The 72,089-nt window shown below is 31.8% G+C and overlaps 3 protein-coding genes across 6 annotated transcripts in view; 2 read left to right on the top strand and 1 right to left on the bottom strand.

Moving 5' to 3' along the window:
- The window catches only part of LOC119835805 (forkhead box protein L2-like), a gene marked incomplete at its 3' end in the record, with an annotated part of 27,714 nt that extends 12,237 nt beyond the window's left edge, over window positions 1-15,477 (bottom strand). The window contains exons 1-2 of the mRNA XM_038360813.1: window positions 15,313-15,477; window positions 737-845 (exon numbers count right to left, since the gene is read on the bottom strand). Of these exons, the coding sequence (XP_038216741.1) occupies window positions 737-845; window positions 15,313-15,477 (274 nt within the window). The remainder of the gene's footprint in view (window positions 1-736; window positions 846-15,312) is intronic.
- A 15,889-nt stretch (window positions 15,478-31,366) lies between these two features.
- LOC119835520 (major facilitator superfamily domain-containing protein 6) lies at window positions 31,367-45,580 on the top strand. Its single transcript, XM_038360404.1, has 14 exons — window positions 31,367-31,502; window positions 32,508-32,585; window positions 33,328-33,466; window positions 34,625-34,844; window positions 35,465-35,636; window positions 36,131-36,345; window positions 36,863-37,076; window positions 37,664-37,761; window positions 38,101-38,257; window positions 38,670-38,854; window positions 38,997-39,252; window positions 39,576-39,787; window positions 40,375-40,567; window positions 45,046-45,580. Exons 2-14 carry the CDS (start codon window positions 32,513-32,515, stop codon window positions 45,120-45,122), a joined length of 2,211 nt encoding a protein of 736 aa, XP_038216332.1. The 5' UTR covers window positions 31,367-31,502; window positions 32,508-32,512; the 3' UTR covers window positions 45,123-45,580.
- Window positions 45,581-47,238: 1,658 nt separating this feature from the next.
- LOC119835647 (DENN domain-containing protein 1A-like) lies at window positions 47,239-66,204 on the top strand. Of its 4 annotated transcripts, none has more exons than XM_038360600.1 (14): window positions 47,239-47,475; window positions 48,071-48,226; window positions 49,420-49,557; window positions 50,378-50,561; window positions 50,865-51,122; window positions 52,016-52,117; window positions 52,253-52,365; window positions 52,662-52,770; window positions 53,633-53,821; window positions 57,462-57,494; window positions 59,278-59,384; window positions 60,228-60,411; window positions 61,006-61,371; window positions 65,414-66,204. In XM_038360600.1, exons 1-14 carry the CDS (start codon window positions 47,459-47,461, stop codon window positions 65,660-65,662), a joined length of 2,205 nt encoding a protein of 734 aa, XP_038216528.1. In that variant the 5' UTR covers window positions 47,239-47,458; the 3' UTR covers window positions 65,663-66,204. The 4 variants fall into 4 exon arrangements, with proteins under 4 accessions (XP_038216528.1, XP_038216530.1, XP_038216531.1 ...); XM_038360601.1 differs by lacking the exon at window positions 47,239-47,475 and adding an exon at window positions 47,843-47,960; XM_038360602.1 differs by lacking the exon at window positions 57,462-57,494.
- Window positions 66,205-72,089: the final 5,885 nt, after the last annotated feature.

Below are 72,089 nucleotides of genomic sequence, written 5' to 3'. Positions count from 1 at the left end.
ATATAATTCACAGCATAAAAACGACCTAAAAGTCGTAGTTTAACAAAAAAAAGTATTTGGCTTAAAAAAGCAAACAAGAACTTGTCTTTCAAAGGAAAATAGCATGTATAATAGGATTAAATTAGAAGTACGTCCAGGGAATAGTGATTTTTTTTCTCCTACTCCAGGTTTAGTTACCTCAGTAGTGTAATTCAATATCTATCGTTGATTGCTCTTTTAACCCCAGCATAGGTAACTCTATCCTAGCGAAACCAACCCCCTTAGGTACGATACACGGGGACACGTGCCGCTATTAGTGGCTGCTTCATTTCTTACTGTGTTAAATAGGTTGTTATGATTTTTCACCTTCAAGTTGTTGAAAATATACTATTACAGTTGTAGTAAGATCTTTTGCCTAATTATTCGGGCTTATTTTTTTATTAATCTTTATATTCCACCGTTTATTTTGAAATGCAAAACTCCACTATCGCAATGTAAAATACAGTTGTTGCTTACAATTGAACATTACAATTGTATAACAAAATAAGGAAGCTATTTATTTTTTTTGTAAGAACTAATGATAATGTTATAATACCTGACCACTGAATTAATTAAATAGTTCCTGTTGATATTCATGGACAATGAATAAATAATTTTAGTTTAAAGAAATAGTAGAAAAATATATTTTTAGAATTTTTTAATTATATGAAAAAAAATTTTTTTGTATTATATATAAGTACATGCAGTACACACTAACCTGTATGAGAGAGGCTGACGGAACAGTGTTCCGGTGAAGCCAGGCTGTACGAAGGCTCCTCTTTGGGCTTGAGCAGCTCGTGGGTAGAAACAGCGTGAATCGAGAGCTCCTGCAATAAAATTTACCATTAATAACTCTGCACAATGTCTACTAATCTAACAAAGGCACGAGTTTTTGTATTTCGTTTGTACATTCATCAATCGAATTGGCTTGCAAGCATAGCCGTATTAATACGTCGAAATTGTACATTCATTTTTCCGCCACTATCAAATTGCACGGGGAAGCTACTCTCGGGCCGGCGTTGAAAAAGAATAGAGTTCGCAAGTGCAGGCCAAAAAAGGTAGAGGAAGCAAATTATCGGCGTATCGAAATCAATAGCACTCGTTGCAGATATTAATCTGATCAAAGGTTTCCATTGAACGTGGATTGCGAATTGTTGCCGTGATACATGTAAGATTGTACAAACCGAACTTTATTGCTGATATGTGAAATTGGACGAAAAACTTCCCGAGGCTAATAAAAAAAATCACTACACTGTACAAGTTACATTTATGATCTCAGCAATTTTAACAAATATCATTTCAAATGTGGTAATAATTTAGAGCTGGAAATTATACAGATAGAAAGTGTACGACGATCTTATTCATGCAATAATGTTTGTTTCGTTTAAATCTCAACACACGAGTCAGTATTAGCTGCATTATGGCAACACGATCCTTAAGCCTTTGGAGAAATTAGCCGTCGAATAAACACGTGCGTCCGATATTTTTCTAATGTTAATATTAAATCGAATCACGAAGAGATAGCCAATAAACACTCGACAATATCTATTTTTAAATACGTATGCTTTTTCCAATCTTGAATGAACAGTCTACCCTCCTTGAGCTACGTTTGTAAGATTGGTCTAAATAATGAGAATAACGCGATTACAGAACAAAAATATCTTGGTGACGTATATAATTACACGTGCTCCAACAATATCGTACCTACCAACGTATGTATGTATGAAAAATGTTTGTGAAAAAATTGGCATTGATGCTGATAAAATGCATTTTTTATTATTTAATTTAAAATCATATCTTTATAATATGTTTTGTTATAGAAAAGGGAGTCGTGTTATTTACACCACTCGAATAATTCGAGAATGTCTGAACAGATAATCTGTTTTGATTTTCAGTTCGTCAGATTTGCTTCCGCTTTGATTAGGACAATAACAGGCTACCCGAATGGAGCTGGGGCTTCAAGCTTGCTGCATATAAAAACGTACTAGTCTTAACACAAAACCCAATATCAGATCAGAATAGCGTATCGATAAATATTTTCTTTAAACGTATAAAAATAGATTAATAAGAATATTAATGAAACACATGAACATAAATAATGAGAAAGCGTCCCCGCTATGTCTTATAATGCACACCGGCGTATTAGCTTTTTGACAGTGGCAGTTATATCCGATCTGATTTGTTCGCAACAGCTGCTGCAGCGCACCTATTAACCGCTGATACATGTTTGTCAGGCGGCTATTAGGGAGAAAGAGATGAAATTTCGGAATCATCTACATGTGAGCGAGATCGATTCATTCTTTCGATTCACGGCCGATATTTATTTGCTGCATCGTGACACTCGAAAAATTCTCGCACGAAAAATTTTTGAATTGGTGTATTAAAGCGACATGTCGCTGGCAGGTCATTTCTCTTTCTATATAAAGAAATATTGGTCAAGGAAGGACTTTCTAATAATGCTTCATGATGGAAATAATGTTTAAAATATTTCTACCTAGCCAAATCACATCGACATTCTCGTTGTCAGACCGCCAAGGTTCAAAAGTTTTAATATTTACTTTATCAGAGTGTCGGGACAGAGTTTATAAACAAATGTTGTTTAATATATAAACAAGTGGAAATTATTGCAGATTTGCAGTGACAACGATTAATTTATATTACTAAGAACCATTACTTAATTCGATAAAAGTTTTAGAAACCGGTACTTGCGAAAATTATTTACAAGGGACATTATACGTAGATTAAATGTGTATAAGGTCCCACATTAAAGAATTAACATTTTATTTTTCCTACATCAAACTTTGCAACAATACATTCTAAACAAAGTTCTTATATCAATAATTTATAAGTAATTCACATTACATTTCAAATGATAACAGAAAAGTTAATTTCACTTCGCATGATTTTCGAATGTAAAATTTGATAATTATTACAATAAATTTCAATTAGTATGCATAAATTAGAGTCGAGCGAATGAACGTCATTGAACAGTTAGAATAAAGCCTTTAATACAATAATCGGATTCCAATAGTGATTCGTATAAAGCTAACACACTTTGTATGAAAAATGTTCGCATCGTGGAGACGCTCGCGGGGTAGGATTAAACCAAAATAGCAATGTAATTAATGGGATGTTTCGGAGCCCACAATCTCAAAACGAGTATTTGAGAATTCCGTCCAGTTCAAGACTTATTTATTCAGTCTTTTAAATATTCTTTGTAAGATGTTTTTGATTTCAATATCATTTTAATCTACGTATCTTCGTTAATGAGTAATCTGTTTTAATTTATAACAGAAATTGGCAAAAAGGAATATTTTTTCAAGTTTGTTGTTAAATTTACGTCTTCTGATTGTCTACAGCTAAAATTAACCAGAGGTTGCATTCATAGTAAATAACATTTCATACATTTTACAACGAAAAATAAATATTAAAATTTAAAGGTATTAAAATATGCAAAATGCCAATGATATAGGATTTCAAGATGGTGGGTTAGTGGAAATGCAGGGACACATGAAATATCCATGTTGTATTTGCTTAGTAGACATAAGAGCCGACGTAAGTATTTTATATTAAAGGAAAACAAAATGTTAAGAATGAAAACACTCAGAAAAACAAGATGAACGCTTTCACAATATGTAATGAACTTATTACTAATGCGTGACTAACATTGTCAGTTTAATACGGAAAAGTATTAATATAACACATGGTAGAAAAATGTTTTTTTTTTAAGATTCTTTTTTGTTCTTTGATTCTTGTTTGTATTTAGAGATTTATTTTTATTGATTGTTGTAAATAACAGTGATAAACGTTTAAATGAATGTAGTATTTCTTTTCATAGCGTTCTACTAAATAAAAAAGAAGATTTATTAAATTTAGAATTTCAATAGTTGCTACATAAATAAACTTTATTAGACGAAACTGCTATTACTTTGTATAGTTGCACATAATTAATAAAAATTTACTATTTGCAATTCAATCATTCGGAAATCGTTCTAACTACATTTTTATCTTACAAAATAACACTTAATTCCGGAAAATTGAACAACACGTTATAAATATGATAATTAAATGTTTGAATTAATAATTATGTCAGACAAAATAAATGGATATGCAAATAAACTGAAATAGTAGGTACAATAACATTATGTATCTGACATTACAGCGGTGCAGAATATTGTTCATCGATGTTATGATTAATACCAATAATTAATTGACTTCATTATTTTTATAACATGAAAATAATACTAATTAATTGCCTTTTCTATTTTGGTAGTGTTGTATTTTTAGTACAATAATTTAAAAAGTTAAAGATTTGTATTAGGCTTGAGCGTTTGCAGATTCGTTTTCTTTTTATTAACGTGGTATGAATACTAACACGCATTGCGCCAATTTTTTTTTTTAATCCATTGTCTATGTATACTTGTTGTGTGTCTGTCCGCCCCGTAGCTACCGAAAGTATGAACCAATGTTAAGAATGCTTATTTCACAGATAAATTAGTAGAGAGATTTATTAGATAAGATGCAAATAAATCAAGTCTGTTTTTTTATTTGAATATAATTTACTATTATTCCTGATAAATTATAAAATTCATAGCATGCTTACTGACGCATTAAAAACAGCAATCAAAAAACGGGCGCAACAATTTCACATCGCGCGACATAAAACACAATTTGTGATTATATGCTACCTACTATTTTAAGAATTTTTTTTTCAAGAATTAAGCTTTTCTAAAATTAAATAAACGTAAAAATATATTATGTACTATAAATATTAACAACTCGCATCAAATATTCACTCGTATTAAAAAGTATGATACGCAACAAAGTCAAGCCGTTCGTGAAATAGGTCCATTGTGTAGTGCAGGCACTTGAAACGGTCAAATTAGCTGCTGAATAGCAAAGCCTGTATAAGGCGACCACTCATTTGACCCTTTACAACACCTCATAAGATCGAATTTCGGTTGCACAAGTTCAAATAAAAGTTGCTTGCTTGTATGTATGTAAAAATGTGGCAGGCCACCCACGATCTGTGAATATTCCGTACAATTGCACAAACATATTATTCGAACACACGTGCACTCCAAGGTTTCAAATCGAGCTAACTAGCTTAAACGCTAATTCATTCTGATTTGTGGGAAAGCTTACAGTCGCCTACCGATCATTTCTTTGGAAGTGGAAGAAAATATAGACTCGGATGTAGGTATACACTTGTATCGATAGCGATGTAAAATCGTACCAAAAAATGTATTAATATTAATCGTATTTCGCATATTGTATATGTAACGGTAAGTATTCTCGTTTCTTGAATCTTCTTGTTTCCCTTCTTGAAGTAAAACTTCAACCATAACCTGAAAATATAACGTAAAATATTGATCTTAAACATATACCTAGTCGAATTATAAAAGAAACCTTACCTTTAAACCTTGTTAACATATCAAGTAATCTACGGAATGGGAGCAGAACATACCTTGGAAAAAGTAAATGTAAATATTCACACTGATACCGTCAGAGTTCATCTCTTCAGCAAACGAAAGAGTAAAAGCTCGTAACTATCATTTAAATTGCAAGTCTGTTATTTGAAAACTACAAAAATCAGACACCATGTTATTTCATTTATAATCTTTCATTCTTTCCTTTTTCGTTAACGCTACGCGCTTTCTAAAATACCTCATAGTTTAATGCAAATCTGAACGAATTTGCAAAACTAGAGGAATTTCTGAATTTTTGCTTAGCACCGAAATTCAATCTTAATACATTCTGCATAAATCAATAACAAATTTCATTTTATTTCAATCCCGTATAATTCTGACCAGAAATTATAACCGAAACATAATTTTCACATTTTAACGCATTATTTTCGATAGGTTATAAGCTGTCGATGTAAAACTGTTTAATTGTGAAATGAGCATTCGGTATGATGGGTTAGGTTCGATTTATTTAAAAACTTCACAGAAATAGAAACTCAATAGCGTCATTTACGTTGCAACATTTGATACCAGACCATACCTGCATATTGAATATTTAATTAAGAAGAGTGAGTGCTATGCAATACGTGTGTTGTAAATACCAAAACAATTATTAGAAATTTCGTCAAATTTTGTCTCTTTGAATATGCGTCAATCACGTAAAAACCACTGGTCAGAGATTGCCAAAATGTTATGTGGCGATAGACCAATAAGAAATAATTCAACATCTAGGCTAAATTTATTTAAAAAACATCTTTCTAGGAGTGGCTATACATGAACATAGGGTTTGAAGGGAATTCGCGTAGCTTAATACCTTATTCCTCCTGACTGCGTCCTGCAATTTGCAACAGAAACAATAGTGGAAATAGAAGTTATCATGTGATGTTACAATTTTATTAACGTTTTTCTGTAATAACGAAACGAACGGAGTTTTAATTTAAGAACGAAAACAAAAATCATTTGATGTTTGGAAATTGTAATGGAATATTTTCAGATCTATGATGAAAACACAAGAGCATAAAAATACACGTGCATTAATTATTTTTCCATCAGTAAATAAAATTAAATCGCCTTTAAATAGAAAAACCAGCCAAATCTGCCTTCAAATATTTAAAAAATAATAGAATTGAAATGTAGATAGCAATCATTTTTCGCTCTGTGACTGCTTTTTTCAGAAAATTGGGTATGATGGGTTTTCGGCAGTTTAACTTTATATAAATTTTATAAGAAAATCTTATTTAATTAGATGTACTTTCTTTAAAATAAAGCGTTAAATAATTATCACCAAGGTCTGCAACCTTAAATTAAAATTGCCGGTTTCGCCTGATTTTGGTAACATTTTAGTTAGCTTAAAGTTTTTCTAGTTTTTATGCTTAACCTAGCGGAAGAAATCGAATAAAGCAAAATTCAGCCATTCTTGAGTTGTGGCGACTAAAACTACTTACTTTTGAAAAATAACATGATGTATATAAGAAAATAAAGAAAATTTTTTTTGTTAAAAAGCACTGACTTCATTGCTCCGTTGGTGATATTATTTGTAAAAAAGTTTTTACAATTGTTTTGCAACATTTTAATTTAAAGAAAGCCATGCACTAAGACAGCAAAACTAAATAGAAACAAAATCGCTGATAAAATCTACTTTAAAAGTACTCTTATTGTGTAACGCAAACAATAATCAATCCATTTACGGATTTCGCATCCATTGTTCGTTTCAACAAATTTTACATGAATAATTTTAGTATTTGTGCAATTGCTGAGGTAAAATATTAAAATTCCGCGATTCCTCAACTATGGTAGTGTGGTGTTTTTAATCTTTTGTATTTGTGTAGTATACAATTCTGTTAGTTGCTTTATTTTCACATAACATTGATGTGTGTGAGTTCACTATAGATATACCAAAGGATGTCATAATAATGTGACCTATAAAATAATCTGCAGCACTTCAAGACGCCTACTGAGTATGTGCCTTCTGAAGGTATTTCTTAATATAAATACTAGATGTATATATGAAAAAATGTTCACTGCGTACCGATGTAACGGAATGCCAGTTGAAACTTATGGGTATGTCTAAAACTATGTTATAATAAAAATATACCTCCAAAAGTGTAGACATTAAACATAAGTATATATTGCTCTAAAATATCAATCAGTGTTAAATTCATGTATATTTACGACTGTAGCAATAAATAAGAACTGTTGGCAAGTAATACCAATAACAGTTGCTAAAAAAATTGCTAAGATTCTCTAGTTATAATACAAACCTAATCCAATTATAGGAAATGCTACCAGGACTCTCTCTTGTTTCGATATCTTAGAGCCATAGATAAATAATAAATTGATTCCGTTAACCAGGCCATCAACAAAATCACAAATAAGTGAAATTATTATTGATTACAAATTGCAGACGAAGTAAAATTATATGGTGTGCAATCATGAAACGGGAGACCGGCACTGACGGCAGTCAAGCACGGCACACTTAAAAAATGCAATACTTTTCACATTTGTCACAGGACGGCTCGAATTACAGGGAGCCATTTGAGTCGCCCGCGTGCCCTGACCAGCTGAGTTACACAAATGCTAGGGCTGTCTCTTTGTATAATTTTACATCAGATAACTTTTTAAATATACTTAATCATATATCTTGAGCAATTTTTAACGTAGGCATCTTGCGGAATATTAAAGGGGCGATTTTATTGTTTACTTTCTTATCACGATCAAACATAAAATTCTGTTCAAGGGATTTTAAAATATCAAAGCTACGTCACTACTTAATATAAGTGGAACAAGCGGTAAGCCAGATGGCTAGATTTTTATAGTTTATTATCTTCAATATATACTTGATGGAGTATACATTAATTAAAGGAATTAACTATTAAATTTTATCGACGAAAAATAAATTAGTATTATATTTATATTCAAATCACATCCGTTATTATTATACAAGTTTAAACCCTACCCTTGTATGTTGTTAAGTATACACATACCTATAGATATAACATCGTAAACATTGCAAAGATCGCTCGTCTTCATCGGTACTAATCCTAACAAATACTGAAAATCAGAGACCAATTAATTTACAAAATTATTACGTTTTCGAAACTAAAAGCTGGTTTTCTAAACTTAACATCGACTAAGCATTTTTAATATATGCATAGAAACTTGCATATATTAAAAATTCTTAACTGAATTGTTGTGAAATTTGAATGAAGCCATATTAGACAATTGTTAATAGAAACACACGTGCATTGGAGACGAAAACGTTGTATATTAACATAGGACTCAAGATGTTAATTTCAGTATCTAAAACTTGATCAAAAATCATTCTAGGTAACCCTGCGTGGCTTAAACATAAGTACGTATTATGCAAACGCAGCGCGACTTGCAGAACATACTTTAATTTTTTCTTATACAGAAGCTATATTTTATCAAATCGACACCAGCTTAGTTCCGTTCGAACAAAGGCTGCCTTTGACCAACATTTTACCATATTCGTGACGTGTTGATTGGTTACGATAAAAATAAACTGGAGTGTTTATATTTGTATGTCGAGTTATGATATTATTACGATATACCGATCTACAAATCCATTGTTTATCAACAATATTTTTAGTTTGTTATCTAAGCAGGTTTTGCGAAGAGTTAAAATAGAATAACTTTTATTAATCATTTATGTGTGTTTTTATTAATATTTACATGTATATTTTTTATACGGATGGATTTGTTGATATTGTTTTGCTCCTTATTTCATCATAAATTTTTTAATCACTTTAAGTCGTAAATAGCTGATATCTCCTTATCGATCTATTTCGTCTCAAGATGAACTCATGTCACGGTCGACTGATAAAGTAATTCTTCACTTAATCATTTTAATTTTCATATTGATGCCAGTGTCACTTGATTTTACATAATATTTCCGTTTTAGTTAATAAACCAATCACAATATGAACACACTTGGAGTCTTTTTGTAGCAGTCTATTTAACGAGCGTAATGTCCAAACAGGTAAGTAAAGTGATACAAGAATTTTATGGCGGGTGGAGAAATGCATAAATGTACACGCCTCTATCCTGTAAAACATCATTCGATAACATATGGTTGAGGTGTTATTTTTATACGGTGAAGATGTTTCCTTATTTATAATGTTTTTTGTATACCAAGCTGACAATCTTAGTGTCATTGCTAAAACACTACACTACCTACTTATCTGAAGTTTGCTAAAAACTCTAAAATCGGATTAACGGCTTCAGTTCCCTGAAACAAAGGGGATTTTTTGCAATGGCGACTCTATTTCATACGCCAGTATGGATGGCTAAGATGGCAGTGCCATACAACTAATGTTACAAGGCTTGTACTATTGTACAACAACAATTTGCTAATTATAGGTGATAATTTTTACTTGTGCCTATCCATCCCGCCACAGAAATGTTACATAAATTATAATATAGCTATTTACATTATAATATAGCTATTTTAAACAAACAAAAAGTGTCCTAATTTGTTATGGTATAATTATAATCCATTAAAATTAAACGTATAAAATACGTGGATGGTATTATTGTGAAGATTTTTCCCTAAACTACGATAATAACAATGCGATATACTCTCAAGTATACCGTAATCAGTATTTGACCTGTCACGTCCCTCTCGCGCCAATCAAAATCTTTAATTACCTAAGTGCTATTTTTATGGATTTATCACAAATTATTATTTTTCTACAACTAGTGTATTGTGAAAATTATTACTGATCCCAAACGTTTCTTTTTTGAAATTTGGAAAATAAAAATATGGATGAAGCTATATCTATACTAATAATATAGAGCTGCAGAATGCGTTTTTATGATCGCATTTATCTCTGCAACTACAGGACTAATTTAAAAAAAAAATCCGTTGAATATGTATATGATCAGTGAGTGCCGTATGTCATATGCACAACCGAAGCTGAGGCGCAACTACAGTTTAAAAATAATGATCCAGGGCACTACAAAAAATTCTAAAGTGCTCATTTTTTTACATTTATTCAATATGTACAAATAAACAAAGTATAAGGTGATAGATAGGTTTTCAAACAAAGCCATATTAATATGATTGCAATAAATTCATCGTGTTTTAATAACATATTGATTTTACGGATACTGCTTCTGATATGTGTCGAATGTGTGAAAAGATATGTTTATATTCGCGAATTGGAGATTAATACAAAAGAATATTTGGACACTAGCTTCTGTGCTTACTGAATTTAAATTGATAATTTTCGTATAATTATTTAACTGTCGTATATATGTATAAGTACCATTTTAATTTAAAAAATAAAATATTCTTACGACACGAAAAAATAACGCTATGTATTTTTAAAGATATTTTGACAATATCTTCTCAAAAAATATTTCTAAAATACTATCAAGGAATATATAATTGTGTACATAACTGCATTTTAGAAGTATAAGGATAAGGAAATGATAACGATTAAAAAATATACAAATAATAAAATTTATACACAATACTATCTAATAAATACACATACTCGGTTCATTTGTATGAAAATGATTTCTTCAATAAATGTTTTTTATACACTTTCGTTGTTATTTGCAGCAAAGTCAAATAAACAAGGTCGGTGATGTAAGTTTCAGTGACGAAGTCACTTGATAACAGAGGTTCATGCTGATAGCTTTGGACCACGAAACGTCATAGGAGTTGTATTATTATTACAGTTGTCATTACATTAAACGCTCTTCGAGTATCGATACATGTATCCGATAAACACTCTTTGTGAACATAGACGCTAGCGATTGGCGATAGCGCTATTCTAATACTTATATAATTATTTCGAACAAAATCTAAACTAATTTTAATTTTTAGTTTTATAGCATTGAAATGCTTTATAAATGAGAAATTTTGAAAGAATATATATCGGTGCCCTTTAGGCACATAAAACCGAAAGAGTAGAAGAAATTCGATTACTGTGGCAGGATGACGGGTGGCAGAGAGGGTAGGCGTTGCTACGGTTTGGCAAAAAACGCGGTTTCGAATCCCGTCTCGTGATCATATTTTTTCTATTCTTTGAAATTTCTCATTAAACTCATTTTAGTTAAAATTCCGTATAAGAATATCTTAACTCTAGTGGAGATCTTCATAAAATAATAATAAATTTAAGTTTTAAAAATATGCGCGTTCCATAACTCGATTCATTAGGTATTTGGGTATTTACAAAACTTTACGAAATACAATAATATTGTGTAGTAGCAGAAGTAGCATTGCTACTATTATTATATTTATAATTTGTATGTTAGTAAACAATTAATTTATAAACAATTGCAATCCTAGTAAATGGCTTACCCTGTGTGAAACCAGGGAGAATCACTAGATCCTTCAGTTCAGGAGTAAAACCAAGTACATATCCCAAGGAAAACTTCATTACAAATACAACATAATAATTATTTAATATTTATAAAGCATGCTATATACCAATTTATAAATACATTTCAAAGCAGCAGAAATAAGAATTCTATCAAATTAGTCATAAGGAGTATTGTACTGATACCTATTTAAGATGATTGCCTCATTAATTTAATCCACTTGATTCAAGTTTTTTTGTTGTATTTTCATCTAATTAGAAATCTCCTTTACATTATTCTAAATGTTATTATCGATTGATAAGGCTAAATTTCCTTTTGTTTACCAATTCGCGTCTACATTTGGCGTCGACAACTAAAACTTTTTATATTCTATTCAATATGGCGGCTTCATAATTTATACAGTATTATTTTAGCAAGTCCGTTTACATTGCTTTAGTTTCTTATTCATACAGATTAAAAAAGAGTATTCTACAGTAATTATATAAAAAGTTAGAAAAAAACAATTATCTATGAATATTTACGGCTATGAGGCTATTTTCACTCAATATTATTCTTCATCTACATAAATATATTACATTCAAGGTTCAGAAATGTTCATAGATCTATAAAAATTGTTCACAACGCATTGTGCTCAAAGTAACATAATATACACTTGGCGAAATTCGGGTTGTGACTTGAATGAAAAAGCTGACAATGCGTTGTGGCGACGAAGAAAAGCCACGTCCTGAACATTAAATGGCTTACTATAACACGATGTTTTATGCATTTGAAACAAATATACATAACATATGTTCTAGAAAGATCCTAATGTATTTTTCAACCGACTTCAAAAATAGGGTTATCAATTCGATTGTAATTTTTATGTTTGTTGCTTCATAACTTTTTACTCGATGAATCGATTTTTATGATATTTTTTTTATTTGGAACTTGGTGCCTCCCTTGTAGTCCCGTTAAAATTTGCTCTAGTTCGGAAATTTTGAAGATAGAAATAATTATAATACCTCTAAGAGATAAAATTTCATGGGTCAACAAGCAAAGTATCAAAAACTCGGAAAATCATCAATCGATATACCAGGTGGAAATGTGTATAACGATTAATTTAAGCACCGTTTTCATGAATCAAAGTCTAAAGAGTCTTTATGTCTCAAAACTACTTCAGTAAATATCAGTAGATCGTTAATAGTTCCATTGAAATATGTACAAAGGCAATTATCGGTGTCTTATTGCAGAATCATGAAACCCTCGAAGAGTTTACGTTGATATCGCTACTTAGAATTTCAGAAAAATATAAGTATGAATATATTTACGTACATTTAACGTGGGTTGCGGTAATAATAGTCTTCGTCTCGAATTGCATTTAAATTTATTTATGTAGAGGATTTATACTTCTTTTTATATAAAAGGAGGCTACAGAGTAGACGTATCACTTGATAATAAATGATCAGTGTCGGCGGAGTGGAGCTATATCCAACATATAAGCTCCAACAACGCCTGGGAAATTCAAAGTGTGTTGCCGGCCTTTGAGGTAAGAGTGCGCGAGTTCTCGAAACAAAAATGGTCTTATACCATTTTTGTTTCGAGAACAATACTTGCAAACAATTTATAGTACACTGTATGTCTACGTCACGACCATGAACGTACCTAGTTTTAAATATATTATATACGCAATCAATACAGTTGATCAGTACAAAAAATTTATGCTAAAACATTATTATCCATATAATTTCTAAAGCATAAGTGTATACTATTATTATTGTCAGATTACATAGTTGCTTTATACAATATTTCTATTTATGATGAAATAGTTTATGTATATGTCAGTTGTCACCGTAAGATTGTAAAAACGGTTAGATTGTTGTGATTGTGACCTTACATAAATGTTAAAAAATCGTGAGCGCCATTTGCTCGCAATTAAACGCATTATTTTCGTCAGACTATAATACGAATATACCGCAGTGATTATGTGCAGGTTACGAGACGTCGGAGACACGCGTCGCCGGGCTCCTATTTCGAAACCGAACCTATATCCCATCATAGCAAAGGCCAATTCCACAATTTGACAGTTTCACGAAAGATAATCCATTAAATTGTAAGCTAAGCTGCATGTTACGGTTATGAATTGCTATTCTGCGACAGATCACACGATTTTACATTTTCGCGGGAATATATCCGAACGCTAATGTTATCTTACGATGTTTGTATAATTTTACGGTGACATATATATTTAAAGTTAAAGTATTGTAGTATTGTATATATATGTTATATTCTATTATAAATGAATTGGTAGTAGTAGTAGGTATTATGTTCAATTTGTAAAGTATGGAGCCTGAATCGTATCTCGATGTATAGAAGGATTTTGTCGTATTTACGCAAAATACGCAGCCGAAATAAGCATTAAAGTTTTGCTGTTGATTTGTTTTATAGAACTTCCATTATCAACCATATCAAACTGTTATTGTTGAAAAGCATCCTGATTTTATATAATCTGCTAAAAACACAGTCTCGTTTAATTCTAACATCTAGAAATTTTGTATCCTATTTGATTTCTCCCCTTCTACTTACCTCAAACCAATTTTTTATTATTGCTCAGTAAGAACGATTAATTTCGCTCTGTGGATAGATTCTTACTGCATGTTCCGAATCGATACACGAATTTCTATAGAATGTCCCTTGCATCAATATCTGTTAATTTATGGAATTCTCAGCCACTAACAATTCGTCAAGCTCAGACTATATGTCTGTATCAGGATTCGGGTTACAAGAATCTTGTGCGTCAACACATATGTAGGTACTGAATATATGTTTAACTATCAATCTGTACTTGGATGGTGTGAGTTTCAGTCTGTTTCCTTCAATTAATATTTTAATAATGAAGATTTATTTAATAAAAGTTTATATATCTAGTCTCTATATGTTTGTTAGTTATTTTCGTATATATGTGTAAGTATATGTGTAAAACGTACATGCATAATAATAATACATTAGTATTATTTTTAAGTATGTACATTGTACTTAGATATTTTATTTTATTTTTATACATTCATTTATGGAATAAATTTATATTTTATTAAGAAGAAGAAATAAAACATACATAATATCTGAGGCTTCTCCCCTACATCAGAAGTGAGCGGTGAAAAAAAAAATCATTCTTTGTGTGGTGTTGACAGGTATTTTGATTTAATTGTATAATTTAGGAGGTGGTAATTTTTTGAGACCTCTTTGTCCCCATCCTTGTTATATTTCGATGCACATTTTTTTCTCTGATGTTGGCTAATATATGTGTAATTCGTACAAAATATTCTCGACTAAGTATTCTAACTTTACTTTAAAAATGAAACAAGTTAACTTTAATATTTTTATTATATTAATAATTTAAAGTAAGACTACAGACCGATTTGTAAATATTATGTAAATTTTATGTAGGTACATGGAAGCATTCCTATGTACGTAATATGTTTTACTTATACTATATACTCACTCGATGGCCGACGTGGGGGTGCGAAAAGAGCTGCATCCTGCGTGCATCAGCTGCGTAGGAACTCGCGGAAATGTCGTTCATTGTACCGCTTGCCTCCGCACGCTCCTTCAGCGGACTGTCGCGGGGCGGCTCCCGCACGCCATCAGCTTCTGGCACTGTAGACATGGTAAGTACCATTAGACGCGTTCAAAAGGTGGCTATTTGACCGTATGTATTTTGTCTAGAAAGGACATGTCTTGTTTGTTATGATAAGTATTTATGCAGTATGTAACGTCTCTTTGGTATAATACTACACAAACGAAATTGAGGAGAAAATAACTTATTTCGAAGTATCGTAAATTGGCGATTTTGAAATTGTGCCATTTAGTTTTATTAAAATACGTCTCCCTTATTGTTATTAATAATTGAAGAAATAAAGTTCTTTTTACAGCTAATCCCCTACATTTGATATTATGACGACTTTATCACTTAACATGGTCGACTATAGATCACAAACTAATTACGTCTATCTGTACCACTAATTAGGGTTGATATTATATACCTCTACTTACATAGCCATTCGGTACTCAAATTACATAGCGTTCGTAACAAATGCCCTTTGGGCGCAGAGCATACCTATTATAGTGCAAATGAGTGATCATAATACACGCGAAATTTAACTTTTCCTTGAAAAGTTAATTTCCACATACTTATATTAAATATAAATTTTAACATGCTTAAGAAAAACGATAGATTAAAAAGTCGATGGCTATGTTTATGTTATGATTTAAGTGTTTTAACTTTTCATTGACAAATAAAGGCAAGTAATAACTTTCACACACTAGTAAAATATCCCAGCTTCCAAGTCTAATAGGCTTAGAAATTATTACCTTGTAACTGTAACACTTTAGATATCGTAGATTATCACACATACTTAGGCTTGACTATTGACAGCAGATTGAACTGGAAAGAACATACAAACGGAGTGTGCGACGGACTTAGATATATCTTGGCTAAACTATCTATTGTAAAACACAGAATTCCCTATAAAACTTCGTTAATGCTTTACAATTCACTGGCAGAATCAAAAATTTCCTATGGGTTGTCTAGTTACGGATGTAAGACCAATCTTGACAAAATATATACATTACAGTTAAGATTATTAAAAGCGATCGTTCCAAATAACATCAAAAGAAAATATAATAATGATTGTCGAAAATTATTTGAAGTACGCAAAATCATACCGATACATGAAAAAATTAATCTAACACTACTTAAAGAGGAATTCTTTAATAGTAACCTAAGTAAATAAAAAAAAACGGCTCATAATAACACACAGTAACTCGTAGCGTAACTAACGCTACGCTGCAACTCCCATATTATAAGAAAGTTCACGAGAAAAGAACCGTAAATTACATTATACCCAGTCTCATTAACCGAATACCTAAATCTAAAATAGAATCAATAATGCACAAAAATCTGAAAGTAGCTCAACCTAAATAGGTATAAATACGACTCATTGCAAAATCAAGAAAATTAAATAAAAATACTTACGCTCATTAAATACATATATATAACATTAAATAAAATAAATAAAAAATAACAAAAATGTTATAACACTAATAAAAACCTATGTAGTACGTTCTAGCTTTTATTTTTATTTTTATTATTTGTATAATAAAAAAAAAATAAGAACTTTAAATTTTAAGAAATTTAAGAACTTTAAATCTATCTGGCAAGCGAAAAGTACGTGCAACGTGCATGGGACGTTAATGTTATGATATATTATAGACTATTTTCTAAAAGGAACATGCTGTATATCATTCCGATACGCTGAAATATTCACGGCCAGCAAGGTCACCAATGTCGGTCGTCACTAATATTACATCTACCCAAATTAAAGTTAAAATAATTAAAAAAACATAATTATGTAGCGTTCGTTGGCTTATGGTGCACGGAGAAACTTGAATAAGTTTATGTTCGCATCATTTATCAATCTTTATAAGTTATGTAAAAATATCTGCAAATAAAAAAAAAAGCCACAGCAAGTGGCAGTTGCGACGCGAACGCAGTGATATCACTTAACCTTGTAAAGATGCGATTCACAGTTGCTGGTGGCTAGCCCCGCTGGTGAGCGGATTAGCTTTTCTAAAAGTTCCGTAAATCCAATGAAAAACGGAGCCACTATCGCTCACTGAAATTTTCTGCTGACGTCTGAGTGATCGGGTGGCTTATCCTATAGGAAAGTGTGGCTATTTCCTATAGGAAAGCGATTGTAGAGAATTTTGACTTTTGGTGTATTGTATGAAAAAATAGTTTTTGTGTATAGCATAATTTTATGTAAGTGTAGTATAATAACGATACAGTACTAATTGTGAGGTGCCAAGGTTTTGCGTTATTGGAGGGCGTTATCACCTGGATATATTGAGCCTTTCTGTCAGTTAAAATGACAAAATAATAATGTAAAAATAAGTAGTAAAACTGGCTCCGAATTGTTTATAAATACATATATTGGAAAGAAGAAAAATATTCAATGTACAAAAACCTAGTAAAACTTGAACAAGTAATATTGTTAATCCTTAATGGGTATGAATAAAACAGCGGTAATTCTAGGAAAATAGATTAATATGTTATAAAATAAACTTTTCGTTTTACGCGCAATGCGCTTTTGTGATTTAAAAACAAATGAAGATAAAATACATATTGAATCCCTTTGAAATTTCTAGGAAACACACTTTTATCGATATTCTTGTATGAGTTATTGTATTATTTTCTAATTCGTACAACGGCAAATTGAATTGTATTTTAAAGATTAATTACGGCCTTTGAATATATAGATATTAACAAAACGCTCATCACAAAAATGTTTCAGTCATACGTGTTTTCGACAGCCTGCGTGCAGTTTATATTATTGAATCGTTGTGGACTGTCAAGTAGGAAGAGCAATTTTGATTTTAAATTATGTAAACAATCGTTGAAATTATTATTACTCGTGAATTAAAACCGTACAATATTTCATTTGTTGTATAGTCACTTCTCGCGAACATCATTCAGTGTGATGTTCAACTTTTTGAATGGAGAATGTGCATGTTTTAAATATGATGTATTTAAATTTTACATATTTCCATTATTTTGTTGACGTTACACACAACGGAAAAGAAATCATTTAAATCGTACTCATGAGTAGTGTTTGTGTTATGCGTGGACAAACATATACACACAATTAAGAAATTTGCCACACACGTTTAAAAGCTGTTATAGTCTAACTTAAATGCGAAAACTGTTCACTTCTGTCAGTATTACATCGATACACATCAAATTAATAACCTCCTTTTTACAACTAGATTAAAAATATAATAACAATCAACTTCTATGATCAGATTAAATATGGTACTTCAAAGGGGTTTATGAGAAATTCAATAAATCCAATATCATTATTCCGTTTGATAATACAGTAACAATCTGCGAAATCTAAACAATAGATTATATAAATTGCAACTTTTATGTTTACAAAACAATATTACACGCTCCAGATGCACGCTTTACATTTTTTTGTATTAGACATAAAGTCATCAAACAAAAATATACGTTTATACGTTCATTCGCTAATTGGTATAAACTGATAACATGATCGCCCGCGCGCTTACGTACAAACGCTACCTACTTCGTAATTATTAGATACAAGATATGGAAATACTGTAGGTTGTATTTAGTATTTTACCTATGAAGTGTATTATAATTTTTAAAATTGAGACTTGTACGTGAGGCTATTGAAATTAAAAAACATCCAAATTTCAATAGAGAAGATGGTTTACAGCTTTCTAACACCTGGGATCCTGTTATTAAGAACTTAAAACCCCATGTCAGACATACCAAAAGACCAGAAGACACTATCAGCCAATACTGCCAACATCCAGAAAAATACTCCACATACCAACTTCGGAGAAATAGGTGGAGGTAGTTCACAAATAACAATTTTTGTATGACCTTCAAGACATATAACATCTCAGTCTCCCCGTGACCACGCTCGCTGTAAAGTGTTCGAAACGTCGGGTTAATAATATAATGAATAAATCGCGTTTAAAATCCGTTGAAAAGTTTTTAATTTCTAAATCAAATATAAATAAGAATAGTCGATTGGAATTGAAATGTTACATTGAAGGTGTCTTTCAAGGAAGGCATATTTAGCTAAATGTAGGAAGGTGCATAAAATCTGATAATCATCGATCAAGAGCCACGTTAGATTAAAAGTTAAATTAGCTGGGTAATCCGGACTGCAAATACAATTTGTCAAGGGGATTTTTTTTAAGATAATCGATTAACACAAAGGAACCGATTATAACAGTTTCTAAACAAGAATTCATGATACTTCCTACTAATATTATAAATCCTACTAACATTCTACTATCCTACTAATATCATAAATGCGAATGTTTGTATGGATGTGTGTGTTTTTGTTGCTTTTTCACGCAAAAACTGCTGAAACGATTGCAATGAAATTTGGTACGTAGACAGCTGGACAACTGGAATAACATATAAGCAACTTTTTATCCAGATATTCCTACGGGATACGGACTTACGCGGGTGAAACCGTGGAGCGCAGCTAGTGTTGTTATAAATTTATTGCTTAAACAAAATTCAAACAGTGAAACATTCAGTACCAAAGCGAACGAGTAAATTATCTGGATAGGACTGCAAAGACCAGCCAAGCAATGCGCAAGCGCAACGGCATTACGTAGCAGCTTTTTGAAGCACTTTGCGTTTTCTTGAACTCACATAACTTGGTTGTAGCTTTAAGATAAAACAAGATATTACTTTACACGTACTGACACATTTGTGATATAGCCAGTTCGATTGTCTTATATTATTCATACGCACATTTATTTATTTTATACATTAGGTATGCAACCTAATGATTAATAATTTATTTTTAAGATTTTTTTTAGTATTAATAGGTATATTCTTCATAATCGTATTTTCTTTTCAATTAAGAACTTAAATATATATCACCTGAAGTTTGGAAATTTGCAACCACGACACGCAATAAAATTGCTGTTTATTATAACGGATGGTGACGGAAGCTGAAGTAAATTATCCATTATTTCTCTTCTCTTATATAAATTGTTTTTAGTAATAAAACGATCAAGCAATATTCATACAAAGGTAAAGTTTATTAAGTAAGGGCGTAAAGTTAAATGCTCGCGTTTCACCTCTTCATCAGATCTTTTGGCTTTGATATTCATCATCAGATAATGTCATGGCGAAATTATTACTATCATTTTCAATTAAAGTTATCGAAAGGATATGTGTGTGTTGGGATTGCGAGCCTATTAAAAGAGAAAGAGACAGAATGTCTTCCTTCTGGTGAAACGCGTGTAATATGATGAAACGTGTTTTAATAAATATTTCCATGGAGCCTTATATTTTACGAGAACAATGAAAGCAAGGTAATAATATAAATGTAATAATATACATTATTGCCATTAATTGATGACTACGGTGAACACTTTGTGAGTAAAGTCGATTTAGATGTCGAGCTTTTTTATTTTATTGATATGGTCGCATAGTAATACTTATTGTATATAATAAATACAATATATTATAATAAATAGATTAACTATGTAAAAAGTTTTAAGTTACACCTGTGAATATGATACAACTTATTATTTGTATCTCACAGCACCTACGCAGCTTTATTCCGTAAAAACGTTTTCATTTTTAAAAGAGTATTAGTGTGTATATGTTATAATAATAATAATATGAAACTCTTGTACATATATATATATATATCGAGTTGGAGGTTTTTTGAAGCTTAAACATACATAAAATCTATACGTCCGTGCCTCTATAACTTTAAGATATTTAGCATAAAATAACGTCTGTATGAAAGAACCCATATAAACTTTACATTTCAGTACCAGATTTTTAGATTGGAACTGATTATCAAAACACTCACTCTCTTATCTCCTAACTTTGTAGACACAAAAACCACATCATAAATACGCTCCGTTACGACGTGAAATAAAGACAAACAAGCACACCTTCGCATTTATAATGTTAGAAAGGATTAAAGACAGTAAACAAACAAACTCTTGAGTTTTCTAACAGGCAATTCTATTTTAAGTATGTTGCTTGTATCATAGCAATGCCCGTCTCCTATTCTCATTATGAGTTATTAGCTGTTAACTACTTAGACATAATACGTAAAAGAGCAATGTTTATTACACAATAAATAACAATGCGGTATCTGGAAATAGAAATAATATCAGCTTATGTTACAAATAATTAGGTGGTGTTCTAATATAAAAAGACAAAAAAAGTACCTTTCGGAAATCAACGCGCCGCAAGAACTTTATTAACAACGGTCTGTATCCTGTTCCGAAAGCATGGAGAAATGAGTTTCTGAACGAAACCGATAAATCCATAATAATTAAGTTTACGCAATAAAATGGAATGTTCTACACAGTCAAATACTTCGTTCAAAAACATTTTATGAGATTTCCCATGTTTCAAATGTTTGTGTCAAAAGCGCTACTCCAGCATGAAGCATCTAAGGTCGAGCGCCCCTTTGTGATATCGAATTGTATGCAGCGCGTAGTAGATGTACAATTTTACTGCATGCCTGAGATTTGCAACTCGCAAGTAGGTACTAAATCAGGCTTATACCTCCCTGTAAGTTTTTAATAGATGTAAATAAAGTTATAAATGTAACATCCATAACGTATACTCAATGTATAATTTAATATAATAGCCCACTTTCTACTATACATCCAACATAATATTTCAATACACAACTCTTAATTGATAATTCGTTTATATATATAAAATGGCCACCTTCCTCATGATAGCCCATACTGAAATAATTTTTGGTCGCTTTTTTCTCTCGTGGAAAGAAGATTTAACCACTAGCAAATCTACACTCAAGTAAAATTTTCTTTAGTTAATTACGATAAATAATGGACCAAATCCCATAACGTATTTGACGTCATCGCAAATGTATCGAGACAGAGACAGTCATAACATTCTCAAATCAATCTTGTACAACATCGCGTATTGACAAAAGGTGCCGCGGAAACGTTTTATATGAGTCTACTTGTTTATGAGGCCTTTAACCAAAACTCAACCTAACTTTAAAAGTGTTGTCCAAGAATATCCCTCAAGAAGGTTCTTCACGTTTTTATCCCCATTTTAATGTTAAGGATACCTATCCGAACGTCCCAGAGAAAAAACTACATCTGTAAAACAACATATCATAATGGTGTTGAAGTTTCTAACTTTGCTTGTATTCATGTATGCTTTTGTTTCTTTGATTAACAGAAATTTGTAATTGTTCAGGAGTGACAAAGGCTTAAGACCGAATATAATATTCCGAGAAAAAAGAATCATGAAAGGTACCTATATATTATGTATATGTAAATCAGGTCCGAGAAATGTGGGCGTAGTATTATGGTCTACCGGCGTGCGCTGACTAAACCGTTTGGTATAAACAAACAAAATGTTCACCAAATGTAAACAGTTCTGGTGAATATTTGTGCTTAATGTGACAAAAAGTCCCTATTAATTGTATTAAAAAGTCTGAGCTACTTGTGCTAGCTATTATATTTTATTATATTTTAAAAAGGAAATTGCATATGAGATATGTTTTACCCGACTGCGTTTGAAGTTTGGTCAGGTTACATGAGCGTAGGTATGTGAGAATGTACGTACAAATCTCTAACATACCCTACAGCCCAAACCAGTGGTCGTAATCATCAAATGGTGGTAATGACGATAAAAGGAGTGAGATTGCTTTCCTAATGGTATTACATAGAGCTAAGATATTTGAAAGATAATAATTATCATTATAAAAACGAAAACCCAAATGCCAAGTATCGCAGTAAGTATAGGTAAGCATGTAGTTACAAACGTATCTTTCTCGATCATAGACAACAGAACAATGTTTGCAACAGTATCATAGAGTATTTTGAATAAGTTGAATCGAAATAGTAAGTACATTTGCTGGTATGTAGCTATTTCATTATTTTATTAATTACGCTTACATATACATGCGTAAGTTAGTCGATTTTATACAGATACTAGCTGACCCGGCAAACGCTGTTCTGCCTAACTCTTATCATTTAGGGGGATGAAAAATAGATGTTGGCCGATTCTCATAGATAAGCATAGTAAAGCACAAAAAATTTCATCAAAATCGGTCAAGCCGTTTCGGAGGAGTATGGCAACGAAAACTGTGACACGAGAATTTTATTTATTAGATTGTACCAATAGATTCTTTTTTTTTTAGTAAATTCATTTATGCAGTCCGGTTATTTGTTTTTACAAGAATATTTTTACAGTTTGTCCAGTTTTTACTAAAGTAAACATGTAGTCCATCAAATATTTATTATTAAGGGTTTTTTGTTACTTAGTTAATTAATGGCGTCCTACACTTTTTACTAATCCTCGAAACTAAAATACCAGTGATGTTTACAAATAATAAAATTTAAAAAGGTTCGCGTTGACTCAGCAACGGAAAATTACTGCCCGAATTTAAAATAAATTCATGATTTAAGTAATGTACTAGGTAAAGTGTGAAACATAAACATGTATGCCAAATATTGTTTTAAAATTATTTATAAACTTTGTAAAAATCAATGTTAATACAAACAAAAAGGATTAAAAAAAAGGTGTGTGTGCGATTCACACACGATAGAAGTGAAACTTCAGTAAATCGACAAAAGAATGAATAAAATAGTATGTATATTTCTGTCTCATTCTTTGCCGGCTTCATTCTACACATTTTTGTATTTCTGTCTCTTACCTGTCGTTTTTCCGTTGCATCCGGTTTGAAATCACAACGATTCTAAAGAAGTTTCACTTCAAAAAGTTATTCTGTTGTATAAGAAATATCTGCATTAGGCACATTTTTTGGCACCTTCGTTTCATAACAAGATTATGTAAAGTTATTACATATTTATTAGTTAAATTGTTTTGACTACCTTAATTTACGACTATTTAGAATTGAAATCAATAGGTATAATATTATGTGTATATTTTTTGTGTAATAGGTACAAGATATAAATAATATCGGTCTGCATAAAATAATTAAATGAATTTTCCAATTCTCTGAATAACAGTAACAAATTTCATAAATCAGTATTCCTATATGTTCCGACTAGATTTTATAAGAAGAATCTTCTGGTCAGAAAGGCCAACAAACTTGATCATAATTTGCCGGTATTCCATTCATTGAAACTTGACGCAATGCATTATGATAGATTAATTATGTCAGAAATACCTTACCCAAGTGATACGTAAGGAAAAATTGTGACTGCACTAAATGAAGTCGTAATATCGTCAAGAATATGCAAGTCAACAAAATAAAATACACACATATAAATCGCTTAACCCACTAACATAATTACAATATAAAGACAAAACGACCTCTACAATAATTATGGAGTCATAATACTTAATGAGAAACAAAATACAAACTGAATTGTAAATAATATTATCATAAAGAAATTGTTAAAGAATATGAATAAAAATTAAATATTAGAACGCCTAAAAAGCTTAAGTTTTCGATTTCCTTAATATAGCCAAATAAATTCCTTAAAAAAAATAACAGCTGCTTGTGTTACAAGTAAGAAGCTTATAAAATTTGAAGCGCACAAGAAAGTTTCTCCTTACCTAGCTTGAACAATTCCTGGAAAACTCAGCAAAATCCCGTAGTCCCGTAGCGTAAATATAAAAAATCCTTATTCACTCAAACACAGGTCTTACACAATGGGGTTCAGAAATGTCCATGTCCGGATTAAATTACAAAAGAAAATTGTTTTCACTTGAACGCGGCAAAACTTTAGAACGCGTTTTGTGTACGTAGGACGAGCGCACGTGTAATCACGCCGAACTCTAACCGTGAAAAGCGACGCTCGACGATACGACTGAAGCGTGGCGCTGTCGACACAAACTAACACTAACCGACAGCCGACTTTTCAGCGTGGACATGTAACCAAACTTGTAGCTTCTAGCTATCTACTTTTATTTTTAATATTATTGGGGATAGTAATAAACGACAATGTTATGGGAGCATGCAGAGCTTTTCCTTATCAATACGTTAGCATTTTATCAAGTTAATTATGTGGAAAAACGGAGTTTGGTTGATTAAGAAATGCGTAATCTTAATAATTTGTCGTCGAGTGGGGAAAGCCGAGGCGTCATTGGCGGAGCTTACCCGCGTGAAACCAATAGCGGAGAAAGGAGGAGCCGTGTTGCAATAGCCACGAAATTTGGTGAGACAAGTCGCCTCCCTTACAGTAGCCGGCGTCGTTACAGATGTCTTTCAAGATTTAACCCTTCCGTAAGTTTGTCATGCTTCACTCATGCGGCAATCGCGTTTCTGCGTTTAAAACAATCTTCAACATACAACAGCAGCTATCTTTTCTTGCTACTTTCTGAGAAATTACAGATTCTTTGATTTCAAGTGGACAGGTTTTAAATATTTTTTCTTGTTCTTTAAACCAATCGAGAGTTTTATATTATAGTAAGTTTTGGTTTCGTTGGATTCAACTTTTGACTCGTTGTTCTCATTTCGCGGCATATAATTTATGTCGCATTTTAATTTTAATTTTTAATTATAATTTCTCTTTTTTTCCAAAAACAAAATGAGCGTCTTGTGTTTTCTATACAATTCATTCGTAATTAAATAAAATGAAATTTTAATTCAATTCACATTGCCAATCTTAACTAAAAATTCAGAAATTACAGGGGTTTTAGTACAATACTTAAGAAACCTTATTATTTAGTTATGTCCGTCCACCTTTCACAAAAAATATTTTGTGTAATCTATAAACAAAGTAAAGCGCCTTCAAAAAGGAAAAATATCTATGAAAATATGTTGTTGAAGTTTAGTATATAAAAAATAATATTATATTTATCAAGTTGTATGAGATATTCATTATTGAAATATTAAAGGCGTCTGAACTGTATTTTAAACCTTACGTTTTTTTAATAATATTTTACGACCTGCATTTTGGTATATTGAATTGAAGCATACAAATGTGCTCAACAATGGCTACTGTAAACAGTTGAGGAGTTCCCCTAAGGGACATTTGTCTTTCACCAGACCGCTTATGACAGTTACACCTCCTCTAGGTGGCAATTTCTCATCAACACAGATTAATCAAGTCCAAACACAAACAAACTGATGTTAATATGACCTCCTTTGAACATGTATACCTACATTAAACGGAATTTTGCGTATTTATTTGAAATTATATAAATTAACTACGTTTCGAATTCTTTGCATCGAGCATTTCCACGGGGTCAATCACTTTACGAATAATGAATAATCCAAGTCCAAGTAAATTCCACTTTTAATTATTCCGATAGGACCGTACGAAATAATATCTGGTATTAAAATTCCCTGTTTATGTGGGACTAGAGTACCTAAGCTTCGGCACGAATTGAATAAACTCGCTCCGAGAAAGGTCTTTTTTTATTATTTTTTTTTTTATGTCATAGCGGGCAACTGAGCTGGTGGTTCGCCTGATGGTAAGCGATCACCACCGCCCATGAACATTCGAAAAGGTAGGGCCTCTGCCCGCTGTTTTGGGACTGGGACGGGTGAGGAAAAGGTACCACACCCCTTCCGAAGATCGGCGTGAAATAGTAGCATCTTACTACGTTTCGTTCGATGAGTGGGGGAGTCGGGAGCCTGTTTCGATTTCATAGCCCATTCCATTCCTTCTTTCCAATCGTTGATGAAAAAAAAAATAAAAAAATCGTTTATGCTTTCCTTACCCTTTACCCCTTAAAATTCACAGAAATTCACGGAGGACCTCTGCGAATGTTCATGGGCGGTCGTGACCGCTTACCATCAGGTGCGCGTGTGACGTCATAGTGTTAATTTCTTGTTATTATTACATGATTATTTTAATAAATGCGATATTATATTTCGCAGCTTCATTCTTTGCGATTTATCTTAACGTGATGTAGTATTGCGATTTATCTTAACGTGTATCTAGCTTGGGCCTTGCATGCTTTTTAAAAGTAAAAATATTATTAATTTAAATTTAATGTAAAGCTGTAAAGCTTGCTTTTGTATGCTCTAAGTAGTATAACGTTTCTGACTAAATCGAAGCGTTCGACAACTCGTAGTACGTTTGGACACAGATAATATAATACTATTGCTATCACAGATAATAAAATATTATTATCTGTCTGTAATCTCTAACATATTAATGTTATATTTATTGACGTGACAACGTCTTAAATTAGGTTGCGGCTCGGAGTCACTCATGAAAAAGTGTAACGCCCGGTAACGTTACGATGAGTCACCGAACTATGATCGGTCCGCCGCGCGCGCAGCACTAGAGAATTAGGCGCATTGAATCGGCGCGTGCTTGTGTCTCTGTCTCTGTCTTTCTCGAGCGTTCTTGGCGTGGTCACGTAAAATCTTCGCCCGTAAAACCGACTTTACAGGCAACCATTTTTTTTTTATATAAACTTCATATTATTGACTTCCTTTGAATATTTTATAAGAAGTTACTTTTCTAAAAAATTGGACAAAGATTAATAATTATTAATCTTATTCCAATCTTTTCGGTTTCGAAACCTAATTAGTTTTCGAACCTTTTCCACCTTATGGGAGGGAAGTCGCATTTAAAAAGGAAAACATTTTATAAATAAAGTTGCACTAGCTACAATAACAATTTCTTATAAAACATGTCATGGTCATAATTTTCTCAATAACAACTATATAGGTATATTACATACCATAATATCCATACCAAGATATATAAGTTATTAATAATTGTAGGTATATTAATTATCAGTATTACAATTCAATAAAACAGGTACCTATACAAATTGCATATTATGAGACGTATCACTCGAATAAACAGGTAATTATTTCAAATACATTAACATATATTTCGACATTCGTGAATTAATATCGGCTGATGCGAGGTATTGTTATTTAATTAGATTTTGTCTTTGAAATTGCTGCACTGAAATAGTGCTTGGTAATTAACATAAACTTCATATATAATGTTATTATAATATTACATATGAAGTTTATTCAGGATTTTATCATAATTAATATTAAAGACAATATCAATTAGTGTTATCAAATGTTAAAAAAACTAATAGGGACGAAAAGGGTAACAAAGGTAGGTTCAGAAACATCAAAGTTAACCATATAACCATAACCATAAAAATGTAATATGTGCTAGAATTGAAATTTCCATCTTTTAAGAAAAAGATGCTGGTGTTAGTAAGTTAGAACCGCGACAAGCATTGTATAAACTGCTTGACGCGGTTTCGCCCGCGTAGACAATTTTTCAGATATTCAAAATTTTCAATATAAGTATTTCATTAACCTAATCAAAACTAATACAAATCCAACAAATACAAAATCATAATATCCCTTATAAATATCCGAAAATCGAATTAAAATTCTAAAGTTATTTCGACAACATTATGCATAATTACCGGAATACTAGTGTGTGAGTAGGTGCCCGGTATACAACGAAATCGAGATCAATTTTCCAAATGAGTAACGCGATATGTACTGAATAGCTAATACGGTCTTTATAATGTTGGCACAGTATGCATTTGATTTGACGATATCAAATTTCAGCCACGTCGCAGGGTTGCGATCTAAACATTTGGTATTTAATAAACTTCGTGATAAACGGAAGTTCGCTGCTATAAAAATATGTTGCGTTTATCAAACAAACGTTTATTATATACTGGTATGTTCGGTGTAGCTGTTACTACCAGATGCAATTATTATTTTTATGTCAATATATTTATTACTTTCGTAACTCTTTGGTTTCTGTAAGCGAAATTCGATCATAGGTAAATATGAAACGCCTTTTGACTCTCTATTAGTAAGGACTTACTACGGGTGCTTGTGGGAATTCGTCCGCGACCCCCTCTGCAGCAGCCCCCACCGGGCCAGGCGCAAACCTAGAACGGCTTATATGTCTACTCTAATACTTACCTACCCCCCTGCAGACGGCGTGATCGAACAGGTTTCCATGCATTACACGGTGATATTTACTTCACTTCAATTCAATGCAACATTATAAAAAACTTCATCCCCACTAATATTATAAATGCGAAAGTAACTCTGTCTGTCTGTCTGTCTGTTACGCTTTCACGCCTAAGCCACTGAACCGATTTCCATGAAATTTGGTATGAAGATAGAACTGACCTTAGGAAAGGACATAGGATACTTTTTATCGCGAAAAAAGGGTAGAAGGGATTGAAATAGGGGATGAAAGCGATATAACCGAATTCTACGCGGGTGAAACCGCGGACGGAAAGCTAGTGTGTCTATAAATTTGATTGTAAGTAGGTATATTTTTAACTACCTGCGCCCCGCGGTTTCACCCGCGTAAGTCCGTATCCCATAGGAATATCGATATAAAAAGTTGCCTATATATTATTCCAGTTGTCCAGCTGTCTACGTTCTTAATTTCATTGCGATGGGTTTGGTAGTTTTTGCGTGAAAGAGTAACAAACACACACACATGCTTACAAACTTTTGCATTTCCAATATTAGTAGGATAGGATAAGTAGAAAGTCATGACATAAGACTAGTGAATTTTTTATTTGTACCAATAATATCACTAGTCAACAAATTACCAACTTTTGTAAGCCCATAAAATAAGTTTAACTGATTTTGACAGAACATTGTAAAACATTCATAATGGTACTAATTTCAATGGTTTATTAGCTTGGGTTTTCTGTGGATATCAATAAAAAGATATATAGCTGAGTTAAAATTTTATTTAGTATAAGAATTTTAAAAATGTACATTTGAGGCACTTTGTCTTCTATAATTGCGATTTACAGCTTCTCTTCTTAACGACCAACAATAATCTGCTAGCATGACAGGACTCCATTTTCCTAAATAGCGCCGTTCCATGCTCGTTAAGTCTTGATGGAAGCGCTCACCATGCTCGTCGCTAACGTCTCCCATATTTTGAGGTAAAAAATCTAAATGGGAATCCAAAATGTGTATTTTGAGGGACATTTTACAACCAATAGCGTGCAAGCTTTGAATCATTTCTTTGACAAGTGTTTTATAGTTTACAGCTCTAACATTACCTAGAAAATTTGTAAATACTTGTACCATGGACATCCAAGCCTTGCTCTCTTATTATTTAATTTACTATTAAAAATATTGTCCATGATCAAATTTTAAATGGACCTTACATAATTTTTCAGATTTTTAGATTGTCTGTGTTATATATAAAATATTTTTTAAAAAGTAAGTGCTACATAGATTTTTTATGGATCCTAATATAATGGCTAGTCATTTTTTTATCTGTGTGTGTCAATCACTACAACATAGTAGGCAAACTTAAGCTGACACCGCTGTGATAAGCCAATATGAAACATAGCCTAAATTTTATTTGGAACAAAAATGTTGTATATAAATAGTCCCTATTCCCACATATTATAACCATTTATTTAAAAAAAATAATTCATAAATATTATGTAGTTAAGTGATGTGACATTGTATGGTCTAATCATTGTACGTTTTTTTTTTTTTTGGTAGAAACTAAATGGTTGAAGATGTTATATAGGTACGCATGTAAAGTGATAAAGATATCATAAAATACCTCTTCTTCGATAATCTACGGAAAGCAAAATTGTGAAAGCCGTACGAGCAAAACTTGTCCTCGTGGATCAATTTAATCTCTCATCAATTTTGTGGGCTAACTTAATTAAATAATTAGTTCTCAAAAAAAAAAAATCTTCACCACGTCGTTTTCAAATTTTTTGAACTTTGTTGCAAAAGTAATAACTTAAATTTTGAAAAGCGCGCTCAAATATTAGGCAGTGATGCGACTTTTTTGTTTGCATCGGTACAAGTGATTAAACTAAAAATTTTAAAAAAGTAATAAAATATAACAAATGAAGAAACGCAATTGAATGAAGAACCTATCGGTGATGATTGTCCTCATTACGTAATTGAACAATTTACTCTTAAAATCAGCGTAGTGACATCGTTAGGATGCTCAAGTGAAACACGAAATTTTGACAGATGTCATATAAAATTTACGTTTGTCAAGTTGAGGAAAATTGCATTGAAAACAGGTGCTAAAATAGTAGGCAGTAGCGTGGACGTTCCAAATAAGAGCTAAACTATAATGTACTTAATAATTTTGTAACTTCATATTAAGTAGATGGTGAAATATTAAATGTGTGTTAAGGTGAGATAAACAAAGTGTTTTGATGTGTATTCGTGTATTTATATTTGTAGTAAAATAAATGTTCGTCTTATTGCTTTGCACAATACAGTTTTCATTAACTTTTTTTGATATCCTGGGATGCCTCGTGGAGCCTGGTGAAGAGAACATGTGACTTAATTAATACTAAAGGGTTCCATTGAATTGTGTTAATTCTATTTATTGTACTGTTGTATTCATCTGTGCTAAGTATCATTTTTGAATTGTATTTCAAACAATAAGAATTTGGTAACAACTACAACTTTTAAAGTATTTATTAATTACATCGAATTTAATTACATTAACCAGACTCCAAATTGCAAGTGTAGATTATAAAATAATTTATAAGTTGTACGTAAATTCCAAAAAGTTGCTCTCATAAACAGTTCACTACTAAAATTTACATTAAACCACACATTTGGTTAAATTTTTTATTATATTATTTACAAGTATGTATATATACAAAAAATGGTGAAAAATTTAATTTCAAATATATCAATAAATTATATATTATTATAACAGATAATATTGATACCTTGAAAGTCTTAATACATTTATAATTTCAAACTTAAATAAAACTTCTTTTATTTGTTTAGTCAGAAGAAAGTCTTCTTCTAATTCTCAAATCAATCTCATTTCAATTTCATTCCCTTCTTACCTTCTTCAAAAAACACAATCTATTGTTGAAAAAAGATTTATGATTATCACAATTTTTGAGTTTATCACCAACAGACCGATGTGCAAGGTTTTTTTTTATAATATGTAGTGATTGCCTTTAAATGTATTAATATACACGGACAATCTTGTTTTAAATAGCAGTTCAGACTTAGTCTTTGTTCTATTTACATGTGGTTCACTTCACAATTGGTTATTTGTATGTCTAATGTAAAGACATAAGTTTTGTTGCCAAAATTACATTGCAATTTCTGAGATTTACAAGTAAAATGTGTTATAAAAAAATATTTTCTTAAATGTTCCTCTTTGTTTCAGTCATCATGCTGCCAATGAAAATGAAAATCGATAAGAAGCTTTTGCCAATCAAAGGCCACTTCTTCTTATATAATGCTGGTGAGTAAAATAAAATTACAATAAATAATTTATCTCATCCTAGCGTTAATGTTCAGTAGTTTATACATATTATATGTATGTTGTATTGTGTTAAATGCATTTCAGTCAATACATTTAAATACATATCTATAATTTAACTACTACTGCCAACTAATCTTTCTAAGTAACTTATTGCTTAAATAGTATATCAGTCAGTTTTATCAGAATTCTATTGCAAGTAACCTTTATCTCAGTAATCACCATTTTGTGGGTCATGACTTGAACTGCTATATAGCTATGTTATAGGTATATGACAGTTAGAAGTATATCCATTTTACTACCCTATTGAAATTTAATACATATTGTACAATGATAAAAGATATCTGATTAATCTGTGAATGCTATTCCCAAAAACAAAGTACCAAATGATTTTAATCTTTTGCAAAAAAATTATAATTCATAAATCACTAGCAAACCTGGCGAACTCCGTTTCGCCAATTTTCTTTGCTATAAACCTCACGGAGCCCAAAACCTTTCCAACAAATGCAAAGCTATGGAAATCGGTTCTTGCGTTTTAGAGTTATAGCGTTAGGAAGGAAGATAAATAATCTAACTAATATTAGTTACTATCTAATATCACAGTGCCTAAGAAAGTTAGATTTTATAATTCAGTGGTAAATCAGTACAATATAATATTATGTATGTTTTATGAAAAATGAATGTAACTGTTAAAATTTTGATAAAACATCCTTCGTCTTTTTAGGCACAGCACCATTAGTCCCATATTTGTCGACATATGCTCGTCAATTAGGATTTTCATCTGCCACAGTCGGTCTCATTTATACAATACTGCCAATATTTGGTCTTATTGCCAAACCACTTTTTGGAGTTATAGCTGATAGGTAAGTTCATATTATACTGTATTATGTTTATTTATATTTCAAAATAAGTAAGCAAATTTATAAATCCTTAACATATTAGTTTCTATGTGACAAATTAAATGTTTGGATTCATTGTGGATATTAAAGTTGTGAAGTGTCATATAACATATGCATATGGTCTTAAAAGTAACATCTGGTGATGTGTTAATGATAATTACTTATAATGCAATAAATTTATTAATGTAATGTTACTGTATATATTAAACAACATTTTCTTTATTTTTCATTGGTTGCTCGCCCCATATCTGCTCCGGTAGACTTCTTTTTTAACGTATTAAAAATGTACACTGTTAAAAAGGAGTGGGAACAATAACTAACGTGACTTTCTTTTATATACATGTGAAGAGAAAAGATAATATATAATTTTTCAAATATGCCAATGAAAATCCATCTGTATGTAGCTGAGCATAAGGTTTTTTTTTTTTTTGAAACAATTTTTACTACATTATAGCATACTAACTATGATATATTTCCCTTATCTTGAGATATTGACCTAAATCATGCTAATGTGAAATTTGTATTTAAATAAAGATATTTTATTTAATCAGATCATATAAGTCGAATTCCTCAGTCTGCTTAAGCCGAATCCCATAAGAGTTTCTTATCTTTGTCAAGCACCTGTATAAAATAAACTTTGGCTTAGTTGCTGTGCCATCCGGTTTTGATAATTATATAATTGCCTTGCGAAAGCACCATAGCACCTAGGATGTTATCTTTATAGGGCGAGATTATGATAATTTTATTTTATCAGTTATATATTTACGGCTGGTATAATGCGATTGTATTGTTGCCTATAACTAAATCTTAAATAATGTTTCTTTTTACAATCAATTACATATATGCAGCATACGTAATTGATGTTAAATATAAATTGTTTACAATTCAATTGAGATATAGATTGTTCTATATTTGAAACTATGTTTTAACTTTAAAAACATATCCTGTAATAAATGTTAAATCTATTTCTTTACCATAAGAAATACCTACTCTAAAAGTAATTAATTTTGTTCTTGGAATACTAAAATAAGAATTGAATGACGTCCTATATATGAAATCCAGTTTTGCTTTCTGAGAAAAACACGCCCCGCAAAGTCAGACGCTTTTTTTGTTTTATTACAGGTTTAAAATTCAAAAGCCAATATTTTTATTATTTCAAATAGTGACATTGATCAGTTTTTCGGCTATATACTTTATACCGGAGAACGCGTCTAAATTAACAGCTGAATTAGATTGTGGCGATGGCGCCACAATGCTTAAGAGTTGTTATAAGACCGCTGAAGAAATTGACAGTTGTAAGATTATATCTTTGGGCAATCAAAATGGTACAGCTGAATGTAGGGTACGTATTTTTCTTTTCTATTTATTCACTTTTATATTTCTATTCTATTATTCGTTGAATATTATGAACTAGCGGCCTGACCCAGCTTACGCACCACGCACATACAGACCTTTCTCTTGAATCACACTTTTTATTTTAAAAATAATATATTGTAATAGTTTAAAAAAACTAAAAAACACGCTTTTATCATATTTTGCAAATTGAAAAATGGAATAATTTTATCAAATTAGTGTATTGTCATCGGTCCTCAATAAATCTACAAAGTTTGAACGAAATCTGGCCGTTTAAAGTGGGTCAAAATCGCGCTCAAAGAAGTCGGTTACAAACAAACATACAAACAAACATACAAACAAACATACAAACAAACATACAGGTGAAGCTAATAAAAAGCGTGTAAAAAGTCCACAAAAATCTGTTGCCTAATTTCAAAGATCTAAGCATACACACAAACAGACGGCGAAAAGTGACTAATCTTATATAACATTTTTCTTAACTTTGTATTAGAATAATGAATAATCGGTAAAGTCGTTCTCGACTCGAGTTACCTGTCATAACTCCAGAAATACTTAAGCACTAAGCCATATCATTGTTCCATGTAATACAAACTCGATTTTTTACAGATGAAATGCGATATGACTTCGCCGAAAATGTGGCAAACTGTGTGCGAGCATTGGGACATACCGCAATACTGCTACAGTAATACAGAGAGTATTGAATACACCTCATACGTTAGCAACGTAACACTTAGAGATAAGTGCGCCTACATAGCATCGCACAATGTGACACTTGAAGGTAATTCGAATCGAATAGTTCACAAATTCAATGAACTATAAATTCTTCGAAATCGGCGCACGTGCATTGGCGCGTGATGCTGGAGACAATGATTTTCGTCTTTTATTCACATCTTTTTTCAAGGTTAAATGTACCATTTGTCAAAAATAAAATCTCCAGTTAAATTAGAGACTTGAATCTTACTTAAGAAGTTATTTTCTTAAATACTGTTTATTGATTAATCAATGCGCTTTTAAACATACCTTCTTTCTGTCGCGCGACTTTCGAGTAATAAAATCATACAAACAATTTTTTTTACAAACATTAAAAACAGTTGCCATCTCATATAAGGATAAAAGACCTGAGACATTAGTAAAAATTCTCAAACTGAAATTTTTACTGGATTTTTTGAGTCTATTATTTAGTGAAAATTAAAAAATTAAAAAAGAAAAACAAAACCCGTCATTAAATTACATAACCATACCCAATAAAAAGCCACAATCATTTCATTCCAGGATATAATTTTAAGCCAAGTTGTCGCATCGGCAATGGTTTCATAGACATCAACGAACCTTGCAGTTTGAAGTGTGGCAATCAACAGCTTGCCGGTATTATCGGACAGGATAAGGCGAATATGACGTGCGTTAACAATACTTTGAACTACCGCCTGTGTAATGGAAATACATCCAAAGAGAATGTTGTTGAGATGAACCAGCCTGACCAATGCAAGGTAACATTTATGTTTTGTCTACTAATAAAATAGCCACTGTTTTATTCAAAATTTAGAGGATGTATTTGTTTTAGTTTAATCTCGAGGGAGCTTACTGCAGAGTAAAAAAATACACGAACTATTGTTCTGTAATCTCAAAATTATCTAGTCTGTGTGTGTCTGACAATGTGGTATTGTGGTAGTCGTTTTACATTGGAAATTTATTTCTGTACAAATATACAATGTGTTCAAATGGCTCAATTATATGTGTTTTACATTTTTTATTCCTCAAAAAAGCTATGGATTTGGTACACTATAATTATTAACGGAAATTATTTATATCGACATGGTTATCCATCCCTCATTTCATTGGCATCAAGTTTTAGTCTAGTCGAAAACATAAAATTATGTCACTTCCCAAGACATACCTATATTCTAATCAAAACAGTTTAGTGAACAAGCGAGGCGAGAATACGTAACAGACACTAGTAACTCTCACTTACGATGTAAGAGGGGATAAAAATAATTGGCTTTTCAGGCATCCTGTGAATTGGACAAAGCTCAACCTTGGAAACTAATGGAGATCTGCCTAGGCTGGGGTGCTGACGTCACAAACGCTTGTAAACCAAAAACAAGAGCCGGTGAACATTTACCTGACAATCTGTCGTTTACTGGTGTAGTTCGTTTGTCCAAAACGGTCACTGAACACAACTGTGTGTATCTGCGTTTAGACCATATTGTGATGGACGATGGTAAGTGTGTTCTGTAGTAAATATATGTGTAATAAACACACCTGTGGGTGTGTTTGTCCCACCGTTTTTTAGTATACGAGTAATCTTCATCATCAGCCCATATATGTTCCCACTGCTGGGACACAGGCCTCCTATGAGGGTTCAGACCATAATCCACCACGCTGGCCAAGTGCGGGTTGGCAGATGTCACATGTCGTCGAACTTTTGATTCTCGGACATGCCGGTTTCCTCACGATGTTTTCCTTCACCGTTTTAAGCAGTGGTGATGTTATCTACATGCGCAGATAAATTGAAAAATCAATTTATTTCTTGCACGCTCGCCCGGTCTCGAACCCCGACTAATCGATTTTGAAGTCCGAGGTTCTCACCACTGAGCCACCACTGCACGAGTAATCTTTTAAGTTTTATATAGATTTGAAGATGCAATTTTTGTTTATATATTGACTATTAATCATAACATTATGAAGTTAAAATTTAGGCAATTTACTTCCATACATATTGTTTCAGTATATTACACACATGATATATTGTTCTGATTGTTTCATTGCTATTTATTTGTACTAATACTCTTTTTTTTGGCACTTTAGGCACTATCCACTATCCAGATTGTGTATCGAAAGCTCAATATGAAATGGAGCTTAGTCTATTTCATCCCGCCTGTGAGATCAGTTGTAATAATGCACAGGTTAGTATTTATCACGAGTATTATACTATTATAGTTATTGTAAAATTACTACTATAATATATTTAGGTGTTTTCAAAAAAAATAAAAAGACAGTCCTTGATATGATATTCAAATATAGTCAAAATAGTTATTAATTTATACTTCATATGTCTTGCCAAAAATAAAACAGATGGAATATTCAATTGATAAAATGTTACCCAATAACAGATTGGTTTTCAAAAATATGGTAAACAATGTTTTTCTAATGGTGTAAGAAAAAGTCACATTACAAAAGTTTGTTGCCTAGTTTATGACCAATATATTTGCCTTTATATGCATTCATATATAATTAATTTGCAGATAAATGAATTATTACAAGCTGCAGCAGACAGTACTAGTGAGGAAACTAACCAGTATACGAAACAATTTTGGTTGTTCTTCATGCTTATGCTGATAAGTTGGGTTGGACAAGCTGTCACTGTCACATTTGCTGATGCTATATGTTTCAATTTACTGGGTAAGTGTTAATATAATAGATAAATGTGTCACTTAAATATTAAAAAAAAACTTACACTTATTCATAGTTTATTTTACTCAGATATGGTCTATATAATTCGTTATTAGTATGGCATCGCGATTCGCTACGGTAGATTCTGCGTGAAGTAAAAAATAAAGCCATTGGTTCAATAACATGTGCAAAAATTATTAGTTTTCGAAATACACGCGTGGATAATATTCACCATGCATTATTATGGTCTTTTTTCCATTGAGAAACACAAAACATTGCCCTGCATATGCATATCTGATCTGACCGGATCAGATGATCTTTGTTTTTGTTTTATGAATGTAATTTTTTAAATTTACAGCTGATAAACATAGAGTTTACATGAAAATGTAACCTATAAGTTAAAATATTTAAAATATTTCAGGTACAAGAGTGTCGCAGTACGGAAAACAGAGGCTGTGGGGTTCAGTGGGTTTTGGTCTATTTTCACTATTAACCGGAAGTCTTATAGATGTGTTCAGTGATGGAGCATACAAGGACTACACTATCGCGTTCATCCTTATGTTTGTCTTTATGTGTGGCAGCGTTATAGTATCGTGGTTTGTTAGGGTGAGCTTGCATGTTTAATGATAAAATTAAATTTCTATATATAGATTAAAACTTAAAAAAAATGCACACATTCAAAGATTCAAGACATGGTTTAACTAGATGTTTTTTTTATTTAATTTGGTTTCACTATTGAATTTTTCAGGTGGAATCGACAAAATTCTCAGTGAACATTCTAGCCGATGTTGGATCACTATTGAAATCGTTGCATACATGTGTGTTCATTGCTTGGACCATAGCTGTTGGACTTTGTACTGGGCTGATATGGCAATTCCTCTCTTGGCATATAGAGGATGTAGCCAGGTTGACCTGTGATGGAGCCGACTATATGAAAACACTTCAGGGCCTAGTCAGTGCTATACAGACGTTCTGCGGTGAAATACCGTTTATGTTTCTCTCTGGTGAGCTCAATCTTTTGTATCTGTTAAGTTTTAAGTGGACCAATTTGTACTTTTTTTACCTATTTATGGGACATTGTATAATTAAACTTTGTATAAATATTTTATTGTATATTTTATTTCTAGTTATTTATCTTCTTTCTCTTTCTGTTCATAATATTCACTCACATATATTTCAGATTATATAATTTTATCCTCGTATATGAAGTCTACCTGTTGCGAACAAGCACGAAATTTATTCAATCGTTAAATAAATACATGTATTTTAAATGCATTGAAATGTCGATACTCTTTTTAAAGACTGCATGTAATATCTTTATTTACAGGTTACATACTGAAAAAACTCGGTCACATAAACATGATGACCGTTGTATTGTTCGCTTTTGGGGTCCGTTTCGTCCTTTACTCTGTTGTGACTAACGCCTGGTGGATATTGCCCATAGAAATGCTGCAAGGCATTACCTTTGGCATGTTCTACCCCACTATGACGTCCTATGCTAATGTAGTGTCCCCGCCAGGCACGGAAACCACTGTGCAAGTGAGTATGGAATTTGCGTATCCAGTTATTCCGCTATTTTTAATAAGTTTTCGAAGAAATTTTTCATATGTATTCGTTCGGAGATAGAACATGGATTGTAATATTTCTTAGAAAATATGAATAATATCATTATAGCCTGTTTTACTACTTGCTTTTTGCCTATTACATACTTTACATATCACGTACGATTATTTTCATACATTATTGATAATTTTAAACCCACAAAGCAACAACGAATGGCTGTTACTTATAACACCCAGTTATACATACTTATCACGTTATAAGATTGATATGCCTATATGTGTATATCAAATAGGACGAATCAAATCTTTTTTTTTTCGCAACTGCCTTTATATTTATGTGTGGTATTAAATGAAAGGAAGGTTTTGACTAGTAGAATACTACATATACTATGACAAATTTCAAATCCAAGCTGGCCGCCAACTGAAAACGGGGATGGGTTTATTTATTTATTTCTTGATTATCAAAACCGAATATATAATGAAGCTGTAATTCAGCCGGCCATTAACAAAACGCAAAGTCTTGAATCCTCAACTGGTATATCGTAATTTCATGATCATTTTCAGGGTCTCGTAGGAGCGATATTCGAAGGCATCGGCACATCTTTGGGCAGCTTTATCGGGGGTCGTTTATACGAAACTTACGGGGGCTGGAACACCTTCCGCTGGTTCGGATATGGTGCGTTCGTCGCTTGTGTAGTGCACGCACTCACTCAGTACTTAATTAAGGACAAGCACAGTCATGTGGAACTTAATCAAGGTAAAGAGAGTAGTGTTGAGAATTAGGTTTGGCTGTCATGCCGCCACGATGGGAGGCGTGGGTTGTATAAGTCATTATAGATAACAAAAAAAATTGTCAGTTTCTCTAGAAGTCTTCAATCATTAATAATAACTAGATACACAACCGAGGATGAAAAATATACTCACCAAAATGCCGTTCAAAGAGTTTTCTCACTTTATTCCGACTAATTCATAACGATAAGGTTGAATTTAGTTTGACACAAGTTAACTTAGGCCGTTAATTTTGGTACATTTTGCGAATACGCCTTAAAGTAAAGCTGATAAGCTTGATTTTGCTTTAACATATATTTAGTTCGTCTAGAACTTTATCAAACACCGTTGAAGTTTTAGTTTCATACATGTGTGTTTCAGTTTTGTAGAAGATGTATCTAGTTGTTTTTAATTATCAAAGTTAGATACAAAACAAAGGAAAGAAATACATTTCATTATAATATGACAATAAATCTAAATTATTTACATTCACTGTATTATGTGTTTCGAACATTTACAAGGATGGTGTGGCTTCAAACACAATATTTAAAAATTTACACAAACTATTGGATGTATATTAAAAATTAATTATTGCTTGAATACTCAAATTAACACAGATAGTTGGAAGCTATCTATTGATTCTATCTGATCAAAACTTATGTCCGTAAACTTAATAAAAATTAAACAAAAACAAACAAATTTTGCTTACACAGACTAGCTTGTCTTTTCTTATTATTTAATAGGCTACAAATTACCTACACTACCTACATACCTTTAAGTATATTAAACAACCTCTACTAAGTAATCATATACAATCAAAAGTTTAGTTCAGAGCTGCAGTATTATTTACCAAATCCATCGAATGGCTTGACCTTCTTTTTTTAAATTTTGTATATTTATCAGGTTCGTCTGATAATTGGCATAGCCATATATAGTTCTAAATGATAAGGATGAGATAGAAAACCGTTTGTCGGGTCAGCTAGTAGTATAAATAATAAGTGTCACCGTGCCTTACTTAACATTAAATTTTAAATTGTACTTATGTAGTATCTATGACTGCTTAATTGAATACACTTCGTTAGTAAATATAGTGCGAATACAGACACAATAACGTTATTATCCTGCACTGTCTATGTCTTTTTTGGCACACTGACTCTAATCAGTCTGGAGTTTTTATTCATGACGGATGAGATGTGTTGATGTGAATGTATAATTTTATCTCAACTAAAATAAATTATAATGTACGTAGAAAATTTGCTGAACCCACCTAAAGCACCACTTAGGCTAGTAATTTACATAATATATTTTGGATCAGACATTCCCAGTTTTATATTATGTACAAATTGTTTCATTATCGTGGCGGCATACATTATGTTTCTTAACATTCGCATTAAAATGGACTCGAAACTAGATTTAATTATAGTATTATTACATTAACAAATTTCTTATAGTATTATTTGTAAGTCTAATTATTAGGAGCAATATTATGAGATTTTGCCATAATTATATAACGTAATCCTTGACTGAAGAAGCGTTGATATAAACAAATATCAGTAGATATTGCGGTAGATAAATCTCAGTTGAAAATTGGCATGGTGCACAATATTTTTTCAAAAAACATTTTCAATATTTTACAAACTAAAAAAATATCGCAACAAAACCTGCTTTAGACTATATTTATTTATTTTGTTTTGAATGACAAGCATTATATCGAGGAGGTCAAAACGAATATAAACAGATAATAAATATCTGCAATAAATTTAATATCATGTAATATTTTTATTATTACTATTTTGCTGACGTTACTGATAAGACAAATGCATAAGCGTTGCCATGGTGAAGCTGCACCACTTGTCGCACATACATGAATCGCATATTTCCATCTCAATCCGCAAAATTGATTTAAATAAATTATGAAGTTTCGCGTACTTTATAGTGAAAAGTGATTTCATGTTTTTTTTGTATGTGTTGTACAAACCCATGCATACAAGCACACGTAATTCTTTATCCCTATAAAATAATTGATAAATTTTTGTACTTAAAGCGTTTCTACCGTTACTTGTTTATATCAATGACAGAAACATAAAAAATAATGACACATTTGAAGTAATTTGAACTGTTCAATTGACAGCCAGAACCTCTGAATATAATGTTGTGAAGAATGCATTTATTATTGGTTTACGTTATTTTTGTATTGGCCAACTTTATTAATAACTATTGTGTCATTTGTGGTTATGATTTTAAGTAGACACTACATTAGTCAAAAAACAATTTTTTTCGGCTAAAGATTATGAAAGACAAATAGATGCAATGTTAGCTGGCCTAATTACATTTGTTTAGAAATTTAGATATTAAATGTTATATAATTCCATTGAAACGTACATTTATTTGAACTAAATTCAATTTATGTCGTGTCTTTGACTGTAAAGTATTATGTTACACATCGTAATACGTAATGATAACGCACCAAATAAAACGTTATTTTAAGTTAATTTGAGTATTATATTATAATTGTGATATTTTATTTTTCACGCACTGGCTGTGTTTCCACTTTAGTGTGTAGTAATTTACTGAAAATCTAATTTTCGTTGATATTTATTCATATATAAATAACCTACATGGTTATGCAGGATTTTCAAAAAGAAAAACGTCAATTTTAGTGTGTATAATAAACCTTCTAAATATTTGTACAAACATTGTCTGTAAATAGAACTGATATTAATACGTGTTACTTAGTACTTAAGAACAAATGAAATAATTACCCTGGTATCGAGACTCACCCAAAAACCCAATATTCCATGTCCAATATATGTTAATGATAAATGTTTGTCTTATTTTCTTATGTGCGTGTCTTATGTGTAAGAAATCATTTCATATGGTCTATACTCCATTGTTTATTAAAATATAAATGGGCAAGCCTAGCTCAATATTTGCAGTGCTTTGTAATATAATAATATTTTCGGATTTACACAATATGCTATCATTACTTAAGCAAAAATTTAATAAAAAACATTTTTCATGCTTCAAAAACAGCTCTAATAATCTTTTCAAGCTCAAGGTCAGAAAGTGACAAAAAATGCTCACTGAAATTTGGTTTATGGTGATACAGAATAAAGTAGTGTATAATTTTAAAAGAATAAAGCATATTATGAAAAAGGTTATGCCCATTCATATTCAAAATACATTTTTCGCTACAATTCATTTTATGTTTGTGTCTCTTATCGTCTGGTTGGGTTTTTTGTAATTAACTCGAGTATTCCTGTCCTTATAGTATTAAAATATACAAAACCTTATAAAATAATGACAGGAATTGTGAGAAAGGCTTGGAATTTACTTACTTTGCTCATGAAAAGCTGGATACGACCAGTTCTTTTATATGTTTCATGTAATACTATCCACATTATGTCCCATTTTTGAAGTGCTGTGAATTTTTTCTAACCTTCATACATTTTTACTGTACTTTAAACATTTTTCAGTCACCTGTACACAGGTATGCAATACTGTATGTATCCATTATAGGATTAGGAAAGAGGCATTGTACGTAAGCATTTTATATTATGCCCCGATATTTTGTAATGTGGTGTTTGAGTTCCTTTATATCCCCCATATTTTGATAATATATTTAACTTTTAATAAATATATGTATTTTTAATGAAGTTGAATTGTTATTTTTTATATTTGCCCTCATTGAATTTATTTCAGCACGTGTTATAAAATAATTAATACTACAAAGCAAGTATATTCCAATCTTTGAATAAAATGTTTGTGATATTATGTTTTAATTTAGTTTTAGGTGCTTTTATGTTAATGTTATATGCTTTATTTCATTTAGATTAGACGCTTGAGTGTATTAATATTTAAATTCATTCAAATATACTTCTCATATTCTCATAAGGAAGACCTCTTCTTGTAGTAATATTAATCATGGTAGAATTTTCTATAATTGCTGTACATTGCTTGTATACGGTTGCATGTGGTTATTGTAGATGTCGCTTTTGTGTGTATTTCAACGTGAAATTGTAAATACCGTTAGATTTAAATCTCTGGTAAGCTGTCGAACTAATACCGCTTATAATCCAACGCATTATTTTTCGTCAGAATCTTATAAGTTATCGATGTGAAACCTTCGTATTGTGAAACAAGTATTCGATTAGTGGGTTAAATTTGATTTGGATAGATTAGATTAGATTCGATTTATTTAAATCTACATAGAAATGGATGCCGTCAGAGTCGCCGTATGGCAAACTGCATCTGACGAACTTTTAGAACAAAACAATTTCACGTAGATAACTGCGATATCTTTGCATTTTTAATTTAACGAAAAATAATGCATTAAATTGTAAGGAATACGTTGCGGATCACAATGTTTCGGCAGGTGCAAAGTCGCGAGTTACGTTTTAATCTAACGGTTTTTACAATCTTACGGCGACATGTATAAAGTAATTTTAAAGATAATTGTTATTTCAGGTTATTCATCTGTGATTCACTATGGGCACACCAATGACGCTGTGCATATATTAGACGATCTGGATGGTGAAAGCTAGTGATGTTTTAATTAGTAAATAAGTTCTCAAATCAATTAAATTATGTACTTAGATAATTGTAGAACAATTGCTCTATCTTGCCTTCATTATATACAATGTTATAAAGAACAAAAACAGGAAAACAATGGTTTTTAGCTACTTAATAATAAATATGGCTTCAACATACATAAGAAATAGGGTATGTTGACGCTCAGAGCTAGTTACCATACATAAAGAAGAATGCGAAATACAGATATAGTTACTAAATGTTTTTATTTAAGTGTTTATAGAGTTAACATTATACATTGCTTAATATGTGAAAACTATAATTCAAATGACAAATATTGTATGCAATAGCAGGAAAAAGATGATTTAGACAGAAGATACTGAAATTTGCTCAATTATATTTAGTTAATAAAGTTCTCGGTTAAAATATGAAAAAGTCTTTTATACCATAAATTTTTGTTGGCACAACTAGTTCTATTATATATTTAAAATAGAATTCAAAATGTATAGTTTAAGAATTTTACTAGTTAAATAATATTAATTTATAAGAGTTACTTAAGGACTGATACCTATACCTAATGTACAAAAAGATAACTTGCATTCATAATCAGGAAATTTAAAGTATTATTATTAAAGCGACAATAAATATGGAATTAATATATTGAATTGTTGTTATTATTTACCTACATACATAAATATTTTTCACCTAGTTCATGCCGTAAAATTGTCTCTAATTAAATACATTCTGTGATAAGTTTTACGTATTTTCTTTTTATTCCCATGGTATTGATATGTTTCACCGCGATAAAAAGTAGCCTTTGTCATTGTTTAGCTTCCTATCTCCAAACTCCAACAATCATACTAATCCTACTAATATTATAATACGAAAGTTTGTAAGGATGTGTGTGTGTTTGTTGCTTTTTCACGCAAAAACTGCTGAACCGATTGCAATGAAATTTGGTACGTAGACAGCTGGACAACTGGAATAACATATAGACAACTTTTTATCCCGATATTCCTACGGGATACGGACTTACATGGGTGAAACCGCGGGGCGCACATAGTATCATATTATAATGTAATCGCTCCGTTGCGACGAACAAGACATAAGGATAATAATAGGTCCATACTGTGCCTGTTACAACAATAAACCACAACATTTTGGATGAAATTTGGAAAGAAAATCGTTCATGATCCAGGGTCAAATTGTATTGCAATTGAGGGCTAATTTATTTCTAAAATCTAAAGTTAAAAAGTTTTTCAAGCAGAAAACAGCTAGAAATATTGTTTTATTTATACTAAGCCTTTGTATATTCAACCGATCTCCAAACAAAAGGAAGTTTTCTAATCGACTGTATTTTTTTGTTTCTATAAAACTTGATGATTTTTACTATGATTAAATTGATGATTACTTTGATTTAAAAACTCATGTAATCCTTGTTCACCAATAATATGGTCAAATTATGACAATGTGAAGGCGATATCGTTTTTTATTAAAAATAATTAGGCATAATAAAATTTCCATTGACGTATCAAGAGGAGAGACGTATTACGGATAGGTACACCAACAGTACTACAGTAGCAAGCGATAAGGTGAAGGAATTGGATCCGAATCCCACCATAGATACTTTCTGTTTTTTTTTTTATTTTCATGTAGGTAGGTAGTATTTAACTTAACACTTGAGCATGTATTTAAAAAATGCATTTAGGTACCTACTTGGCTAATTAATATTATTAAAACTAAAATACGTTAGAGCAAAACTACGGCCACGTTTTGTCTATACAAGATTAAAAAAAAATTCTTGCTATGCGGACCTAAAACTGAAAAAATTATGAGTGTTCCATAAATTACCCAAACATTTTTTTATCATGGAACACTGATCTGACTCTGGGTCAATGAGTGATTAAGGATTCTGTAATTATATTATTACAGTAAAATTATGAATTTACCTGTAGTATATTTTAAAGATGTGATTTTATATAATGAGACACAAGGTTACGAAAAGGGCTATCAAAAAATCATCATAATCTGTGATCATCTATAACTTCATGATCACAGTTCTTTTTTGACATCATCGATGAGCAATTTATTTTTAACCTGTGGTAATGTGTCCATCAAAAAGTCAAACTCAAAAGAGAAGTGATTAGTGAAATACAGCAAAAAAGCTTGAGTCAATAACATCGTCTTTCATACAATATTTCAGAATCTAAATCTAATCAAAATGTCCAATGCAGCGCAAAAGTGATTTTCAATGGCTTGTGATGTTTCATAAGAAACTCTTAAATAAAAAAGTTTCTCTCACTTGTAGCAATAAGATGTAAACGATATTTAAGAAGGTCCACGTCCAGACATGGGTTCCAGAATACGGTAACGAAATTATACTTTCAATTTTCTAATTTCGTATTTCGTTGAATCATACAGTAACTTTCATTTTTGTGATCGATCCTAACGTAATTTTTACCTTGCCAAATCACTTAACCTCATTTTTTTCTTTTGTGTCGAGAAACAACTTTGATTTATTTTTATTTTGCGCTACTAATCTTCTGTGTCTGTCTATATGTGCATGAATTTGCCATCAACAATATTACCATTTCCTGTGCTGTGATGATTCTATGTATGCAATTTACTCATAAATGTCAATAAGAGATGATTGGGTGTAGTTGAACAGTAATTGATATCTCCCCCTCTGTTAGCGCACAACACGAGCGACAGTACAGTGTTTCTATATGTTTATCAACAGTTTGATAAGCATAGGAGTAGGCGTACAACTGAACACATCACTTTTAACTTTTTTATTCAATCGAGTAATTTGTCAGTCAGTGATTTCGTAGTGTAAAAATGAATACACTTGGGTATGCAATTTTGTATTGTTATATTTCTTGAATCTTCATTTATATTTTAACATTACTTGTTCTGTATTAATAAATTTGTACATATATTTAATTGTATTATTACATTTCAGAGATACAGTGCGATACTTATTTGAACTATTCTGTGAAGTTTCGCCTGGAGATCAAGCAAGGGAACCTTACATTGTAAAAAAATACCCAGATTCATATAGAAATGAAGAAGAATTGAAGAATATTCCTAAATTCACATTCCCGTGCCAGTTTGATAAGTAAGTGATAATGTTATTTCATACTTTGCATTAAAATTAAAGAACATATTTATTTAATATGGGAATGCGGTTATATCACGCGACATGGTAAGGAGTAAGTGGTTTCAGTGTCAAAGAATCTTACATTTTTTTTTTTTTTTTTATGTCACAGTCGGCAATTGAGCTGGTGGGACGCCTGATGGTAAGCGCTACCACCGCCCATGAACATTTGTAGAGGCGTAAAGTCGATTACAGACCTTACGCCTCTACAAATGGATTGCCGACTTTAAATTGGGAAGGGATTGAGAAAGGATTGGCGAGAGGAATAAAGGAAAGGACTGGGAAGGGGAAGGAAAAGGACATGGGCCTCCGGCTCCCCCACTCAACGAACGAAACACAGCAGAATGCTATTTCACGCCGGTCTTCTGTGGGGGTGTGGTACTTCCCCGGTGCGAGCTGGCCCAATTCGTGCCGAAGCGTGCTCGACTACCACATACAAATGATTTTATGTTTGACAATTATGAACTGCCCTTAAATGTTACATCCTCTATTTCAATCCTTTCTATCTTTTTTTTCGCTATAAAAATTCCTGTTCTTTCCTAAGTTTAGGCATGAAAGTGTAACAGACAGAGTTACTTTCACATTTATAATATTATGAGTAGGGATTCTTTCATCTTATCATATTGTTAGCAAATTTAATTGTATGCTTCCTGTACCAGCTCCTTCAGTTTCGGCAATAATAATGTTGATATGATATATCTGTTTTCATTTATCATAATATTGAATGTTCACAGTAGTATTCTCAAAAAATTTTGAGAGCATTTTGCAAATATGAATGTTGAAATAAAAGGAGCATTAGGTTAGGAGATATATTAATATAAATGCTTTCTATTTATGTTCTTTTTTTATTATATAAAAAGTAGCTTGACATTGTAAACCTTATTTTCCATTTGCTGTATGTAACTAGTTTTAAAATTTCTAATTTAAACCAAAGTTGCTAAACAATGCTCACTACATTATGGGCATAGAACAATATTATTCTACCTAAATAGATTTGTTTGTTTGAACATCCTTATTTATTTGATGGAATATCTGGAAGTAATGGATCATTTGCAAAAATACTTTCACCAATAATACGCATGTCCATCATTTGTTATACCTATTAAAATTTTCATTACAAATGAATAAAATTGAAATTATCTCATATTTTGCAGCACTTATATACAAAAATACTCTTTTGTATTGACATCAGTGGATTCCAAATACACATTTTGCTTTTGTCGATATGATCCAAAAGCAAATACCACATTTCTCATATTGTCACATTTACCATGGCATGATATATTTTACAAGTGAGTATAAATTTGTTTTAATTTTGAATAATGTATATGTATGTTGCAATGCAATTGCTTTTTCTGTAGATTATCTTTAATAAGTATTTTTGTATTGTCAAGTTTTAATTATGATATTGCAATCATTGTTGTAATACAGAATAGAGAACATTTCAAAAATTATAATAATTTGTTAGAGGATTTATAAACATAACATGGTTATTTTATCAATTATGAAAACTACTGTCTTCTGCTATTATTATGGTATGGCAATATTGTGTATGCTATAATGTTTGTTTTTATGTGAGTATTGTATTTTGACGATATGATGCATCTTCTCAAATTAAAGGATTCAAGTAATACATTACATTGTAAATTGTTGAAGTCTCATCTACTAAATTGCTTTATTATATTTTCAAACCATTCTTAAATAAAGTCTAAACATATGCATATTTTATATAAAAGTATACTTTGATTTTTTACCTTAACCTTAACTGATTTATTAAAAAGCCTATTTAGAGGTTTGCTTTTGCATTAAAGATATTGTTCTTTCATTCTTGTTTAATATTAATTTGGTTGATTGTTTTAAAATTATTTGGCAATGCTAATTCAAAATATATTTTGTAATGTTGCTTAAAACAATAAATCTTATATTATTATGGTAATTTGTTTGATTCTTAAATTTACGCATTCATACCTGCAAATATGGCGAAATTTTATATGTAATGCGATGTGAATTTAGTGTAATTTAATTAGCAATGCATAATTTATCAATTTATATAAATTGCAAAATTTCGGGATCCATGTCCCACATTGGTTTCAATGATAATTTGTTTTTCAGTTTATTAAACTGCATAGCTAACCTAGCGAATAGTCCTGAGAGAGGGGAGCTGACATCGTTTCTAGAAGCATGTCGGATAAGGCCACCTATGCCCGGACATACACTCAAAGTCACTTACAATGCTGGTCATAATGTGTTCTCATGTCAATGTCCAGATAACAAGCTGCCAAGTATTCCGGAAAATGTAAGTTTAATCTTTATTGGTTTTGGAGTGGCTGAAGCAAAATAAATATCATAAGTTAATATTTACGTGATTCCTTAGTGTTGTAGGCTATACATGTACCATGGTTGAAGACGTGACTTTGCGCCCCATCATCGGTCCGCTTGTGTTAAAATATTGTTGAAACACATTTTGATTAAAGTATCCTTATTTTTTTTATTTTTACGAGTTTTTTTTATCTTACTTTAAATAAGTTCTAGAATAAAAAATTGTGAAACTTATCTGAATCATCTCATCAAATGTAATGATGTACCATTTAATTTCCAGTATAATCTCACGGAATACTTCAGCGCAATGGACGGTAAATGCATGGTGGGATTATGGGCTGCGCTGTTACATGAGCGACGGATAGCCATAGTCGCTTCTAAACCATCTCGGCTCTCGGCGTGTGTGCAAGCCGCTAATGCGACGCTGTTCCCGATGTCATGGCAACACATATTCATTCCAATATTACCTAAACACTTGGTCGACTATCTATTAGCACCCATGCCATTTCTTATTGGAGTTCCCGGAAGCGTGATGAAGGTAAATTGCTGTTATATAACGCGTTACATAATAGCTCGTAGTGAATTGCTAAAATTGTCTCTGTGTTCAGTTATAGTGTGATTTATTGTGATTAAAAGACAGGGTATATATATTGGTGTAATTTTTTATACATTGAATAGAAACCGCAATGGGGATCGTATTCTGTTTTCTTTTTGATACATTGGTTTGATTGATTGGGCAATCTATTGCCGTAAATTCGCAATACATAGCCAATATTTTGTTATAGTGCTATGAACTATAATCTTGGTACCGTAATGGTGTAAGCCTTATGTTCAGGATGACTGCTACGTAACTTGATATTGGTACAAATGTCATCTCTCTCTCTTCTCAGCCTTTGTCTGTCCACTGCTGGACGTAGGCCTGTCCTATGATACGCCATTAGGCCCGATCAAAAGTTTCTTGCTTCCAGTTTTTGCCTGCTACCTTTTTACACGCTTTTTATTAGCTTCACCTGTATGTTTGTTTGTTTGTTTGTTTGTTTGTTTGTTTGTTTGTTTGTAACCGACTTCTTTGGGCGCGATTTTGACCCACTTTAAACGGCCAGATTTCGTTCAAACTTTGTAGATTTATTGAGGACCGATGACAATACACTAATTTGATAAAATTAATACAGTTTTCAATTTGCAAAATATGATTTTTGTCAAAGCGTGTTTTTTAGTTTTTTTAAACTATTATATTTTATGTATGTCATCACTCCACTCCACAAATGTCATACTTGCTATTAAATAAAATGTCATACTTGCTATTAAATAGAAAATTATGCAAAATTTTTGATTAGCTATTGATGCAATTAAAATATTTGCTATTATTAAAAAAAAAATACCCGTATAAATTGTTCTACTAGCTTTTCATAACAACGTTTTTGGTCGCAGATGGTGCGAATGTCGGAGCTGGGCGACGTAGTTATCTTAGATGTAGATGCAAATGAATTAAGATCTCCATTTAACGATTTGGAAAGTCTCCCGCCTGAATTGGTAAGTTGAAGGCAACTGAATAATATAAATTAGATTGTAAGTGTATGGCTCTTCATATCTAAATACATTCTATTAAGTAGCTATCTCATACATACATTATTAACATATTGGCATGATTATTTTAATATATTTCAGGTGACAAATCTAAGAAAAGCATTAGGCGATAAACATGTTCTTGGTGATGTCGTGTCCAGGGCGTTCTTACGGGCGTTAGTTTGTTTGATTGGAGGCTACAGGGATGCTATAAGGTATGGTAGCATTTTGTAATAAAAAAATAAATAAATACAACTCTTAGATAGTATTTTCTTGTGTTTGATTTTACGCGAGTATTATACATTTAGAAATTAAAAACTTTTTAACGGATTCCGTCTCCCCGTGACCACGCTCGCTGTAAAGTGTTCGAAACGTCGGGTTAATAATGTAATGAATAAATCGCGTTTAAATTCCGTTAAAAAGTTTTTTATTTCTATAATTCTTAGATTTCAAAAATAGTAAAAAAAACACCATTTAATTTATCTGACAAAACATATAAAATATGTTATAGAATCGAGAGAGGTGAACGAATAACATTCAATCCAGAGGCGTTCGTTAAAACAAGGAAAAATATGCAGCCGTTCCTTAAGAAAATACTCCAGTCACAAATATTTCAACAGGTAAATGTTTTTTTTTATAATAATGTCTATGATCACCTATTTACAATATTAGAAGGGGTAACTAAACTAAGCATCTTTTAAAGACCTTTAATGAATATAATTAATGTATTTTAAACACATGTTATTACCCATACAAATAGATTGGTAACATCATACCGATACTTTCAAAATTAATTCACAGTCACGTTGTTTGTCGGCGATGGACTCCCAAACTGTTAAACTGATTTAATTCAAATTTGCACCCCATGTGCAGCTTGATCCAACTTGAAACATGTGATAATTTATACTATTTCAATTACGGTAAATTACTACCTGGGCATATAATAAGTTTTACAATGCGTCTAGAACAAAAGGCAATAAACAATCTGCAACAAAGACGACGTTTGTGTTAATCACACACTTAACAAGCATATATTTTAAATTGTTGAATAAAAAATTAAGAATCTGTGGGAGTCGAGCACGCTTCGGCACGAATTGGGCCAGCTCTTGTGTTTCGTACGGTGAGTGGGGGAGCCGGAGGCCCATATCCTTTTCCTTACCCTTCTCAGTTCTTTTCTTTATTCCTCTCATCAATCATTTCCTAAACCTTTCTCAATTAAAATCAGCAATCCATTTGTAGAGGCAAAAGGTCTGCAATTGACTTTAAGCCTCTCCAAAATGTTTATGGGCGGTGGTAACTTTTATCATCAGGCGACCCACCAGCTCCACTGCCGACTATGACATAAAAAAAAAACTTATCAGAATCACTCAATTAACAAATATGTATATTACACTTCACATATTATACTTTAACCAGGCAGTATGCAAACTGATCACTGAAAATGAAATTCACATTTTTTATTATTATTATTTTTTATTTCAGTTCATTGACGAGAGGCTGGACCTCTTGAATTCAGGCAGGGGCTTCAGTGACGAGTTCGAAGTGGAATGCAACAATTTCGCCGACAAGCTGAACACGGGCAGTGGGCAAAGACTGAAGAAACAATACCGGGACTGGGCTAAAAACGTGAAAAAGGAGGGAGGCGCTTTTTTCAAGACTGTCAAAGATAAGGTATCTCCTCTTTCCAATCTAAACTATCAAAGATATGACGTAACTATCGCTTGTGCGCGTGTGGGTGCATTGTGTGTATATGTCAAATGTTAAACGCTTTTGTGTGGGTGCATTGTGTGTTTTATTCTTGCGTGTGTGCTATAAAAAGTAGTCTCGCTTTTTATGGGCAAATTTAAATCTTTGTGTGTAGGGTTTTTGTTTTTGTTAATATGATGTTATGTTAATATATTTTGATCTGAATCGAAAATGGCATGCAATGAGTCTATCTGTAATCTAATGATTTGTTGCTATGGATGTATAACTGATACATTTAGATACAGCTGTTTAATACATTTTTAATGTTTATGTTATTAAATTCTATTAGGCCAATGCTTATGTTATGTAATGTTACAGTAATTGATGAAAATCTCATGAGTCTCATTACAGCGACAGAAGCCATAATAGCATATCTTTAAGAATTTCTGTCTGTCTGACTGTACGCACATCACACGAACATTACTGATGAATCGATTTGAATGCAGTTTTCATAAATTTGCTTGGGGTTTTTATATAATGTGGGATGGAATTGATGAGATGGAAATCTCACAAAAAAACAATAGATTAAATTATTGTAAAAGCGTTGTATTGAGAAGCTTTCTTGGTCATGTTTGCAATTTCTTATAATTTCTATTTCATGATTTGAATAAATTTATAATTTGACTTTGTGTCCGTATTTATTAAGTGTTTATCACACATACATGAACACACACACACAAAAACACACACATTAAATAATTCCTATATAGTTAAATGTTCTATAACTTATAACTAATGTGACATATCATAAATAAATTTATTTCGCTAATGCCTATTGGTGGTGTTGTGTAAATTATAGTATGCGTGATGGATCTATTTTGCTTGTTTATTAAATCTTCGCTAAAGCTTAAAAGACACGTCTGTGACATTTATGATTAGGATATGAATAATGATGTCGTGAGCAAGTATGTATCTACAGCAATTGTTCTATTTTTGATGGACTTCAGTTCAAAAGAGCGTTTTCAAATATTTACAACAAACAATTTGATTGCTATCTGGGTGAATATACGCTATTTGATTTTTTTGTGTCCTTAAAGCAAATGTACTCTGTTTGATTCAATATCAATAATTTATCTATTTGACACTATCAATTAATCTGTAATGATGTGGGCCAGAAGATTATTCTATTTTTATTTGATTTATAAGCACCAGAGGAAAATGTGTTACCAGAGGAGTGACACCATTGGCAGAGTGACACAAATTAAGGCAGGGAAGTAACAAGCCATTGATTATTAGCTAAGAAATGGGACTAATATTAAATAAAACATATAATAAACGGTAGTATTTGAATTTTTCAATCAACATTTTACTTTTCAAATACATCAACTGGCTTCGGAAACTTGTAGAATACTCTCTTACCCTTCATACATATATTTGGCACCGGTAAAACGGTCAAGATCTGTTCCCATTTAACATCAGACGTATATTTTCATTAATTTTGAAAAGACTACCGCTTTTACTAGAGATCTTAAAAAAATAACCCTGATCTCTACTTCATCTTCATCAAAATCTGAGGAACATACGCCAGCATACCTATATTTTTTATTGTTAATATTGTATTCTATAACTACAAAATCTCCATTCCTCAGAGTCCATTATCTCCAATATCAGTTCCTAAAGTTCCTAAAGCTACAATTTTGTCAGCGGCCCGTTTACATGTCACGCTTTTTCAGCTTCACGCTTTTTTGTAATCTTTCTTCCCTTGTTTGTCTCTTTTTAACATTCGCCATTATGTTTGATCATACCCGACTCTCTAGAACAATTAAAATTATGTCTAATTAATGAATTGTCACAAATAAAACAAAAGCTGATTGCAATTTTGAAAATTTAAGTCAGTCACGACCACAATTTTAAAGAATCCAACAACACCTCACCTGACAAAATCCGTCCAGCCGTTTGGGCTGTCGAGCTTGCTAAAGAAATGGGCATAGTGGATTTGCCACATATATACATACATACATATACAATAAAAACATCATATATTAACATAAAAAAAAAATAGTCACTTCACTGATGCTTTTGTATTCCTCTAGCACAAAATATGCCAGAGAAGTGACGCCAGAAAAGTGACATAATTGCACATAACCTACAAAAATTACAACTCTTACTTTTCTGATCACTGTTTAACTTAATACATGAAATCTAAACACTATAAATATTTCATTGGGCAGATAAAAATTTTTGTAACGATAAAATACAAAATGATATACATACCAAAGGAAATACTCAAACGACTGGCAAAACCACGCTGTCCTACGGTGAATCGCAAACTGACACAATATTATTGGAGTCTTGCTCAAATTCGTTAGCTTTCTTCTAACTTCACACTGTTGGTATGCGTGTAGTTAAACTCAAAAACATACCTTCGCGGTTTTAAATCAAATTTTACTTCTTTTAATTTCGCCAGATGAAGTGACATAGTTGTAACAGGACATGAGTATAACTTATTTTTTTTTACATTATTAAATATTTTTAATATGTATTTTGATAAAATATGTTTCGATGTTTATACAAGCATATGATCGTATTTAAAAATAAACATAATTGCATACGTATTATGAGTTTTTAGTGATAAAATCATTATATTGTAGTAACGGGGAGGCCAGAGGAGTATACATTTATACCTTTTTTTAACAATTAATGCTATAAATTTAACAATTACCGTAAATAGGCTATGTGGGCCAAAAAAAAGAACACATTATGTATTGTTTAAGTTAAGGGAAACGATGATATAATAATTTTAACTTAATTTTTTTCAATGAACCATTGTTATTCAAATAGCGTATATTGACCCATCTAACGATAAAAATTAAGTCAAGTTGCCTGAAATAAGTTAAACATTTACTAAAATGCCCTGATTTTATTTACCTAGTATTTACTTCTTGATGGCATTTTCATTTTATGATACCAAAATAGTTTGTGAAATGGCCAGAGTTCCAGGTGTCTGTCATCATTTCTACCTCTATTGGGGTTCTTTATTAAACAACTAGCCGATCGCCCCGTCTTCGCCCATGGTACATAAATATCCTATGTTCCTCAGGGAAAATGCAGCATTCTAATAGTGAAAGAATTTGTGAAATCGGTGCAGTAGTACATACAAACCTTTCTTCTTTATAATATTAGTATAGATTTGACTCTAGTCAGCAGACAAGTAACGTTGTCTATTATTGTGAAATGGAGCTGATTCACTAACATTTGAAGTCCTCAGAAGGTCTTTCCAATGGCTAGAAATCGACTGCCATGGATGCTGTTGTTCATTTCCATACCTCCGAGGCCATTTACATTGGTATACTAGCACATCTTGAAGGTTCAGTTGTTAGCTAATTATTGCCCTAAATCCATCACGTTTTATTCTGCTATTCGCTTCAAGTATTTGGTGACACAATTTAAGATCTTATAACATAAATATGCACAAACATTTATGATAAGAACTTTTACACACATAATTACAACTAAACGAAGGTACAAAAGGTAGGATATCCACACGCATTATACTTTGTGTAACTGCATGCATGCTTTAAATACATGGGACTGTCGTATTGCTTATAACTGTGAATATTTACAGGCGAACCCCGCAGTACAATCGGCTGTGAAAACGGTGAGTCAGTCAGTGACTGTCAATGTACCAAATGTCTGGTGTTCACCGCTTAGTGGAAAGTACTTTTGTATGCTCGTAATCGAAAATATACATTTCATTTCACGGGTCATTCGATCACCTTGATAGTATATGAGAATTAATATTTGTATTTTGTTATTGATCGACGTTTTGAGTGTACCAAACTTTGATCTTTATAAGTATGTATGAACTATGCTGATAAATGATAGTTTCAAAATTGTTCACAATTGCGTACCGTTAGATTGCAAATGACAGGACTTTTTGGTTAAAGATTTTTTGGATAATCACGACTAATACATGATATAGTCGGGAGACTATGAGGTTATTTTGAGATGTTATTATATAAGGAACCTCCCTCAAGTATAATTACTTTAAGCCATTTACCTTCGGTCGAATCTATCAATAATCTGTAATCTGTTACAACAAAAGTTATACTTTTCTAACATTTTCTAAGTGATTTTGATAACAATCCGCATTAGCTGCAAAGCTAAAAATATCATACCTAAATAATTAAAATATATGTGCGTATATAAAAAAAATTGTAAATGTTTGGTATACTCAAACACTCTTTATCAATTCTTGGTATATTTTTGATAGATTATACATTGTGAATTTTATGTAGCTATTCTATTATATTTATCTACATATTATATATTTTATTATATATTAGTGTTGTGGGGTATATGTGTGCGTATATTTGTTTGTTGTTATATCTATGTGTGTTTAATATTTGGATATTAACATTAATATATATACATACATGTAGTATATAATATTAATACGACTTTCAAATACATCTAGTATGGATTATGGTTTAATATTATTTAGATAGTTTCTGTTTTAGTTGATTCTTTACATTCTAATGTGTAGTTAGTATATGATCACAATGTACATTCCACAAAGTAGTGAATAATGAGCACATGGTTTAAGTATTTATTGCATGTATTGCATCCCCCCTGTGTCACTTGATTGGACAAGACCCTGGCAACCCCAATTTTTAAACGATTCACATAAGACCTTAAGTTGAACTTGTTTAAATGGTTCAAAACCGTCTTCATATAGGTAATTCGTTAGGCGTTATGTACATTGATTTACTAATACAATAGCAAATACGGAAAATGCACTCCGTACAAAATTCAAATTCTTTTCAAAAGGTCCTTAGGTAAAATACCGTATTTTCTTAATTCAACCTTATTGTAAGTAGTTCCATGAAATTACCGCGCGAAATTACATTGTTTCACGAGCTTTCTGACATTTCCTTCTCCCTGTCGCGAATGAACAGTACTATATAAACTACTGTATAAGTAAATCAATTATGAAATTTATATTTGGTATAAAGCAAATATTTGCCCTTTGACTCTAGATATTGTTACTAGTTACCAACGCTCGATCGTTTATCCCATATGAAGCATTTAAGTTCGAGATACAGATATATATTGTAGCACTATAAGAAATACAGTATTAGAGATATTCTATTGGTCATGCATCGTTTAAGAATTGGAACGAAAGCATGTTAATGTACGTTTGCTATTTTTTTATGATTATAATTGTTTTGAGCAGCATATGAATAGCAATTTTAGGAAAGCTAATAATTTTATAATCAAATTATAAAGATCTCTTTATCATTTACATAAATATGTTATGTTTATTATAAAATAAAGATAAAATCATGAACAAAAATTGTATCGTTAAAACTATATTATTCGTGCATACAAACTGTGTAATAGTGTCATAGATAGATTATTTAATGTATTTTTTTCCATAGGTTCGACAAGGCGGCAAAAATGTGAAATCTGCAGTTAGAGGATTAAAAAATAAAATCCCGAAAACGGGATCTAGACCATCCTCTATAAATACCACAGATGATAGCAGGTATGTTTTTATAGCCACTTCTATAATTATTTAAAAAAGCATACAAAATTCTGTATACCCGATAGATGGCGTGGGGTGTTCCTTAGACCAATGAAACCGAAAGAGTTCAGAGATTATATTACTAAGGCGGTTTGGCAAATAGCCGCGGTTTCGAATCCCACCTCGTGATCAGTCTACACTAAAACTAATAAAATATTTGATTTGAGATATGATTAAAACATGGTAATCTCTATACTCAACTGCTAGGTCTGCTAAATGGTTATTCATTAGTATATTCTACCATCCATAAAAAGCTACCTCATTAATTTCAGTATTAAGAGGATCTGTTATTATTTCTTTATTTCCACCATAAATGCATTGTTAATTTACAGTTGTATTATTTGCACGTACAGTTGAATCTTAATATATAGAAATCCAGTGTCATGATGTATGTTCCGAATGAACTCTTCACCAACTCAACCGATTTTGATGATATTTGGCAATTTATGTGTAATTTGGTCCAACTTAAGATAAAGGATAGTTTTTATTTTGGTTAATTATAATAATTTATAATCTTCATATTTTTAATTATTACTCAGCCATAGCAACGCGTGGCCGGGTATGCTAGTATCTTTATAAAATTTTCTTAGTGCAGAGTTAATATATTTATTATTTATTTATCCATGAAAAGTTTTGTACGCTTGGTGTGATATTTTTTTAAATGTTGAGCCCCCACATTATTTATCCATTCATTAACTGATCCATGAGTTCCCGGTAAATCGCTTGGTTCTATGAAATTTCCTTCATCAAAATTTTGTGCAGAGTCCACATATTTATTATATATCTTTCAATGAAAATCGTTAGATTCTCGTGCGGCTCCGCGACCCCAGTCTCCTCGGACTCGGACACGTCGCCGTGCCGCGAGCCGGCGCGCGAGCCGGCCGCGCTCCCGCTGGACTTGCTCACCGAGATGGAGTTCCTCTTCACCAAGCGGCGGGACAGTTTCCCCGGCTCGCCGCGGGAGGTCGCCACTCTGCCCGATAAATCCGTGAGTTAAATGTGATGTCTCATTTGATGAGTTATTTGGCGCTCTGGTCGCGCGGTGAATTGAAATCGCGGGCTGGTGGCGAAACGCTTTGTAACTTTGACTTCTCTGAGTCGTCTCAGTATCGTATATGACGAGCGATTTTAATTCACCGTGCTTGAGGGAGACACACTGATGGGGCATTTTAGATTATTTCAAATTTGTAGTGTTTTTTTTAATATTTCAATTAATAGTTTAGTTACGCTCGTTTCGTACGCTTTAACTCATAGCTTTTGATACGCAGCCGGTTGGTTCGCGTGTAGAGTTGGACACACTTTGGGTATTGACTATCCTGTACTGTATATACTGTAAACAACTCTCTAGCTTTCATATTAACATTCCATACTCAGCACGTGTCAAAAGTTATGATAGAATGTGGATATCCGTATCGATATCGATGTGCCTCTAGCGCTTTCGGATATCGTCAGTTATATGAGCGCATTTATCGTTCGTGTTAGCTTTATGTGTACAAGCTTCTCACCGGTTGTTACACGGCCGCGCATGCACCAGCGTCCGCTGGAGCGCCGTGGCACATTATCGAAACGTTTTTATTTGCAGAAGACCCTGTCACCACAACCCCCACCCCGATTACTGGAACGTCCCCACCCCCCACTCCGATACCCAATCGTGTCCACGGAGAAATTAGTCGATATATCGGACGCGCCCGCGCCGCCGCCGCGCGCGACCCCAGCGCCATCTACGGCGCATTTCATTAGTAACATCACAAAAAACGCGCCGTCAGCGACCGACTTCCACACGAGCACCATTCGGTTCTCGGAGGGCGGCGACAAAGCGAAATTGAAATTAACGCTGTCGAACCAAAGGCGGCAGTCGAACGCGTGCAACGGCAGTGCGGTCAAACTGCCCGCGCCCGCACGTCCCGCCCGGCCCGCCCGGCCCGCGCACAAGCCGAGGACGCAAGAGGTAATTCTGATATGCGCCTTTCTTATTATATCCGTCCTGCTAGTGTACGTTAAGGACGTCGCATATTCACATTGATGCGAGCCGATCGTTCGCACTAACTTCACTACACTGTATTCATTTTGTTGGACTGTTGTTAACGATTGATCAATATATATCTAACATTCGCATTGTTGTCCGTTCATTCCGGGTGATTTCCCTCCCTCACGATTGGTGTACAACCGAATGAAATGATGGTAGACTCGACAGTTGTACTAGAATTGAGCAGGGATCTAGGGAAGGATCTCGTCGCTGCTGACTAATTATGATATATTATGTATAATTAATACTTACCCAACCGTTCCAATAACAGAGTTTCGGCGCGGTAATGCTCCCTGCTTCCCATATCGCTTTTTTGTTTCGCTTTGCATTACGTTACATTAATTTTTATAGGAATGTTGCTCAGTTACGGTGTATGCAAAACATATTTTCTGTGATCTTTTGTGATTTTGTAGTGTATGGATTAGTGAGGTTTGCTACGACGCGGGTGGATTTTTGAGTTTGGTTTTGAATAAACTTTCCTTTACTCTATATTCGCATGGGGCATGCCTATTAGCTTACACCCGTAGCATCAATAACTTACAATGATACTTAATTTTATTGTGTTATATTAGATAAATTTTATTTAGGAAAATATATATTTTGAATACATTCAAAATGGCTATTATTGTGATATATTGTGTCCGAGAAACTTTCGATGTTGACTGAATAATTGAATGAGGAAATGGTGAAAAACTATTTGTACCATTACCTTTATTGACATTAGTTCAAGGTTTCCGACTCGATAGTCAAATGTGTTTGTACTTAGAACGTGATATATATTTTATCTAAAATTGACTTTTCTCTTCAAGCTCAAGGAATAATCTAACACTTATAATTATATAGGTATTCCAAGAAAGTTGTGATCACATACATTTATTCTAAAAATAATATTACAGTTAAGGGAAATATACTAGAAGTATATATGCGTTTGAAATAGTCAAAAATATCATTGCAGTTCAATAACCTACTGCCAAGTAATTAACGTGTATATTTATTATTACTGAACTGTGATAATGTATTTTTATCAAAAAATTAAAGACCACTGAATTATTGATCAAATTTAATTTAAATGATTGTTTATAATCGACATTGTTTCAAACGACGAGTCCAGTGTTATCAATAGAATTGAATTGAAAAGCGCAAAATAGATAACTATTGCGATAAATGTTCCTTTATATATGCAAATTTCTTATTATTTTGTAATCTATGAGATATCAAATCTTTAATAAATAGGGCATAATACCTTAATTGATATTATTTAATTTATAGCCTGTTCGACAGTGCACATTTATTTAGCATTATATTTTTTTTGTTTTTACAATTATTTGTTTATTTTTAAAATAAAATTATTTTGTAATCAGTGCAAAATGTTGTTTTATTTCTTTGTTTTATTTCATTATTGATTATGGACGGTTGCTAGGCGTTTTTGAGGATGACTAGTTTTTGAAAATGCCCTGTGTAATTATTTTAGCTTATTTCTTAAAACGTGGTAAGTTATAGTAAATTGTCCAAAAGTATTTTTTTATTTAGTGACTAATGCTATTTAGGGATTTTCTTCATGGATATTTTTGACTACTTTAAACGCAATATAATCACCAATTGCATGAATGTTTAATTTACTTTTTGCGCCCTTTGAATCATAATCAAATTATTAATAGTATTTACAATGAAAATCGGGGAACTGCCGTACTCCGTAAAATCCTATAGTATTCGTATTAAACGTATTTCTTACAAACGTAATTGCGATTAATTTTATTCTAATTCATAGTACTATATCGGTTATAGAATCGATAGAATGGTATATTATACCTTTTTGTTCGAGAACTTTCGAAATTATATAAGAAACAACTTGGCCTTATCTCGTTAAAGCGCAGATGTTACATTGTTATTATTATGGGCACTAAACATAAGAGGTGATGGTGGAAATGCGTCGTTATTCTTCTTGTATCATATTACGAGAACTGTTATGACGTTATCGTGTGCCTTTAATGCTGTACAGAAAATGGGCCTTTTCATTCGCAGTATAAAATCCACGTATGTTATTTCCAACGCATGGAAAACAATTCTTTCGACATTATTGTCATAAGAGAAATAATTATATTTAGCGATATGTTATAGATGCAAATTGTAGTAATTCTTAACTAAAAATATAAAGAATATAAAGAAAAGTATAAAAAATTTTCGTAGATTTTTGTAAAATACAAAAATGCATGTTATCGAAACATTTCAATGTTCTAACTCGAATATAAAAGCAGAGGTTCTAGGCGTCCTGAGCACCGGTGATGTCTGCATGCACGCACTAATAATTAAAATTTTTAAGGGGATGTTTTTGTCAGGGTGAAGGTTAAAACCCCTTGTCTATTTTCATTGTATCGTGTACGTGTTCTCTAGCTAAATCTTGGTAACGGCATGTAAATTGTACATATGAGTACGCATTGTGTTTGTAAATATTACGTATAAAATGTTAACGTTAATTTCCAATACATTTCTCTTTGCCAGATTACGCAACACTGATATGGAAATCAAAAACTCTATTTAAATAAGTTTTTATGTGAAATAATATGCGATATAGACCGGATCACGACCGAAACTATAAAATGTGTTTTTATCTGTGCAAAACAAAAAAATAACCATCGTTTTATCGCAATATTGACGTTGTAAAAAGGGTATTATAAAAATTATTACGTTTATGACGTATATATGTAGATACTTAGCATTTTTGGTAGCAAAAAGTTATTTTTTATGTCAAAATTCTTTTGTTGAATTGATGGCAAATAATATATGATTATATTATAAGCACCTGACTTACGAATGTATATGGGCGGTGACCACTTAACATCATGTGGCACACCTGCCCATTTGCTTACTCTTAACTCTGGCATATTATAATATTATGCTGATTACTATATTGTTAATTTAGATTAAGATGTGTCTGAACTAAGTTATATATTCAGACAGTTCTTGAGGATTCGCGAAGATTTGTTCTCTTAAACTTAACTTTGTTTTGATGAAGAAAACTTTATTCTTAAAACCCAATCAGCATCTTATATCTCCTCTACACACTAGCTTAATATTAATCAAATATAAATCATTAATGATTAATAGAAAAATCATTAAGGAATTCGTATAAATTCTGTGTTTCGTGTTTGTCCACTTTTACGTCTATATAATGCATGAAGGATGTCGAGTGTATTGTTCGGTTATATGATAATGAATAACTCTTCACGTATAAAATACTAAATAAAGTATATATTTATTTTTACCCACTAATTGCTATATCAGGTACTCGTATGTGGTCTATTTGAAGCAGCTTTCTAAGCTTAAAAATAACGCATGAAAATCCAGTTGTACGAATAAAATAATAATATATTTAATGTTATATATAACCCTTATAGCTTTAATAATTTGCTATTATTTAAACCCTACATATTTAAAAGTCTCACTTAATAGAAGAAGCAATAGTGTAATGTAAAATTCACTTTAAAATACAATCTTATACAAAGTAAGTGGTTTTTAATTAGTGCAAAATTTATTATAGTAGCGAATAAACAGAGATCAACTAATTAGTTTAATGTTTTTTTTGTTCGATGTATTAAAGTTGAAACGTACTATATGAATGAAGCGCGCTATCAAATCTCGTATTTCAACGTTTCTTTTTCAGACCCAAGTCAAACCGATTATATGGGAGATACGGAACGGAGAGAGTATATATTTCTAAGGCGTCTGTACAAATATATTAAAATATTCAAAATTTATTGCACGTTCTTGGTAAGTTATTGTTGCATTAGTATTGTGGGTGTCCGTAGTTCGGCGATATAGTATTGTGCATGTGAGCGCCTGTTTGCTACAACCTATTTAGTACCTCCGTAAGTTTCCATAGAGTTTGATTTCCAATCAGTGTTGCAATTGGGTTGTACGGGTACACTGGTATACTGCTTTGTGTTAACTCACATATTTTTTTCAGTCGTGTGGGTCTGACGTGGATCTCATAAAACTGGACGATTCGCCGACAGGCCTCGAAGATTTCGATCCGCTCAAGTTTCGGGATCGAAAGGAGAAAATCGAAAAAATGAAATCTTCCACCGATAGTGCACTTTTGCACGAATACGGTTTAGATTTCAGCCAGTTTGGTCTGTCGAATTTCACAAGTACCTCGAGCGCGGATCAGGACACATCGTCTAGTGTGCCTAAAGGGTGGACTACGTTCAACTAACCCATCAGCTTTATTAATAATAATAACGTGCGCAGGAAAATGTACCTAATAGACCATACGATCTGTGGTTCGTTGAAAATGGAAAGTTTTTATAAATGTGATTTTCTCATTGCTTTATTTTTGGCGGCGCAATTTTTTCTTAATATATATTATCTGTATTGAAATGGAATATAGTCTCATAACAAATAACGTAAAGGCGTAATGAGATATCTTATAAATTATATCTGTATAGATAAAAGGGACATCGCTTTTGTGTTTAATTATATTTAAATTTTTAATTATTTATTTAGTTTTATTATTGTACATAATGTTACATATCAATGAGATTTGTAAATTTAATACATTTATCTTTAATTAATATAATATTTGTATATTAGTAAATGAATTGTATTATACTTTATAATATTATTTATGTTATTGTGAAGGAAGTATAAAAACTCAACAACGAAATTCACAAGCAATATTTATAATAAACATACATAGTTACCTCACCATCACACGAGATATTTAAAAAAATAATCAATCGCGTAATGGTCAACATTTGAACATGAACATGAACATGGCATACGTTATTGGTACCATGAAATCAATCTACGCTATTTATTTATACGAACAAATTAAAATATCATCACCTGTGTTATATTCACTTCAATGGAGACGTAAAACACTTCCATTTTAATAAAATAAGTGTAAAATACTCGTAATTCATCACATTTCAACTCTATTTCCATTATATAATGACGGCAAAGACACGTTTTTTTTTTTTATTTTATCTGTTAGAACGCACACGGATTTCTCAATATAAAGTAAAAACACTATTATATTTCAAAGTTTATAGGATCCCAATATCCGAACAAACCATTGCCTCATTTCCTTCTTCAGGTCAAACAGTAATATATTTTTTTTTCATAAGGTTGAAAATCTATTTAAAATATAGTTAACACACAATGTTTCTCGTGCCAAAAACAAATAATCCTTTGCCGTTGTAGATTTAGAATTAGGTAATGTTCGTATGTTTGAGTTATATGCTTGAATAATTAATTGAAAGCTGATATTGGTAGGAGAGAATAGATCTACGCATCGCGAATATTATAATAATTGCTTTCTGTTCTTCCGTTTTGTTATATTTTGTTGTTATAATTTTTTATTATCTGTTGTATCAGCCCTACTCGAATGTAAAACGAGCTATGTTTTGCGCTGAGATTTCATTTCTTTTTTTTTTATATATTCAATATAAAAAAATAATAATAATTAATTAATAACAATTGCTTTTGATTAACGATTATATACTTTTAATCTGATACATAAGAAGATAATATGATATTATTTACACGTCCACATTTGTTACATAGTACGTGAAATTCAACGTATAACATAGTTCGAATACCATTATTTGAAATCGTAATGATTTCAACACTTTTCCATGTAAATTATTGAAGTACAATTAGATGTACGTAAAATAAGGGATTCGTCTATGTAATTTATTTATATGTATGATAATTGAAATGGGTGTAAATGCTAGAGACATACTCAATATTTTAAATGTGATCTATGGCCATCCTGCATAGTGTCCGTGCGTGTCATTATTTCATTAACAATATACATAAATCGCACACAATATATCAACTTTTGACAATAGTTGGATTAAGTAAAGTGTAAGGTTTTGTATAAATATAAATCCATGAGTTTATTACGTAGTTCTCGTATTTCAATTATCGTATATATTATAATGATCGCTATTTTTGTAAGGTGCTGTATGAAAATTTTATGATTTGAAATGAACTGATTATTTATTGAATCGACTTATAATGAGAAAATATTGTAAAATTATATATGAAGTCGTGAATAAAGGTTGATAATTTACTTTTAGGCTCAAAATCATGTTTTGCTGTTTTTTGTATACTCTGTGTGTTTATTTCCCTCGCAAATGTTCAATTTAAACTTAAATAATGTAGATAGTCTAATTTGTCATTTTATATCAGCAGGGCTATATCAGCTGCACTTTTCTATTGTGGAGAATGCTTTTGCGCATACCCAAGGCCTTCGGGGAAGGGACCTGTAAAAATATTACAAAACGTATACAAATGCATGAGCATTTCTATACAATTGTTTCAAATAATTCTTATATTAGCTATTGGCTAACCCAACGTTTAAGGACCAAAGAAGAATAAAGATTTTAAATGAGTAGCAGGATCAAGATCATCAATTATGTTCCAACTACTTATTTAATAAATATTACATAAAAACAGCCTCCACACCATTTTGTACTGTCGGTTTTTATGAATTCGAAATTTGTCATAGTATTTTACCCCGTGAGGAAACTGGCTTTTAAATGAAAAAAAAAAAAACAAAACGCAAATCGAAATCGTTCCATCCCTTTGAGATCTACGAAGGACAAACACACATACACACACACACAAGGTAAGGAGCATCAATCTTATAATTTTATAGGACAATAGTACGAAACAAGAGTGTAAGTAAGTGGTAAAATGTATTTCTTAGGTGGAATGAAAATTTTCAACAGCTGTGTGTGTGATAACACTTGATGGATGTTATCAAAAAAGCACTAAATCGCCTGTAAGGTATTGGGATCAACGAACGAAAAGTAAATATTTGTTCTAAGAAATAAAATTTGCGCTTAAGATATCATCGATTTCTTTTTTTCTAACTGAAAAAATACTACTTAAACTTTATTTTGATGTTTTCAGAACGTATGTTTCTCATATATATAGCTTGTTTCTTATGTGTATGACCCAGCAGTTTTAAAATGTACTACCTATATGTGGGTATTAAAGATACCAGAAAAGGTTTTTTACACATAAGTCGACGATTAAAATTAACTCAGCTTTTTGTTTGATTAACAAATCCTTTAATGGATCCATTAGATAACAATATTTGATCGTTATCGACGTGTTAAATATTGAATATCAGGTAGCATGTTTGTAAAAAAATCATGCTATACTTAAGAGACTGAACTGACCCGAATATTTGTTAGTATTTTATGAGCGCTATTGTAATATGGACGTACGTATTTACAACGCAGAATGTATTATCATTAACCTTTATATATTTATATTTCCTATTTAACCATTAACCTTTATATTACCTATTAAGGATTATATAGTTAAATAATAAATTAATCGGTAAAGTTCTGTTAGTGAAAATTGTATTATCTATACGTTTGCAAGTGAAGCAAAGACTATTATTTTATACGAAAACTGCGCAGGCGGTGTTGTATGAAACATGGCACGTTTATATATATTGCAGAGAAGAAATAATATACATTAATAACATTGCATAAAACATTATGCGTTAGACAAACACACGCACATATACTCTTGTTTATGGTTACCTGTGATCGAATTGCAACCACTAAGTATTGTGTAAAAGTGTATTATAAAGATTAAATGATTTCTCGCCGAAAAAAAGCTTGCCGCGCCAGCCAAGTGTCCAGTAAGGCACTTGAGTTGAAGATGGTCACCCGATTGTTATCCAGGCATACGTAAATGATCCTTGTTTGATAATATTCATACAGAAATAATATGTTTTTGGTCGGGTTTAAATTAGGATTCAATGGAAACGAAATATTCAATGATAATGAACTTTGTATTCGAATGTATTAGGACTGAGAAATAGTTTTCTCAGTAAATTTAGTTCATCTAGTAAATCTCTCATTTAATCTACAAAATATCTGGATGTTGTATTGGAAGACAAGCTAAATTTTCAAGAGCACATTGATGTGTTGTCGCCTGTCGGGGAGAATACGCAAACTTATATGTATATTTAAATGTCTGGGAAGTGTTGCGGATAACGATGTTATGAAATCAGTGTATTATGTACTTTGCCTTTCATACTTCTGGGGAGGAGCGCCTAAAACTGCTTTGCAAAAAGTTAAAAGAGCCCAGAGAGTTATTCTAAAGGTTGGATCTTGCTTACCCTTCTATTACCCAACTACCGCCCTCTACGAAAATTGCGATGTCTTAACAGTTCATCAACTCTTTGTTCTTCACACAATTCTTAAACAGCACAATTTCCTTGCCTATGATGTTCAAAAATATAATATAAGCGTAGAAGAGACAAAGTTTGTGATCAATTCGCACATTTACGTCGATTCTTTATTTTCCAAGGTTCTAATGTATACAAAAAGTTAAATGGAAAATTGTCTACTTATCCCATGAATGCAAATTAATAACACCAAAATGACTCAGCAGTCTCGATAACGATTCTGAGAACTTGATACAATGCCTAAATGTAGCAAATCCATACACATACTCTAGCATACAGGCACACACACACGCTCATTGTGATTGACAGAAAGTATCACGGGAAAAGACCGGGAGGACCGCTAGTCACTACTAATATTATAAATGCAAAAAATAATTCTGTCTTACGCTTTCACGCCTAAACCAATCAACCGATTTTGATGAATTTTGGTATAGATGTACTTTAAGAGCCGAGAAAGAAATTGTGCGATTTTAATGAAATGTAATTTATAGGTATAAATGGACATACCTACGTTCTTACGTACATTATGCATATGTATGGTCCTGCATTCATACATATGCATAACCTATGTATATGGATGACGTTTCTCCAATTTAATTGAATACTAGCTGTTGTAAAGTTCAAACGCATAGTTGTTGTTAATTGAAAGATCAACAACTGCTGTTTTTATACTTTCTGCAACCTCAACATTTATATGAAAAAATTAAAATTACCAACGTTTTTATTTAGTTTTTACAAAAAAATATCCATCTCTCAGTATATACACATTATAAAAAGATACGTCGTTACGTATAAGGATCCCCGTGACCTTATGTACGTCACACTTCTCGGTCCAATGCTTTATCCTTCTCGTCAATCCTCACGTTATCTCTCTCCCTTCAATATCAGGCAAGACAAATGCAGAAGCTCAACCTTTGCAAAAAATAAGAATTCACGAAGTACAGACATAAATTACTATGACTTGGTTGGATTCAGAATGATTCAAACTAAGCGACATGTGCGAGGCGGCCGTTGGATACATTGTAAATTTGGATTAAAGTAAAAAGCGTCGAATTAATCCAACAATTTCGATACTACCCGCGAATGGTTGCATTGAGCTCTGATCAGTGTAATACCTAATTGGTTTAACGAAAATTCAATTTACCTACTGATAGCCAATAAAAGGGATTTATAGTGATGTGACGGGTTTTGTTTTATGTGCGCTGTCAGTTGGCAGTAATTGCCTTACGTTTGATGGTTTCGAATTAAGCTGGCAACGGTTTTACTATAATAATATCGTTGCTTATTGATTTTAAAATATTTTCTCGTAAAAAAGGTACGCATATGATAATGTTTTTACGGGTGTTTGACGGGGTTTTTGCCACTCGTATGTATGGTGAGCAGGATGCTAATTTTTTTGTTAAGCTTAAAATCATTTTCTAAATATACATTGTTGTTCTACACACTTTTAGTATAACTAACGTACATATATACTAGGTAGGTCTTAATTTATACGACACAGGTAAATGGAGTAGATGTCTATACCTTCATCAAAAGCAGCGCCTAGCGCTAGATCATCTAGCTTAATTATTGAATGTTGATCTACAAAGGGAAGACAAATTGGCCATGCAACGAGGAAGGTAAATCAGAGAACCTGACCTTAGGTATACCTATTGTATATAAACGTGTAATGTAATCTGGTAGTGACAGCTAATCTATATCTGATTTGCTATATTGCTAATTATATCAGAATTAAGATTTCCTTGTAGGCGTTTGTATTGTTGTAGGTATTGGAGTTTCACTCGGTAAGAATCCGACATAACCCACGGCTCATTCCCCTAGAAAACTGGGTATCTTATGCTAAATACCTCCACTAGAAAATTTATTGAGAAAGTATTTAATAATCGAGTTGGGTCATTAGAGACGTTTATAAATGAATAGTTTACTAAGAATAGATACCCATGTAGGTATTCCCAAAAATGGTGTTTAGTTACACAAACAATAGATGTTTTTGGGGATATAAATCAAATCATATGAAAAAAAAAACTTGCAATGTAATAGCTGTAAATGCTTTTGCTGTATTGAATTAAAACTAAAATTTTGTCAGTTACCCCACTACAGAACATACTTCTTATCTTTATAATATATTCTTGATAAAAAAGAATCCTGAATAGAAATCTAAGATGAATCCTTAAATTTTTGTATAAGAAAATCGGAGGCTTACTGACCTCTATTTAAAATACGACTACTTTTTGTTGACCAAAGCTAGTAAAATAAGATTGTTGCTCTCTATTAGCTCCTATTTAAAGGTCGACTTCACCCAAGCATAAGTAAGGATTTTTCTTGCCCAGAGAATATAACGAACAAAAGATAGTAAATTTACGAAACCTTTTCATTTATAATGGGCCTTTGTAAAGAACAGTTTAAGTGGTATTTATATTTA

Source organism: Zerene cesonia, chromosome Z (assembly GCF_012273895.1).
Source record: "Zerene cesonia ecotype Mississippi chromosome Z, Zerene_cesonia_1.1, whole genome shotgun sequence".
Taxonomy (NCBI): Eukaryota; Metazoa; Arthropoda; class Insecta; order Lepidoptera; family Pieridae; genus Zerene; species Zerene cesonia.
Note: the sequence above shows the minus strand (reverse complement) of the source record. Positions and strands in the feature narration are given on the sequence as shown.

Coding starts and splice junctions, on each gene's coding strand:
- LOC119835647 (XM_038360600.1), top strand. Junction 49,558..50,377: donor TGGCATGATATATTTTACAA/GTGAGTATAAAT, acceptor TTTGTTTTTCAG/TTTATTAAACTGCATAGCTA. Junction 59,385..60,227: donor AATACCACAGATGATAGCAG/GTATGTTTTTAT, acceptor GAAAATCGTTAG/ATTCTCGTGCGGCTCCGCGA.
- LOC119835520 (XM_038360404.1), top strand. CDS start 32,513: ATGCTGCCAATGAAAATGAAAATCGATAAGAAGCTTTTGCCAATCAAA. Junction 35,637..36,130: donor GCACAATGTGACACTTGAAG/GTAATTCGAATC, acceptor ATTTCATTCCAG/GATATAATTTTAAGCCAAGT. Junction 39,253..39,575: donor ACCGTTTATGTTTCTCTCTG/GTGAGCTCAATC, acceptor CTTTATTTACAG/GTTACATACTGAAAAAACTC.